General features: G+C 39.8%; 3 protein-coding genes across 6 annotated transcripts in view; all 3 read left to right on the forward strand.

Annotated features, from left to right (window-relative positions):
* Positions 1–14319: 14319 nt before the first annotated feature.
* Positions 14320–45952, forward strand: acvr2aa (activin A receptor type 2Aa). 3 transcript variants are annotated; one of them, XM_035957234.2, is made up of 12 exons: positions 14320–15319; positions 22866–23091; positions 25830–25945; positions 28615–28769; positions 37418–37441; positions 37747–37890; positions 39411–39554; positions 39746–39891; positions 40299–40413; positions 40631–40769; positions 40844–40974; positions 43000–45952. In XM_035957234.2, exons 1-12 carry the CDS (start codon positions 15265–15267, stop codon positions 43192–43194), a joined length of 1590 nt encoding a protein of 529 aa, XP_035813127.1. In that variant the 5' UTR covers positions 14320–15264; the 3' UTR covers positions 43195–45952. The 3 variants fall into 3 exon arrangements, with proteins under 3 accessions (XP_035813127.1, XP_054871240.1, XP_054871239.1); XM_055015265.1 differs by lacking the exons at positions 28615–28769; positions 37418–37441 and adding an exon at positions 34139–34312 and having other exon boundaries at positions 25830–25962; XM_055015264.1 differs by lacking the exons at positions 14320–15319; positions 22866–23091; positions 25830–25945; positions 28615–28769; positions 37418–37441 and adding exons at positions 31319–31472; positions 34158–34312.
* Positions 45953–48122: 2170 nt separating this feature from the next.
* On the forward strand, positions 48123–63499 carry epc2 (enhancer of polycomb homolog 2 (Drosophila)). Of its 2 annotated transcripts, none has more exons than XM_023290222.3 (14): positions 48123–48506; positions 51322–51481; positions 52175–52320; positions 54769–54975; positions 55086–55234; positions 55864–55993; positions 57695–57898; positions 58053–58136; positions 59417–59550; positions 59693–60000; positions 60286–60416; positions 61109–61274; positions 61682–61913; positions 62378–63499. In XM_023290222.3, exons 1-14 carry the CDS (start codon positions 48354–48356, stop codon positions 62445–62447), a joined length of 2274 nt encoding a protein of 757 aa, XP_023145990.2. In that variant the 5' UTR covers positions 48123–48353; the 3' UTR covers positions 62448–63499. The 2 variants fall into 2 exon arrangements, with proteins under 2 accessions (XP_023145990.2, XP_023145989.2); XM_023290221.3 differs by having other exon boundaries at positions 48124–48506; positions 60283–60416.
* Positions 63500–66233: 2734 nt separating this feature from the next.
* LOC111581850 (kinesin heavy chain-like) overlaps positions 66234–72089 on the forward strand; it is a 24129-nt gene continuing 18273 nt past the window's right edge. The window contains exons 1-7 of the mRNA XM_055015475.1: positions 66234–66569; positions 69948–70035; positions 70161–70234; positions 70319–70423; positions 71764–71812; positions 71890–71945; positions 72031–72089. The exon at positions 72031–72089 is cut by the window's right edge and continues 29 nt beyond it. Of these exons, the coding sequence (XP_054871450.1) occupies positions 66438–66569; positions 69948–70035; positions 70161–70234; positions 70319–70423; positions 71764–71812; positions 71890–71945; positions 72031–72089 (563 nt within the window). The 5' untranslated portion in view covers positions 66234–66437. The remainder of the gene's footprint in view (positions 66570–69947; positions 70036–70160; positions 70235–70318; positions 70424–71763; positions 71813–71889; positions 71946–72030) is intronic.

The following is a 72089-nucleotide window of genomic DNA, read 5'->3' on the forward strand; positions in this document are numbered from 1 at the left end:
TTTATCCAACAATCAATAATGTGAAACACGTTCCGTCTTTGGATGGCAGGATTTTAAATAAACATCAGGGTGCAGGTGGAGAACCGGTCGGTGCTGCAGGAACCTGGGATGTTCTGCACGTTTGTAAATAATTAGAGTGAAAGTGGAGTTGAAAGTGAAGTTCTGTTGCTGCTCTCAGAGTCCCGCAGAGACGCTTCACCTCTGAAGTGAATGATCTGCAAGGAGGAGAGCGATAATGCTGCTTTCATGGCAGCAAATGTACGAATCCTCTTCTAATCATGGCGTCCCGAGGGGAGGTTCACACAGCATCTGTTCCGCTTTGATTTCCCGAGCAGAACCGCAGGACCTGAGCCGCCTTCATGTACGAATACTTTATGTGATTACGGTGAAATAAAAAGAAGTAAACTCGCTTATAGTCCTGCATCTGTTTAATGAGAGAGGAAGAAGGACGTCAGACACACAGTCAGACACTTGAGCACTTCTTCTAGAACCACAGCAGAACCAGGAGAACCTTCAGTGCTGCAGATGGTTCTACCACCAGCTCTACCCAGCATGCTCTGGATGCTGACCCATGTGACACTATTGAAAAAGGTGACTGAACCAGAACCATGACTCCACCGTGACGAAGTGGAACCACAAACACCAGGAGAGTCCACCTGGATTTACATCGAGAACAGCAAAAGAGAAACGGGTTACAAATCCAAAAAAAACATAACAAATGTAAAGAAATGAGCTCCAAAGTTTACAAGAAAAGGCAGAAATAACATTAAAAATGAAGTTGTTCTGAATCAGCAGGTGAACACTTTAAAATAAAAGCAAAACTATTAAAGATGTGCTGCAAAACATCAAAGACGGAAAACTACAAATATCAAAAGAGCATGAAGAGAAATAAAAACATGAAGAGAAAATGCAAACAGAAGCAATAAAATAAAGAAATAAAACACGTGAATGAAAGAACAAAGACAGTAGTCAGTAGTAGTGCCTCAAAAATCATCAAAAAGGTTCCTTTAGTCACCAAGACTCCCCAAAAAACCTTTGTCAGACTAGGTCCTTTAAAGAAACATTTTTTTTCGAAGGTTCTTGATAGAACCTCTAAAGTTGCCTCAAAAATAGATGTTCCTTTATGTATTTATTATTTATATGAATGGCACCTAGAGGAATTTATGTAAAAACAGGTTCTTTTAGGAACCATTTCTTCAAACTTCCTTTAAAGAACCTCCAAGGGTGCTTCAAAAACTGTCAAAAGTGTTCTTTTAGTCACCACAAAAGACTCTTTAAAGAACTTTTGGAAGAAAGAACCTTTGAAGAAACCCATTCTTCTAAGGTTCTTGATAGAACCTTCAAAGATGCCTCAAAGAACCATAGTTCGTTTAGGCACCATAAATGACATGTCGAAGAATTTACATAAAAACAGGTTCTTTTGGGTACTATTTCTTCAAACTGCCTTTAAAGAACCTCCAAAGGTGCTTGAAAAACTGTCAAAAAGGTTCCTTTAGTCACCATAAAAGACTCTCCAAAGAAGGATTGCAAGACTAGGTCCTTTGAAGAAACGCTTTTTTCAAAGCTTCTTAACAGAACCCCCTCAAGGAACCGTGGTTCCTTTAGGCATAATAAATGACACTTTGAAGAATTTAAGTAAAAAATAGATTCTTTTACGAACCATTTCTTCAAACTTTATTTAAAGAACCTCCAATGGTGCTTCAAAAACTGTCAGAAAGGTTCCTTTATTTACCATAAAAGACTCTCCAAAGAATTTTTGTAAGACTGGGTTCTTTAAAGACGCATTGAATAGAACCTTCTTTGACATATGCAGCCATTGTTCTGCTCAGTGGGTAACTTTGCAGTGTAACAGCAGCTAAAGGAGAACGCAAACATGTAAAGACATCGCTACAAAAACAAAACTACACGCAGAATATACAAAAGTACTGATGATATGGTACAGATTCTCCAATTTGTAGAATTTTAGGTATCTAAATCTGGGTTCATGGTTTTGCTATATATAGAACGACATCGGTCTGATTATATTCCACTATGTTCTCATCACCTGGTGTCTGAAGAATTTAGGTAAAAATGTGAGTTTTCTTCACTGAAATAAAGACATTTAAACTCTAAACTGATACAGAACAATACACCAGAACCTGTGACTGTTGGAATCAGACGAGAAGCTAAAACTCTGAAGGTGTTTTTAGTAAAACAGCTGCAGACTGAAGTCAAACTCTGTCATTTATTCTGAGTGATGAAGCCTCCTCCTCCCCGCAGCTGTAATCTTTAAATTTCCTCATTATCGCCGCTCAGAGCGTCCGGCGCCGCAGATGGAGCTCCGATTGGACGACGCCACGGCAACGCTGTAATGAGCTGAGATGGACGGAGGCTCCTCTGGCGTTAATGAGACTCAGATTAACAAAGACGCTGGAGGTCAGGAGGTCATCGATAACGTCTCCGTGTGCAGACGCCCGGCCACGATATCAACACGTCTCAGACAAAACCTCGACCTTGGAGAAGAAACAAGTTCATCAGACACAAACCTTCTGTCCTGAATCCCAGCAGAGATCACGGATCTGTTGGAAGACATGGTTCCACAAGAACATGAAGAACAAAACTCAATACTTGAAGGTTTCTAAAGGGGAAATGCAGAGGTTTAAGATATTCACTGGGTTCCAACTGTGATCTCAAAGAAAATTACAAAGAATGGTTCCTCTCAATGATTTTTACTTCCGCGAAGACGCTTTTATCAAGAGATTTTCTTTATTTCTTCATTTAATGTCTTCAAACATAGAACCTCAAGGATGCCTGAAAGATCAAAAACTGGTTCCTCTAAACACCATAAATGGCGCTCCAAAGAAGTTTTTCTTCTTTAAGGAACCATTTCTTTAAATCCTCCTTCAAATGTTTGTTGGGTACATTGTGATTTTAAGATTTAAAGCTTTTTCCATCATTTCTGAGCTTCATAACATAATCAGTGAAGCAGACAGATACATGAAATGCTCAGGGATGAAAAACACATTTTAGCTCTGTTAAAACTGCAACCAAATATTAGAAAATGATTTATCCACGGAGTGAATCATGTCTCCAAGATGATCCTGGTATTAAACATATGTAAAAAAATGACTTTTCATTGTCTAGAACTTGTTCTGAAAATCATTTTACCACAGAGTGAATCATGTCTAGAAGATGATTCTGGTATCAAAATGTAGGTAAAAATGATCCTTTTATTGTCTAGAGCATGTTCTGACCAACCACCTATCACACAAGCTGATATGAGCCTTCAAAGTTTACCCAGAATGTACTTTTTCCCCCCTAAACTTGTCCAGACTGATCCAAAACTGTGCAAAATGAGTCAAAAGATGTCCAAAATAACCCCAAAACTTGCCCAAAATGATCAGAAACTATTAAATTTTTGCCCAAAATGACCCAAAACTGTGAAAAATTATCAAAATGTTGATAAAATGATCCTTTCATTGTCTCGAATTTGTTCTGATCAACCACTGATCACACATGCTGATATGAGCCTTGAAAGTTTCACCAGAATGCACCTTTTAAAGTTTTCTCTGGTGAATTATCAGAAACCAGAAACACATCCAGGGTATCAATGATTGTTTCTGTGACTCTATAGACATTAAACTGCTGCAGGTTTACTGTTCACACTAACATACATCCCATAATACTGATGCTCAAAGATGAAAAAATTAATGAAAAACAGATTAAGTCTTCAGACTGTGACACCTGGATGGATGTAAAAGTAACCTGAACTCTTCATGTGGTAATGTTTTCATTATTTTTATATTTTTCTGGTGATTTTGTCTTTTTTTTGTGGTAATTTCAGCCCTTTAACGTGATTTGGCATGTTTTTATAGCGATTTTGTGTTTTTTGTGGTAATTTGGTCTCTTTTGTTTCAATTTTGTGACAATTTCAGCCTTTTCTGGGGTGAACTTGCATATGTTTTTTTGTGCCAATTTAGAGTCTTTGTGGTGAGTTTACATCTTTTTGTGTTGGGTTGGTTGCAGTTTTTACCAGAACTCAGACGTGCTTTTCCTCCTAAAATGTCATGTTTCTATCTGCTGGACTCATGAAGTTCTGAGGCTCAGAAATGATGGAAAAAGTCCATTAAGAAGTGATAAATGTGGACCCACCTCTATGTAATTGAAGGGCCTGGAACTCTGGAAATATTCATAGTATGAAGTTAAAACTTTGCTTCATTAAATAAAGTTACTGTATGAAGAACCAGCTGATTCTGAAGAGGTCATATATGTTTGGTTCTAGTTTATTATGTGAGAAAAAGATCTTTCGTACATAGAATCTTTGAGATGAAAGTCGTGGTGGTGAAGGACAGAAGCCGTGAAGCTTCCTGAAGGATCTGAGAGTCAGCTGAGGGTTTGACGTTGTCTCAGCGTCCCATTAGTTTGGTAATAGAGCTCTGCAGGCCGGTCCTCCGTCCTGACACCGTCTTTATAAGCAAACACATCTAAAACCAACAGACAGGAAGCGGTGGACGGCCGCACAAAGCCGGAGTCAGAGCCGCTGATGCAGAAACAAAGAGGTGGAGGCAGATGGACATTTAAAGAGCCCGTTTGTGTCTCCCAGTGTGGACTCTTTGACTCGCAGCCAGTCGTCCTCTGAGCATAAAAACCCCACATGATATCCGCTGGCTGCCAGATACCAGGTCACTTTTCTTCCTCCTGACTGTCCACACAAAGCTGCCGCTCTGTCAGAGCAGGTCTGCACGAGGAGGACAGTGTCTGCGGCTGAAAGCTGCTAAAGGGCCCCCCGGGCGGAGCAGGAAACGCTCTCAAAATGAAGAATGGGCGTGTTTGGAGAGCCCTCGGGTGCGTTTGCTTTTAATGTTGGCTGCAGAGTCAAGCGGTCGGCGGGGAGGAGACGCTTCCAGAGCCGGACTGGAGTCACTTAGCAACAGCACCTTCTAGCTGGAAGAAAGCTCAGGAAGTTCCCCGACGGCAGGACGGACCGAACACCAGCAGAGACGATTAACACCAGGAAATATCATTAACTCTTCACGGACGCCATCGAACGGAGGTGAACACGAGGTCAGACGTCGTTTACAGGATCCAGTAAGGAACCTGTTCTTTAGAACAATACAGGGTTTTCAGAGAAACATCTAGCAGGAACGTTCCTTCAAAAAAACTCAAAGGTGTCTCAAAGAACCATCAATATAATGCTTGAAAGAACTTTAGCTAAAGTAGCTTCTACTTCTTCAAACGTTCTTTATTAAACCCCCATAGATCCCTCAAAGAATCATCAAAAATTGATTCCTTTAAGCACCATAAATGGTTTTCCAAAGAACTTAAATAAGATATAAATAGTTTATTTCAAGGAACCATCTCTTTAAACTTTTAAGGAACAGTCAAAGATTCTTTAAAGTATGCTTAAAAACACTCCAAAAGTGCCTCAAAGAGCAGTTCCTCTAGGCATTATATATGACAGTTCAAAGAACTTTAGCAAAAGTAGGTTCTTTAAGGTATGACTTCTTCAAACGTTCTTTATTAAACACCCACAGGTACCTCAAAGAGCCATCAAAAAGTGGTTCCTTTAAGAATAAGCATGAATGAGCAGAAATGATGCTCCAAAGAACTTTAGCCAAAATAGATTCTTTGAGTAATTACTTTTTCAAATGTTCTTTGATAAACCCTCAAAGGTACTTCAAAGATTCAACCAAAAAATGGTTCCTTCCTTCAGAAAAATTACTTTTTTTCCCGATTAACCATGTCTTTAATGTTTCCTTAAAGAACAGTTGAAGATTCTTTACAATATGTTTAAAAACATCCCAAAAATGCCTCAAAGAACACTTCCTTTAGGCATCATGAATGACGGTTCAAAGAACTTTAGCAAAAGTAGGTTCTTTAAGGAACTACTTCAAAAGTTCTTTATTAAACCCCCAAAGATTCCCCAAGGAACCATCAAAAAATGGTTCCTTTAAGTACCGTAAAGGGAGCTCCAAAGGACTTCGACAAAAATCTTTTTTTCAAAGAACCATCTCTTTAAACTTTTGAAGAACATTTGAAAATTCTTTAAAGTATGTTCAAAAACACCCCGAAGGTGTCTCACTCTGAAGGACTTTATGAAGACTAGATTCTTTATGGAACGGCTTTATTAAATTTTCTTTAGCAAACCCCCAAAACTGCTTCAAAAAATCTAAAAATAACACAGGAGCTGCAGCCTTTAGAGAAGAAATAAAGCTTTCTGTCACTCATGCTGGATCAGAATATGTGCTACAGATGTCTAGAAGCCTGTAAATGTTTGAATCGCTGTATGGAGAAAGGTTTACAGTTTGAGGAGAGGATGTCTGAAACAGTTCCTTTTAGCACCCTTATCGGTATTTAACTCTCTGGGAGTGCATGAAGACTCTTTTGTTCACTCTTACGGCCGAAACCATGGGCACAACTGAAGTAAACATTATTAACAGCTTTTAGTTTAAACCTCCAAGTTACAACAGCAACAAAACATGATAACAATGGATTTTCCCCATGTAAGATCTTAAAAACAAGATGAAAATACACTAAAACCTTTCTTTAATTTGAACACAAGTTTTATTATTTAGTTTTATTGATAAAAGGAATGTTTCCATCGCTGGTCAAAGCGTCCACTAAAGCTGCTGATGAATCATTTTTGAAAAACAAGGCTTCTCTTCCAGTCCGGTCTCTGTAATAAATCAAACATGAATAAGTGACACGATAAAAGCCTCGACGTGATGTCAGACAGAGGAACGGCCTCCCATTGGTTCCCATAATGCACTGTGTCATGCTGCTGGCAGTCCGATGGACTAAAAACAAAGAGCATCGACCTTCAGACTGTTTTCATTCAACTGACCTCGGATCAGCAGGAACCGTCAGCTGAGCAGCACAGAACACCCACATACAGCTGTGCTCTTATTTTGATAGAAGTGATAAAGGCTTTTATTTTTAGAGCCGACTGCAGCAGAGATGCGGGTCTCATCATGAAAGTTCATAGGACATGTTCTACGTTAGACAGAAAAGGTTCCACATGATGAACTGATCAGGATAATTCCTTCAGAACGCCATGAAGTAGAGCTGATCTCAGATCTGTCTTCTGGGGAAGAAGGACGTCGTAGAAGAGCCATTTTCAGTTCCACAACGAACCCTTTAGTAAGAGGTTCTTTAAAGAAAGATTTCTTTAAATAATTCTTAAAAGAACTCCCAAAGAATGCCTCAAAGAACCATCAGAAAATGGTTAATTTAGGCACCATAAAGTGGCAAAAATAGGTTCTTTAAGGAACCATTTTTTCAAACTGTCTTTGAAGAACTCTCAAAAGTGCGACCAACAACAAAGGTTCTTTCAGAGATCCTAAATGCTTCTCCAAAGAACTTTAACAAAAATCTGTTCTCTAAGGAACCATTTCTTCACTGTTCTTTACAGAACTCCCAAAGGTGCCCTCATAGAACCATCAAAACATGGTTACTTTGGCACCATAAATGGCACTTTAAAGAACTTAAGCAAAAATTGTTTCTTAAGGAACCATTTTCAAGATAATTCTTTGTGGGTCTATGTGGTTCTGTTTTGATAAACATACCTGAAAATGAGTAAATATCACATAAAATATCCAGAAATATGATTAAAACTTTTTTTAAATCTGAAATTTAACTTAATGTAAAATATTAATGTAGTAAAATGCACTGAAAATGTAAGACTATTATTAAAAATGTAATTAAATAGTAAAAAGACATCAATAAAATTCCTGAAAATTAAAAAATGTCTAAAAATTGTCTTGTACTTGTTATTATCTGAAAACAGGCTGAGATTCAGTTTTTGTGTTTTTGTGTCTGAATGTTTATCTGTGTGTTTTCTGCCTCTTTTATTGATTATTGATTGATTTTTGTTTGAACTGTTTCCTTCACGTTTGATTCGCTGGACTGTCGTCATGCAGCTGTGATGTCACAGCTCCCTCTGCTGGACCAATCACGTCACTGCGTCGTCATCTGACCACCAGGAATGAAAGTATTCTGATACTTTTAGTACAAGTAGAAACACCACAGTTTGAAGTAAAATCTGCATTTAGAACCAAAATGATCTAAAGTAATAAAAAACAGAATGTACCAAAAGTATAAAACTTTTCATCACTTTATGTTCTATAATACTGGATTATTATTTATTCATGAACACTGCGGCTGGCTGTGTTAAGGAAATGTTTACAGTGTCGTGTTCTATGTTCTATAAACTTAGTGTTCTACAGTGTTCTATATAGTAAAGTACCTCACAGCTGCCCTCAAATATAGTAAATACTTCAGTAGATGTACTTAGTTACTTTTCAGCACTGACCACAGCTTCATTTGTTCTACAAGAACGTTTCCTCAGAACAGATTACAGCAGAATATCTGCAGCTCAACCTGAAGAACTCAGGAACCAAACACACAACCTCACTGTGTTCTCAGTAGAACATCAAGAACCCATGAATGACCTCATTGTGTTCTCAGTACAACATCAAGAACTCATTAAAGACCTCACTGGTTCTCCACAGAACATCAGGAACACATAAACTACCTCACTGTGTTCTTTGTAGAACATCAGAAACACATGAACAACCTCATTATGTTCTCAGTACCACGTCAAGAACACATAAAACACCACAATGATTCTCTATAGAACATCAGGAACACATGAAGTATGAACTACCTCACTGTGTTCTCTGTAGAACATCCCTGATGCAAGTTCCTGCAACCCTATTCTCCTTGGTTCTGCTGAGAACTTTAACGCCACCTGTAGAACAGACCTGCGTACCAGTTTGCTTCCACCAGAGTTAAAGGGTGGAACCTGAAGACAAGCAGAGTAAAATGTCAGTGATTTTTCACAATGGAGGACCAGAACCACTCCGAGAACATTTAGACCTGCTTTGCATAAATACTGGTTCTGGAAGCAGCTTTAAAGGTTCCTTTCACCCAAATGATACAGGCACGTTCTTTAGAACTTTGTCAATTTAGAAGCTTCTCATGATTTTCTAGTAGGTTCTCGTGGTCCGTTGGTAGGCTCTTACTGTTCTTTAGGTGGCAGTTGTGGTCCTGTTGAAGGTTCTTGTGGTTCCTTGGTAATAGCTCTTTCAGGACTTCTTGTGGCCTTTTCGGAGGTTCTTGCAATTCTTTCTGTAGGTTGTTGTGGTTGTTTCAGAGGCAGAAGGTTCTATTAGTACTTTAAAAGGTTCTAGTAGTCTTTCTGGAGGTTCTTACAGTTGTTTCATACATTCTTATGGTTCTTTAGGATGTTCTAGTGGTCCCGTAGGAGGTTCTTGTGGTCCGTTAGGAGGCTTTCATGTCCTTTGGCGTGTTGTTATTGTTCTTTTGAAAGTTCTTACAGTTGTTTCATACATTCTTGCGGTTGTTGAGGAGGTTCTAGTGGTCCTGTGGTTCTTGTGGTCCTTTAGGAGGCTCTTGTGGTCTTTTAGGATGTTCTCATTGTTCTTTTGAAGGTTCTCCTTGTCCTTTGAGAAGTTCTAATTGTTCCTTATCAGGCTCTAGTGCTGCTTTAGAAGGTTTTTTGTGGTACCTTAGGAAATTTCCTTTGTTCTTGAAGAGTTTCTCCTGGTTCTTCTTGGTCCTGGTAGATTCCTGAGGTTCTTTCAGAGGTTCTTGTGGTCTTTTTTGAGGTTCTTGTTGATCTTTTGGAGGATTGCATGGTCCTTTAGGAGTTTTTTCTGTGTGTGTGTTTTCTCTGTGTGTTCTGTTGGTGTGTTCTCTGTTTTTGTGTTCTCCGTGTGCAGCAGCTGATCTCCGGTCAACAGATCAAGGTTATTTTTACAGACTGAAGGCATGCAGAACAACTTTCAGGGGCCCCTCGAGGTGACGGAGAGTTAATCTACCTGCTGCTGCATCATACGCAGCTGCTGATCAGCAGAACATGCAGCAGCAAACATGTTCTATAAGACCTGCAGTAGAACATTAAACACACAAGCAGCTCTGCACTCTCTCAGTTTTAATTGTTTCTTAGGAGGTTCTCATGGTCTTTTATGAGCTTCTTGTCTTTCTTCAGGAGGTTCTCCTGGTCATTTAGTAGAGTCTCATAGTGCTTTAGTAGGTTCTTGCTGTTCTTTAGGACATTTTTGTGGTCCTTCAGTAGCTCACTTTATTGTCAGTGAGGAGGTTCTTATGATCTTTTAGATGGATCTAGCTACTGCTTTGGAGGTTCTAGTGAGTACTACAGAGGTTCTGTGGATCCTGCATTGGTTCTGTTGGTAATTCAAGCAGGCAGCATGTTTCACTTTCTACTTGAAATGGTTTTTGGAACTATTCATTGATTAAATCTGCAGTGTGGAGCTATTTATCAGTGGTCATTGTTGTGTGTTCTTTGCTTTATCTGTATTCAGAACCTCTCTATACCTGTTCCGTCTCCAGCCTTTGTTCTGTTCTTCATCCTGACGTGAAGGTTCTTCGTACATCACTTCTCTGTGTTCTATCAGTGTGTTCTCTGTGTGACCTCTCTGCAGTAAACAGATGTAGTAAACAGATGCAGTAAAGGTCAGTGTAGTTGTGGTTCTAGATTCCTTTCCCTCCTGTCGGAGCAGTAGAACCTGACGGACCAGATTTTTAAGATCGACAGAAATAGGTAATAGATGATTTATCAGTAAGTCAGCTGCAGACAGGTTCCTTCTGATGTTCCCAACATGCGGTTCATCCTTCACGTCGTAAACAGCTGCAGGCTCAGTAACATCATCTGAAAAGTGTTAATTCAGTCACATATTTATTAATTGATTTTGGTTGAATGGTGATGCTCAGATCTACAGGAGAGAAATGAAATGTCCAGAACCTCCAAAGAAAATAGTCCAGAACTCCATTTAGAATCTGTCTATTTTAACAGCATCGGCAACATGGTACAGTTTATGGAACACATGGATGAGCTCACTGTGTTCTCTGTAGAACGTGAAGAAGACATGAAAGATCTCACTGTGTTCTCTGTAGAACATCAGGAACACATGAATGAGACAGAAATCAAGGACACGTGAACGGAGCAGAACTCTAACCCACAACCTCACTGTGTTCTCTATAGAACATCAAGAACACATGAACAACCTCACTGTGTTCTTTGTAGAACATCTAGAACACATGTTGAACCTCACTGTGTTCTCTGTAGGATGTTAAGGACACATGACATTCTATTGTGCTGTGTTCTCTGTAGAACATCAAGAAGGCATGAAGGACCTGACTATGTGCTCTGAAGAACACATGAACAAGACAGAAACCTAACCCATAACTTCACCGTGTTGTCTGTAGAACTTCACCGATGCAAGTTCCAGCAACCTTGTTCCCCCGGTTCTACTGAGAACAATCTGTAAATCTTGCTGTTTTTTTCCTTAATGCTTTTCTCTTAATTAAGGGAACCCTTAATTCCCTCAGATGAGGACAAATTAAGTTTTAAGTGTCAGAGTTCAGGAGAAAACTTACTCAGTGATCACTTTAACGTTACGCAATGTCTTATCTAGAACCTGTTGTGTTCTGCTTCGCTCCCTCTACCTCCAGGCTGAAGGTCAGCTGACGGTCGGGTGGAGACGAGCAGCGACAGGTGCAGCAGGACGACCACCTCCGTCACATTTAGTTTGATTAAAAGTTAATGAGCCGAGGAGCAGCTGAGTTATTTCCAGAACCCGACGAGAACAAAGAGGTTCTGCTGCTGTTCTACGTTCCTGAGCTCAGAGATGCAACCAGCAGGAACAAATCAGCTCCTAAGTTTCCTCTTCAGTAATAAAGTCAGATATTTGACATCCAGAATTAAAACTGTTCATTTCATTTGTATTTATACTACAGGCCAAACATTTGGAAGAAATATCAGATTAGTACAAGAAAAGATCAATCATAGAATCATTGGTGTATTTTACAACAAAATAAACATGATTATTATACAAAGAGTCACTCATCAATATAGATTGTTTCTATAGTTATCAGGTATTTGGGTTTATCTGGTTTAGACTTTGCTTTCTTCAAAGTAACCTCCTCTGACTTTAACCAGATCATGGCATATATGAGGCATTGGTTCCACAAGCTCTTTAGGGTCTGTGCCAGGAACTGCATTCCAAGCTTCCTTAAGTTCATCAATGAGAGACTACTGATTTGTAGGACACACTTTTCTGACTAATCGATCCGAGTCATCCTACACAAGCTCAATTGGAGAGAGGTCATGAGACTGAGGGGGGCAAACCATCTATTGAAGACCACCTTCCTCTTCTTTGTTGTCTAGGTAACCCTGACAGAGCTTGGGAGATGCTTAGGGTCACTATCCTGCTGCAAAACAAACTTTCAACCCATAAGTCTTAGTCCAGATGGAACCACATGATGCTGGAGGATGGAGTGGTACTGTTCCTTCTTCATGATGCCCTTTACTTCTATCAAATCTCCTACTCTGTCACCGACAGAACATCCCCATACCATGATACTACCACCTCCATGCTTTATTGTGGTTGTTAACATGGTCCTTGAAGACTCTGACCAGTTTGTCTGCAGACAACCAAATAGTTCAAACTTGCTTTTGTCGGTCCAGAGAACTTGTTTCCAGTCATCATAGTTCCAATTTTTGTGTGTCTTTTGCCCTCTCATATCTCTGTTTCTTGTTCTTTGGACAAAATGTTTTTTTTTGCAGATGCACAACCCCTCAGAGCAGCCTTTTTCAAATGTCTTTTCATGCTTAAAGTATCTGCAGGAAAAGCAGATACTTTAAGTACATTTACTCTCAGAGCTGAGCTGCAGTGACACGATAACACGGAGTTACAGAGCGGCAGTGAAGGCAGCATTAGCCTCCCCCCAGATTACAGTGGATTATACAGGGATTATCTATGATGGGTCACCATTGATCTGGAACTGGGGCAGCCGTCAGTGATCAGATCAGTGTCATGTCAGGTAGCTCTGCTCATTTTGTTCCTCCTCGACCTCAGAATTCACCAATTACCAGCCTGGTCGATTCTTAGAGCTGATATTCAGCATTATTCTGATTATTTGTACAGTTATTATTAAAAAGCAACTGATTTCTGATAAAGCAAATGCATTCATTTGGCCTGAAGCAGCTCACTCTTCTCTCAAACCATCTGACTTCATTGCCTGAGAGTCGACATCAACATCAGTTCTAAATATCGGCGATTGAGCTCCCTGATTTTATTTTTATATATATATATATATATATATATATATATATATATATATATATATATATATATACATAGCTTGTGGGAAAGTTTCAGAATGTGCAAGTGTGTATAAATACATATATAAATGTATATAAATGTTTATGTGTTATGCATACAGTTTGTGGGAATATGTACAAATATATATATAAATATCTAAAAATATATATAAATGTCAATAAATACATATAAATACATATGTAGGAAGAGTTTCAGACTGTGTACATGTATATAAATATATGTAAATGTATATAAATGTTAATGTGTTATATATAACATTTGTGGGAATATATATATATATATATATATATATATACAGTTTGTGGGAATATATACAAACATAATTATGTATAAGTAAATATAAATGTGTATAAATATAGATACATTTGTATATATATATATATATATATATATATATATATAAATGCATACAAATGCTTATGTGTTATATATTTCGTTTATGGGAATTTGTACAAATATATATAAATGTGTATAAGTACATTTAAATGTGCATAAATATATATAAATGTCTATAAGCATTTATGTATTATATATACAGTTTGTGGGAATGTGTACAAATGTGTATAAATAAATATAAATGCCTGTAAATGTATAGAAATGTTTATGTATTATATATATACAGTTTGTGGGAATATATACAAACATATGTAAATGCATATAAATATATATTTAATGCTTATGTGTTATATATGCAGTTTGTGGGAATATATACAAACATTTGTAAATGTATATAAAAAATATATAAATGTTTATGTGTCATATATACAGTTTGTGGTAATATATACAAATGTCTATAAATATATATAAACGTCTGTAAATATATATAAATCTACATAAATGTTTGTGTTATATATACAATATGTGGGAATATATACAAATGTATATAAATATATATAAATGTCAACAAATATGTATTAATGTCTGTAAACATATATAAATGTCTATAAACATATATAAATGTACATAAATATATTTAGATGTATATAGTACATTTTTATTGTACAGTATGTTATGTACACTGTGTGGAAGGAGCCTCAGGTCATTGGGGGCGGTCCTTATCGCGCCTTCTACGTCTTGACGCCGCTCATGATTGGTGCAGAAATACGGTCTCCTTCCACGCCTCCCATTGCCTGGCTGTGCTGTCACTCAGCGCTGTGACAGATGATGGAAGAAGGTGAAAAAAGCTCTGAGCGGAGCAGCCATCTTGCCTCTGGTCGCCTGGAGAGAGTGGAAGTGAAGACGGAGGGCAGCCGAGTGGGAAGGCGCCAACCGCGGTTGTTTATTTAAATTCAGTCCGGGATAATTTACCTCACGGTTCCACCCCCCACATCGAAGACACGCTGCGCGGATGTGGATGCGGTTGCGGTTTGTGGTTCAGGAAACCCGTTGATCATCAAACGGGCTCTTAGCTGCGGGGCTAAGCTAACGGCTAGCCGGGCCAGCTAGCTGCTCGATGACCGAGCTGTGGTCGTCGGCGGCGGATTGAGGGCTGCAGCTCCGGCTGATCGTCGGAGGCTGTTTTTCAGACGTGGACTCTGATCCCGGATCACACCAGCACCCTGATGCTGCTCGTTGTACACCCAGATATGCAGTGACGGCTGTGTTATCTCTGGATGTGTCGGTTATTTGGGGAACACGGGAGGTTTATGTAAACAGGAGCAGGAATTTAGCAGCAGCTCGACCTAATCCCGCTGCGACTCTCACGAAATCACTGCAGATCGATGGAAGCGTCTTCTGTGTTGCCTCGTAAATGATTTTCTGCTCCATTTCTACTCGAAGCTGAACAATCGCATCTGACAGCTCCTGCAGGTACTCAGTGAAGCGGCCTGTTGACTGTCTGTGAGCCCGATGAGGAGAGCCGACAGCCGGACCATGGTAGAGCTCCTCCTCGGTGCCCAGGCCTGTCCCTACACTCGCGTTATCTCAGGATTTGCCTCGTCTCACCCAGCGTGTGTCCGTGATTCCCGTTAGACGGACCACCGGAATCAGCTGTTGGACCGGGGAATGGTGCAGCTGCTTGGTGTCCATTAGAGTCAGAGCCGGTTTAAAAGGACGGTGATCCCGGTCCGAGTGTGGGATTAAAACTGAAATAAAGCATTTAATCTGCGGATCCACCATGGGATCAGCAACCAAACTGGCCTTCAGTGTTTTCCTCATCTCCTGCTCCTCAGGTGAGTTCTGACACCTGACAGGACACCGTGTTCACTGTTTACTGTGATGAGGGAAGATATGTACTGCTGCTGTAGTACAGTCATAGTAACTGTACTACAGTCACATAAATCTTTACTGCTGCTGGAGTACAGTCAGTTTCTGCAGTACCACTGTACTACAATCATATAATCTGTTCTGCTACTATACTACAGTCACAGTATTTGTATTACAGTCACAATAACTGTACTACCAATTCACTACAGTAGTAGTAACTTTATTACAGTCACACTTTCTGTACTACCACTGTACTACAATCATATAATCTGTACTGCTGCTGTACTGCAGTCACAGGATTGCAGCCACAATATCAGTACTACAGTGACAGTATCTGTACTGTTGTTGTACTACAGTCACAGGATCTGAACTGTTGGTTTACTACTGTCAAAATATCTGTACTGTGACTGTATCGCAGTCAGTGTATTTATGCTGCTACTGTCATACCATCACAGTATTTGTACTGTTGCTGTACTGCAGTCACAGTATCTGTAGTAAAACTTTACTGCTGTCTGTGTATCTGTACTGCTGCTGTACTACAGTCACAAGACCCGAACTGTTGGTTTACTACTGTCACACTATCTGTAGTACGACTGTATTGCAGTTAGTGTATTTGTGCTGCTACTGTGTTACTACTCTACTGCACTCACAGTATTTGTACTGCTGCTGTACTACAGTGGCATAATCTGCACTACTACTGTGTTGCATTCACTGTATCTGTACTACTACCACTGTACTACAGTCACAGTATCTGTGCTACAGCTGTACTGCAGTCAGTGTATCTGTACTGCTGCTGTGTTACTACTCTACTACACTCAGTGTTTGTCCTGCTGTACTACAGTCACAGTATCTTTTTCATTGCAGTCCTACTACTGTAGTACAATCACAGTACTTGTACTGCTGCTGCACGTTGTATTTGTACTCTGTATCTCATGTTCCTCTCCGGCAGATTACTACTTTTCTCTTCCAGATTCTAATGTTTACTGTTGTCGTTGAATAATCTGTGTTTTTTGGGGGCATTTTTTCAAAAATTCAAGAATTTTTTGTTCCGTCCAAAAATAGCAAAAATCAAATGTTCTTCACAGTTTCCTGAAGCCCACGCTGACGTTACTTAAATGCCTCCTGAAGCCACAGAAACTCAGGCTGCTGTCACTGAAGAAAACCTAAAAACATTCAGGGTTGAAAAGCGTAAACTGACGAATTCTAGTAGTTTTTGCTTTAAAATGTCATCTTTTGTTCATGTGTGCATTCAGTTTGTGTCTCCAGAGGGACCTCTGAGACACAGACTGAATCCAAATATTAACAAAAGTCACTTTATTCTGAACAACAATAGGACAGAACCAAAACACACACACTTTAAGTCTTTAATTCAGACAATATTTAACTGTTATCCATCGTCAGTTCGTCACCTATCAGGAAGAAGATGTCAAATGGTCTCTGCTGTGGGTTTTTCCATTTTCAGTGTAGTAGAAGTCAGTTGAGTCTGTTTGGTTTTGGTCTGTTGGTCAAAGAAACACATCTGAGGACATACTGGACTCGGAGAAACTGTGAGGAACATTTCTTGCTATTTTTAGACCAAACAACTCGGAGAAAATAAGCAGGAGGGTCCGTCCGTGTAAAATGAACCAGAAAACCATCAGAATCGGCTGATTTTTCATCTGCAGTAACTTCAGTGTATTTATTGAACATTGCACATTTTCAGGGCTGAAAGACACATTTGAGTTCTGTTAAAAACTGCAAATAAATCAACTAAATATTAGAAAATCATTTTACCACAGTGTGAATCCTGTCTAGGTGATGATTCTGGTATCAAATGTGTGTAAAAATTATCATTTTATTGTTTATAATTGTTCTGACCAGCCACCTATGACACATGCTAATTAGAGTCTTGAAGATTTACCCAGAATGCACTTTTCCCCCAAAACGTGACTCAAAAATTGTGCAAAATGAGTCAAAAGATGTCCAAAATAACCCCAAAACTCGCCCCAAATGATCAGAAACAGCTCAATTTTTGCCCAAAATGACAAAAACTTCTCCAAAATTGTCAAAAATAATCAAAATATTGGTTAAAAATGATGCTTTTATTGTCTAGAACTAGTTCTTACCAACCACCTATCACACATGCTGATACGAGTCTTGAAAGTTTTCCCAGAATGCACTTTATAAAGTTTTCTCCAGCCCCATATCATCACACTGCCCACCTCTGTGCTTCACAGTCAGGACTATGTATTCACTGTGGTAGACCTGGTCAGAAGAGACACAAAATGACCACAAAAATACACAAAGCAGCTCTCCAACGTTTCACCAGAATTCACTTTTTAAAGTTTTCTCTTGTGAATTATCAGAAAACAGAAACACATCCAGGGTATCAGTGATTGTTTCTGTGACTCTATAGACATTGAACTGCGGCAGGTTTACTGTTCACACTGGGATAAATCCCATAATACTGATAGTCAAAGATGAAAAAATGGACAAAAAAACAGATTCAGTGTTTAGATTGTGACACCAGAATGGATGTAAAACTAACCTGAACCCTTTTTGTGGTAATTCTGAGCATTCTTTGATGATTTCCCGTGGTTTTTGTGGCAATTTTGAGTCTTTGGGGTAATTGTGGCATTCTCTGTTGCGATTTTGTGTCTTTTTGTGGGGATTTTGTGACTTTTTGTGGTGATTTCAGTGCCTTTGAGGTGATTTGACATGTTATTTGTGGCAAGTTTGTGTGTTTTGATGGTAATCTTGCATTTTTCTTTGTTTTAGTTCTAGAAAAAGTGAACAAAAAAACAGAGTTAGTGTTTAGACTGTGACACCTGGATGGACGTAAAACAGATTTTTACCAGAACTCTAATGTGTTTTTCAGCTGTGAACGTTTCATGTGTTGATCTGCTGAACTGATGAAGTTACGAGGCTCAGAAATGATGGAAATGAAGTCATTAACAACCTGGAATTTACAGCCCCGTGTATTTAAAGTGCCTATAACTCTAACAAATAGTTTTAATGTGACAGTAGAACTTTCGATTACATTCAAATTTATTGTCATCACAGAGAGTAAAAGTATTATGACAATGAAATGCAGTTAAGCATCAAACCAGGAGTTGAAAGGAAGCAGTAAAGTGCATTAAATACAGTCTGGGAATCCACAGTATGTTACAGAGCAGACAGAGATTACATAAATCAGACAGTAACCATAGGGGAATATTTGGGGATCAAAATTGACATTAAAACAAATAAAAAAAGATTACATTCAGCATCATAAAAGTGCAAAAAAAATCCTATTTCAGTGAGAGAAATATTGCACAAATATCGACCAAACAGTCAAAATGAACACTGTTTAAGGGGGTTTTCCCTCACAGTGTGATTTCTCTGGCAACCCAGATTCTTCCTCACCTTCACCACAGAAAAACCGACCCAGGAATTAGTCTGATTCTTAAACCCTGTGAGCATTTACAGCCCCATCTTCAGTCCAGATGTTGACCAGATACAGCAACACCTAAACCTTTGTTCTACTAACTTACTGTGCACAATGCAAGAACACAAAAAACACACAGAGGCACGTTCAGTTTACACAATTCTTTATGGTTGGTGCCTTCTAATGTGTGAAGATAACAATATAAAGACAGATAAATGTGAATGTATGGGTGGAGATGAACGTTATCAGATTTATACAGTAGATACACAGTATGATCAGTGGATAAATTAAATATAATTATCATACATAAAACATCAGCTGATTCTGAGGTGGAGAAACTGACAGATTTTTCGTGGAATGACCCAACATTGGCAGTATTTTTTAAATAATTGTACAATAAGGTGTCTAACCTGCAGTTGAGGTGACAAGTATCATTTCAAGGCGACTTCAAATCCTTCATCAAACTCATTAAGTTTCTACAGTCAGACGTTTCCTGATTTAAACAACAATTTCTCCAGTTTTAGACTCAACAAGATTAAATCAAAAACCTCTATTGACATTTAGCTGCACATCCAACACACAATGAGAGGACGCTTCACTCGGCATCCAAAGAAAAAAGAACCTAATTTAAAACGCTTGCAGAGCTTCTAAAATGAAACTGAAATAGTCTCCGTTTAAAGTTTTTAGGTTCAGATGTTTAACATTTGCAGCTTTGAGTGACTCCTGTGTGTGAGAGTTAAAAACGTAGAGAAATCAGATCTCCTGTTTCCGTAAAAACGGTTCCTGCTGCGGTAAAAGTGCTGCAGCTCGTGTCACGACGTGGACGAGTGAAGCGCTGAGCGTTGGACGGCAAGCAGAACATCTGGAGGCTGCTGCTGCAGTGAAACATCTGGATGGACTCAGCAGCTTGGTGGCTCCTGCTGCGTGCTGTATAATACATATGCTTCAATAATTCATGTTGCGGGTTGCGTGCTGAGTCGAGCTCATGCATGTTTGATAAGACGGTTCGCAGTTAAAGGGACATTCCGCTGTTTTCGGTTCGGTTCGATTCCTGCGGCGGCTCAACTTCGCCTCACCTCGAGCTGCGATCAGTGGCCGGCGATGCTCAGGTGGAGGTGTGACCAATGGCGATCGTCAGTCGTCTTTCTGTTATTGTCCGTTCAGCAGAAATGTGGTTGGAGGAGGTCTTCAGCATCAGAGTTCCTGTCAGGTGTTAAAGTCAAGATCTCTGTTTGGTTGTTGCCCCCTGTGGAGATCAGCTGAAACCACAGGAGCAATTCTGATCCAAATGGTGTGATATCATCAGTCAGCTGACACCAGAAGCCACGCCTCCAGGACAGTTCAAGGTCACAGCTGATCCATAATTCTGACCATTCCACCGTGTTATTGGTTTATGTGTTTTTAATCAGCTAACTGCTATTAGTCAATAAAAAATGAATCGGTAACCTTCAGTCAGACTAAAGACTTCTATTCACTGCTGGAGCTGATCCTCCTTCAGGTCCTGGTCTAACTTCTGCTCCTTGTCCTAATGCTGGTCTCAATACTAGTCCTGTCTACATTCTGGTCTTGCTTCTGGTTCTGGTCTTAGTTCTTGTTTTTGTCTCAGTACTAGTCCTGTTCTGGTCTTGGTTCTTGTCCTTGCCTTGGTACTAGTCCTGTTCTGGTCTTGATTCTTGTCCTTGCCTTGGTACTAGTCCTGTTCTGGTCTTGGTTCTTGTCCTTGCCTTGGTACTAGTCCTGTTCTGGTCTTGGTTCTTGTCCTTGTCTTGGTACTAGTCCTGTTCTGGTTTTGGTTCTTGTCCTTGTCTTGGTACTAGTCCTGTTCTGGTCTTGGTTCTTGTCCTTGTCTTGGTACTAGTCTTGTTCTAGTCTTGGTTGTAGTCTCAGTTCGGGTCCAGCTGAGATCATAAACTCAGCAGCTCCTCCATCTGATCTGTAATGTTTGTTTGATGAGGAGGATGGAGATGTTCTGGTCTGGTCTGTCCAGGTTCTGGTTCTGTTCTGGTCTGTCCTGGTTCTGGTTTTATTTTCTCATGTTTTATCCTGGGTTTTCTCGGTGCAAACATTTCAAAATGTTCTGTCTCAGAAGCTGCAGTGAACGCAGCGTCTCTGAGCTCACCTGTTAAAGGTGCTGCTGACCCTCCTGCTCTGAACGCGCTCAGATGGTCCAGACCAGCTGCAGCACAGTAATCCAATCATCAGTAATAGTTCATGTTCCCAGGGTCAACGCCTGCCAGTCATCAGCTATGGAGGAGGCCCTGCAGTGCATGCTGGGACCATCAGGGTCATCACATGTCAGATCATCACGGTTTTCGAACAATTTCTGCTCGACCGTCTCTGATTTGCCAGATTTTTTTCTAAATATTTACTATTAATATTTGAAAAGGTGTCTGTGAATTTTAGCTTGAAACTGTCTGTTGATCCACTTTCAGCAGGTTTTTTTCTCATATTGAAATTTCAGTCTGTTTGAACAACAACATTCTGTTAAAGATGAAAACCTGAAATTTTCACTGTTATTTCTCATCATGTCAGTGATTTAGAATCTGTAATGTTGCAATAGAAAATAGCAGATAGACACATGAAATGCTCACGGCTGAAAAACACATTTGAGTTCTGGTAAAAACTCCAACCAGATCAGTTTTACATCCAACCAGATGTCACAGTCTAAGCACTAAATCTATTTTTTCTTCATTTTTTTGAGAATCAAAACAAAAAATGATAAATTACCACCAAAAGAAAAAAAAATCTTCCCTTGAAATGTGAAAAAAAAACTGAAGCCGTCATGAAAAGCCCCATCTTTGAGCACAGTAATTTTTTGTAAAAGTATAATGCAGAAATCAACTTGTGATATTTTCAAGTCAAACACAACAGAGGAGAGGAAAGGAAAATGTAATGTGAAAAACTAGATCCCAAACAAGTTGTTTTCATTGAACTTTCATAATATCGGTACGCAGCATCATCCAAGTGGAACAGAGTTCAGGCGTTTCAAAAGAGTTCTCCAAATAGAACTAAAAGCTTTTTTATTATGAGCAATGGCACAATGAGATGTATATAAACTTATCTGCACCTTCTTATGTCATTTTATCTATATTTTATACCTTTTTATTATTTTACCTTACTTTGTACCCTATTATTCTGTGTTGTATTACTGTTTACTGAATAAACATGCTGCTGTAACAACTTACTTTGCCTCCCAGGATTAATAAAATCGTCTAAGTCTAAGAAACATTCAGGCTTTTATCTTTAAAAGGAGATCTTGTAGGTCAAAAGAACTCAGATTTAAATGTGCAGAAAACCTGCTGAAAGTGGGTTGATAGACAATTAAAAAGGACATATATTGATCTTAAATTTCACAGGTAACATTTTTAAAGGTAAAGCAAATCAGAGGTGGTTGAGCAGGAGGAACAGGATGATTACTCCGCCAAAGAGCGTCGGAGTTATGTGACGATCGGCGTATGTTTGTCCGTTTGTCTATCAGCAACATTACTCATAAACGGACCAACGGATTTGGATGAAATTTTCAGGGAAGGTCAGAAATGACACAAGGACCAAGTGATTAGATTTTGGCAGTGATGCAGCTTATAGTTTGGATCCACGGATTTATTAAAGATTTCTGTATCATTGTGAGATAGCAGCACAGCGTCACTGTAACCATGACAACAAGTGAACACTACGTCAGCTGCCTGCTGATGATCACATGATTATGATCCTACTACAAATCCACCACTGAGGACTTATCAGGACTTATCTGTCAGAAATGATACAAGGAACAACTGATTAAATTGTGGGGGTGTTTCTGAGTCCCATCAATTCCCGCTGCCCGCTACATATTTAGGTCACGATTTGGTGTCCGTACACATGCAGAACACATGCTTTGCTCACCGCAGGGTCATTTTGTTTGTGGTTACATCTTTATTAAATGGACACATTATATGTTGCTGTGATTTCTGCCACAAATTATTTCAAGATTTCATCTGTTGGAAATGAAACAACGACTGAGCAGCCTTTGAGGAGTACTGCTACTTAACTGTTTGAAGAACAACAATGTCTGTAATTCTGATTAAAATAACATTTGACAGGACGGATTTTCTCTGTCTCCTCCTCAGGTGCCATCCTGGGCCGCTCAGAGACCCAGAAGTGTGTCCACTACAACTACAACCCTTTGTCGTCCTCGTCGTCGCCGGAGAACCAGGGCAACGCCAGCAGGGTGGTGACCTGCTCCGGGGAGAAGGATAAGAGGCTGCACTGCTTCGCCACCTGGAAGAACGTCTCCGGAGTGGTGCAGGTGGTCAAACAGGGATGCTGGCTGGACGATCACAACTGTTACGACAGGTAGAGACACACTGAAGGCAGCAGCATCACTCACCTCCACACTAGGGACAGACCGGTTATTGGCCCGGCTGATTAGCGTGGACGATATCTGGCTTTTTCACTGATTGCCAGTGGTTTTATTGGCCTATTATTGATTAATTAAATGCTCTGCTTCAGGTCTTAACAGCTTCCTCTCTCTGTCTGTCGTCCCCTTTTGGTCTCAGAAATGTCTCGGAACAACAAACACAAATCAGGAAGTTAGCTTCTCTCTCAACGGCTAATGCTACGCTAACGGCTAGCGGCTAAGTTAGAAGGCAGCCACAGATTAACCTGATACAGAATCTGGAAAACAGTGATTAATAAAGATTTAAGATCTGAACCTTAGTGGACAAATAAAGTGATAGAACAGAGACAGATTAAGAAATAAGAGAAGAACAGCTGGAGACAGACCGATCAATCGCATTGATGCCACATACACACAGGAGAGTGTACTGATTTTATCACTCCTGTTTCTATTTTCCAGAATTTGTGGTATTCTGAGTCACTCTGGAATCATTTTGAGTGAATTTTTTTTCAAATTTTGGTAATTATTGTCCACTTTTCTAACCATTTTGAAGATTTTTTGAGTCACTTTTAAAAGTTTTGAGTGATTTTTGTCAGATTTTAAGTTGTCGTCGACAATTCTTTCACCATTTTGAAAAAATCTGAAAAGTTTTCAGTCATTTTAGAGGATTTGAAGTGATTTTGTCTAATTTTAAGTCATTTTGGAAACTCTTCTGTCAGTGGATCTGCATAAACAGAGGAGAGGATCCTGATTTATTCACTCCTGTTTCTGTTTTACATTTTCAGTTATAAATACCTTTATTCATGAAGAATCCCAGTTGTGAATGCCAGGTTCTTTGCTGCCACATGCTGTTAAAACATTACATATCGGTTCCAGATATCGGTTATCAGCCTTTCTTAATTACTAATAATCGGTATCAGCCCTGATAAAGTCCACACCACAGCACACTCAGACTGGTTTAAAGCAGCAGGATTGTTTCATATTCACATTTCTAGCAGCATCAGAATCTGGAGTTTTAAACTGGAGTGTTCAGTGTTTGTGGGTCGTCCTGCACTCTGAGGACTCACCTGTGTGCTGTCAACATACTTTACCTGTCAGATATCATCAGCAACCTCCCCCTGCCTGTTTCTCTGTTGTAGCGTGACAACAGAGTGTTTCCTGACTGCTCGTGTCCCGACATGTTGTTGAACTCGTTTACCTGCTGCTCCGCTGACGTGTTGCATTCAGAAGCTCCGTAGTCAACAGGTTTACACAGAGCAGCGATGTCAGTAACAGGCTGCATTAACGCTTTGTTACTGATCAATAACAGGCTGTGTTAGTGCTTTATTACTGATCAATAACAGGCTGTGTTAGTGCTTTATTACTGATCAATAACAGGCTGTGTTAGTGCTTTATTACTGATCAATAACAGGCTGCGTTAACGCTTTATTACTGATCGATAACTTGCCAAAGTTAACTCCTTATTACTGGCGAATAACAGAGTAAGTTATCTTTATTACTGATCAATAACATAACAAACTACCACCTGAGCTCAACTGTGTGGAATTTTCCTTCAGATTTAACACCTGAAGGTTTGGTCATGAAACAGGTACAATATATCCAGATTTTCTGTGTGTTAGCCGGCTGAACTAAAGCTAAACCTCCAGTCAGATATCAGGCGTGTCTGTCTTTGTTTACCAGGTTTTCTTCTTTTTTTTTCTGACGGGTTACAAACATAAAAGTGCTGTTAAACACGTCATGTAGAACAAAATGAAACTATGGCGTCCCGCCTACTTCAGTCAACAGGTCGTTTTAAAGGGGAGCAACGAGGAATTTAAAGATTTACGACTGTAGAAACTGCAGTTACTGCAAATTATGCAGAGCAGGAATGTTGGTAGAAAACTGTACAACGTGCTATAATATATTGATTTCACTGACCCAGAATGCAGGATTTCACTTTAATTTTTGGCCAAATCAGAGTGAAATTAATGTTACTGATTGAATATTACCTGTAATAAATACCAATAAATTAGTCAATGTTCTAATCATCAACTACACGCCTTCATTCAGTGGTTTTATCAACAAACAGATCAAGAGGTTCACAGATAAAACAGAATCTGAATCACGGTTGAAGGGAGACAGAACTCTGAACAGAACCTGATCTGGACCAGGTAAGCTCTGCAGCATCAGTTACCATGGTGATCTAGCTCTGTAGCATCAGTTACCATGGAGATCTAGCGCTGCAGCATCAGTTACCATGGAGATCTAGCTCTGCAGCATCAGTTACCATGGTGACCTAGCTCTGCAGCATCAGTTACCATGGAGATCTAGCTCTGCAGCATCAGTTACCATGGTGACCTAGCTCTGCAGCATCAGTTAACATGGAGATCTAGCGCTGCAGCATCAGTTACCATGGTGATCTAGCTCTGTAGCATCAGTTACCATGGAGATCTAGCGCTGCAGCATCAGTTACCATGGAGATCTAGCTCTGCAGCATCAGTTACCATGGTGACCTAGCTCTGCAGCATCAGTTAACATGGAGATCTAGCTCTGCAGCATCAGTTACCATGGAGATCTAGCTCTGCAGCATCAGTTACCATGGAGATCTAAGCCACCTTCATGACACTAAAAAACTTTAGGCTCATCACCCTTGTTAAAACATGAATCTTACTTCATATTCAGCGTTCTGACGATCTTCTTCTTCTGCTGCTGACAGGAACGAGTGTGTCGAGAGGAAAGATACTCCTGAAGTCTTCTTCTGCTGCTGTGAGGGAAGTTTGTGTAACTACAAGTTCTACTACAGCCCCAACAGCAGCCAGACGCTGGTGCCCAGTAAGATACGCCTGTCTGTCTACCTGTCTGTCCGTCCACCTGTCTGTCTGTCCGTCTGTCTGTCCATTCACATGTTCAGTCTTTGTCTGTTATATTTTCTATTTGTTTCAAATAGATTCGAATAGAATTAGAATAGACAGGAGTCCAACACCACTGACTTGTCTTAAAACTGCTCTATACGACTGTGACTCTACTGTCAATAAGCCACATTACAGTAGACATTAATTGTACACATATGCTTTTATTGAAAACTTTTGACTTTATCATATACATGTGACTTCACGGTTAATATGCAACATTAACATGAACATATGACTTCATCATAAAAGTCTAACTTTACTGTCAATCTGGTAAAAATGTGACTTAATTGTAAATATGACTTTAGCTGCGTACGCATCATAAACCTTCAACTTTATTCTAAATGTATGGTTTTATTGTAAACATGTGACTTCATTGTAAACATGTGACTTTATAGTGAACACAGGTACACAGGTCAGTCTGTCCGCCTGTCTGTCTGTCCACGTGTCCAGTCTTTGTGTTTCTTGTATTTTCTGTTGGCCAGCAGTTTGTTTTAAATACATACTCAGTGAGTTTTCTGTCAACATCGACTTGACCTGCTGTCTTAAAAACCACTTTATGTGACTGTGACCTGATATTCAATATGCAACTTTATTGTAGAACGACAACTTTATTGCAAACATCTGACTTTATCACATACATGTAACTTTACTGCCAGTATGCGACTTTATCGCAAGCATATAACGTTGTAAACGTGACTTTGCTTTAAACATATGACTTTACCGTATATGCACGTGGACAAAATTGTTGGTACCACTCGGATAATGAATGAAAAACCCACAATGGTCACAGAAATAATTTGAATCTGACAAAAGTAATAATAAATAAAAATTCTATGAAAATGAAGCAATGAAGATCAGACATTGCTTTTGAACTGTGATTAAACTGAATTATTTTAAAAAATAAACTCATGAAACAGGCCTGGACAAAAATGATGGTCCCCCTAGAAAAGACTGAAAATAATGTGACCATAGAGACATGTTCAATCAAGGTGTGTCCTCTAATTAGCATCACAGGTGTCTACAAACTTGTAATCAGTCAGTCGGCCTATTTATAGGGTTACAGTAGTCACTGTGCTGTTTGGTGACATAGTGTGTACCACACTAAACATGGACCAGAGGAAGCCAAGAAGAGAGTTGTCTCAGGAGATTAGAAAGAAAATTATAGACCAGCATGTTAAAGGTAAAGGCTAGAAGACCATCTCCAAGCAGCTTGATGTTCCTGTGACTACAGTTGCACATATTATTCAGAAATTTAAGATCCATGGAACTGTAGCCAACCTCCCTGGATGTGGCCTCAGGAGGAAAACTGATGACAAATGGAAGAGACGGATAATAGGAATGGAAACAAAAGAGCCCAGAACAACCTCTAAAGACATTAAAGGTGAACTCCAAGGTCAAGCTACATCAGTGTCAGATCACACCATCCATCGTTGTTTGAGCCAAAGTGGACTTCATGGGAGACAACCAAGGAGGACACCATTGTTGAAAACAAATCATAAAAAAGCCAGACTGGAATTTACCAAACTGCATGTTGACAAGCCACAAAGCTTCTGGGAGAATGTCCTATGGACAGACGAGACAAAACTGGAACTTTCTGGCACATCAGCTCTATGTTCACAGATGCAGAAATGAAGCATATGAAGAAAAGAACAGTGTCCCTACTGTGGAACATGGAGGAGGTTCTGTTATGTTCTGGGGCTGCTTTGCTGCATCTGGTACAGGGTGTCTTGAATCTGTGCAGAGTACAATGATATCTCATGACTATCAAGGTATTCTAGAGAGAAATGTGCTGCCCAGTGTCAGAAAGCTTGGTCTCAGTCGCAGGTCATGGGTCTTGCAACAGGATAATGAGCCAAAACACACACAGCTAAAAACAGCCAAGAATGGCTAAGAGGAAAACATTGGACTATTCTGAAGTGGCCTCTATGAGCCCTGATCTAAATCCTATTGAACATCTGTGGAAGGAGCTGAAACATGGCGTCTGGAGAAGGAACCTTCAAACCTGAGACAACTGGAGCAGTCTGCTGATGAGGAGTGGACCAGAATACCTGCTGAGAGGTGCAGAAGTCTCACTGACAGTTACACAAATGGTTGGATTGCAGTGATTGCCTCAAAAGGTTGTGCAACAAAATATTAAGTTAAGGCTACCATCATTTTTGTTCAGGCCTGTTTCATGAGTTTATTTTTTAAAATAACTGTTAAACCATGGTTCAAAAGCAATGTCTGCTTTTCATTGGTTAATTTTCATAGAATTTTTATTTATTACTTCTGTCAGATTCAAATTATTTCTGTGACCATTGTGGGTTTTTCTTTCATTTACCGAGGGGTACCAACAATTTTGTCCACGGGTGTACGTGCAACTTTATCATGTACATGCGACTTTATCATAAATATGTGACTTCATTGTAAACATATGACCTTATGGTAAATGTGAGACAGTGTTGTAACATTACCCTAAACATACGATTTCATCATAAACGTGCAACACTATCATAAAAATGCTCCACTTTTCTTGTGTGTTTGCTCTGACTTTGTGCTCGTACAGTTCATTTTGTTCTGTAATTTTAGAAATCCTCTGTGTTTCCATAGCGACGAACATCCCAGTAACGCAGAGGCCTTCGGTGGTGACCACTCTGATGTACTCGCTGCTTCCCATCATGGCCGTGACCGCCATCGTCCTCTTGTCCTTCTGGATTTACCGGCACAACAAACTGGCCTACCCACCTGTCCGGGTGCCCACACAGGTGAGCTGCCTGTCCTCTGATTGGTGCAGGGGGACAGCAGGTGGTGGACTATGGGAGATAGCGTCTTTCAGACTCTGATAGTTGCTGTACAGGGTTCAAACATGGTGGATGTGATCCTGATCTGAGAGCTTCAGTACTGATTTTAGACCATTTTGGATTTGTTTTTGATGAGTATTAGACTCGTTCTAGACTTGATTTTGGACTGGTTTTGAATAGGAATTTGATAAGCATTAGACTGGTTTTAGACTTGATTTTGTACTGGTTCTAGACTTTGTTTTCGACTTGTTTTGGACTGGTTTTAGACTTGATTTTGTACTACTACCAGCCACAGATTAACCTGATACAGAATCTGGAAAACAGTGATTAATAAAGATTTAAGATCTGAACCTTAGTGGACAAATAAAGTGATAGAACAGAGACAGATTAAGAAATAAGAGAAGAACAGCTGGAGACAGACCGATCAATCGCATTGATGCCACATAAACACAGGAGAGTGTACTGATTTTATCACTCCTGTTTCTATTTTCCAGAATTTGTGGTATTCTGAGTCACTCTGGAATCATTTTGAGTGAATTTTTTTTCAAATTTTGGTAATTATTGTCCACTTTTCTAACCATTTTGAAGATTTTTTGAGTCACTTTTAAAAGTTTTGAGTGATTTTTGTCAGATTTTAAGTTGTCGTCGACAATTCTTTCACCATTTTGAAAAAATCTGAAAAGTTTTCAGTCATTTTAGAGGATTTTAAGTGATTTTGTCTAATTTTAAGTCATTTTGGAAACTCTTCTGTCAGTGGATCTGCATAAACAGAGGAGAGGATCCTGATTTATTCACTCCTGTTTCTGTTTTACATTTTCAGTTATAAATACCTTTATTCATGAAGAATCCCAGTTGTGAATGCCAGGTTCTTTGCTGCCACATGCTGTTAAAACATTACATATCGGTTCCAGATATCGGTTATCAGCCTTTCTTAATTACTAATAATCGGTATCAGCCCTGATAAACTCCACACCACAGCACACTCAGACTGGTTTAAAGCAGCAGGATTGTTTCATATTCACATTTCTAGCAGCATCAGAATCTGGAGTTTTAAACTGGAGTGTTCAGTGTTTGTGGGTCGTCCTGCACTCTGAGGACTCACCTGTGTGCTGTCAACATACTTTACCTGTCAGATATCATCAGCAACCTCCCCCTGCCTGTTTCTCTGTTGTAGCGTGACAACAGAGTGTTTCCTGACTGCTCGTGTCCCGACATGTTGTTGAACTCGTTTACCTGCTGCTCCGCTGACGTGTTGCATTCAGAAGCTCCGTAGTCAACAGGTTTACACAGAGCAGCGATGTCAGTAACAGGCTGCATTAACGCTTTGTTACTGATCAATAACAGGCTGTGTTAGTGCTTTATTACTGATCAATAACAGGCTGTGTTAGTGCTTTATTACTGATCAATAACAGGCTGTGTTAGTGCTTTATTACTGATCGATAACAGGCTGTGTTAGTGCTTTATTACTGATCAATAACAGGCTGTGTTAGTGCTTTATTACTGGTCAATAACAGGCTGCGTTAACGCTTTATTACTGATCGATAACTTGCCGAAGTTAACTCCTTATTACTGGCGAATAACAGAGTAAGTTATCTTTATTACTGATCAATAACATAACAAACTACCACCTGAGCTCAGCTGTGTGGAATTTTCCTTCAGATTTAACACCTGAAGGTTTGGTCATGAAACAGGTACAATATATCCAGATTTTCTGTGTGTTAGCCGGCTGAACTAAAGCTAAACCTCCAGTCAGATATCAGGCGTGTCTGTCTTTGTTTACCAGGTTTTCTTCTTTTTTTTTTCTGACGGGTTACAAACATAAAAGTGCTGTTAAACACGTCATGTAGAACAAAATGAAACTATGGCGTCCCGCCTACTTCAGTCAACAGGTCGTTTTAAAGGGGAGCAACGAGGAATTTAAAGATTTACGACTGTAGAAACTGCAGTTACTGCAAATTATGCAGAGCAGGAATGTTGGTAGAAAACTGTACAACGTGCTATAATATATTGATTTCACTGACCCAGAATGCAGGATTTCACTTTAATTTTTGGCCAAATCAGAGTGAAATTAATGTTACTGATTGAATATTACCTGTAATAAATACCAATAAATTAGTCAATGTTCTAATCATCAACTACACGCCTTCATTCAGTGGTTTTATCAACAAACAGATCAAGAGGTTCACAGATAAAACAGAATCTGAATCACGGTTGAAGGGAGACAGAACTCTGAACAGAACCTGATCTGGACCAGGTAAGCTCTGCAGCATCAGTTACCATGGTGATCTAGCTCTGTAGCATCAGTTACCATGGAGATCTAGCGCTGCAGCATCAGTTACCATGGAGATCTAGCTCTGCAGCATCAGTTACCATGGTGACCTAGCTCTGCAGCATCAGTTAACATGGAGATCTAGCTCTGCAGCATCAGTTACCATGGAGATCTAAGCCACCTTCATGACACTAAAAAACTTTAGGCTCATCACCCTTGTTAAAACATGAATCTTACTTCATATTCAGCGTTCTGACGATCTTCTTCTTCTGCTGCTGACAGGAACGAGTGTGTCGAGAGGAAAGATACTCCTGAAGTCTTCTTCTGCTGCTGTGAGGGAAGTTTGTGTAACTACAAGTTCTACTACAGCCCCAACAGCAGCCAGACGCTGGTGCCCAGTAAGATACGCCTGTCTGTCTACCTGTCTGTCCGTCCACCTGTCTGTCTGTCCGTCTGTCTGTCCATTCACATGTTCAGTCTTTGTCTGTTATATTTTCTATTTGTTTCAAATAGATTCGAATAGAATTAGAATAGACAGGAGTCCAACACCACTGACTTGTCTTAAAACTGCTCTATACGACTGTGACTCTACTGTCAATAAGCCACATTACAGTAGACATTAATTGTACACATATGCTTTTATTGAAAACTTTTGACTTTATCATATACATGTGACTTCACGGTTAATATGCAACATTAACATGAACATATGACTTCATCATAAAAGTCTAACTTTACTGTCAATCTGGTAAAAATGTGACTTAATTGTAAATATGACTTTAGCTGCGTACGCATCATAAACCTTCAACTTTATTCTAAATGTATGGTTTTATTGTAAACATGTGACTTCATTGTAAACATGTGACTTTATAGTGAACACAGGTACACAGGTCAGTCTGTCCGCCTGTCTGTCTGTCCACGTGTCCAGTCTTTGTGTTTCTTGTATTTTCTGTTGGCCAGCAGTTTGTTTTAAATACATACTCAGTGAGTTTTCTGTCAACATCGACTTGACCTGCTGTCTTAAAAACCACTTTATGTGACTGTGACCTGATATTCAATATGCAACTTTATTGTAGAACGACAACTTTATTGCAAACATCTGACTTTATCACATACATGTAACTTTACTGCCAGTATGCGACTTTATCGCAAGCATATAACGTTGTAAACGTGACTTTGCTTTAAACATATGACTTTACCGTATATGCACGTGGACAAAATTGTTGGTACCACTCGGGTAATGAATGAAAAACCCACAATGGTCACAGAAATAATTTGAATCTGACAAAAGTAATAATAAATAAAAATTCTATGAAAATGAAGCAATGAAGATCAGACATTGCTTTTGAACTGTGATTAAACTGAATTATTTTAAAAAATAAACTCATGAAACAGGCCTGGACAAAAATGATGGTCCCCCTAGAAAAGACTGAAAATAATGTGACCATAGAGACATGTTCAATCAAGGTGTGTCCTCTAATTAGCATCACAGGTGTCTACAAACTTGTAATCAGTCAGTCGGCCTATTTATAGGGTTACAGTAGTCACTGTGCTGTTTGGTGACATGGTGTGTACCACACTAAACATGGACCAGAGGAAGCCAAGGAGAGAGTTGTCTCAGGAGATTAGAAAGAAAATTATAGACCAGCATGTTAAAGGTAAAGGCTAGAAGACCATCTCCAAGCAGCTTGATGTTCCTGTGACTACAGTTGCACATATTATTCAGAAATTTAAGATCCATGGAACTGTAGCCAACCTCCCTGGATGTGGCCTCAGGAGGAAAACTGATGACAAATGGAAGAGACGGATAATAGGAATGGAAACAAAAGAGCCCAGAACAACCTCTAAAGACATTAAAGGTGAACTCCAAGGTCAAGCTACATCAGTGTCAGATCACACCATCCATCGTTGTTTGAACCAAAGTGGACTTCATGGGAGACGACCAAGGAGGACACCATTGTTGAAAACAAATCATAAAAAAGCCAGACTGGAATTTACCAAACTGCATGTTGACAAGCCACAAAGCTTCTGGGAGAATGTCCTATGGACAGACAAGACAAAACTGGAACTTTCTGGCACATCAGCTCTATGTTCACAGATGCAGAAATGAAGCATATGAAGAAAAGAACAGTGTCCCTACTGTGGAACATGGAGGAGGTTCTGTTATGTTCTGGGGCTGCTTTGCTGCATCTGGTACAGGGTGTCTGGAATCTGTGCAGGTACAATGAAATCTCATGACTATCAAGGTATTCTAGAGAGAAATGTGCTGCCCAGTGTCAGAAAGCTTGGTCTCAGTCGCAGGTCATGGGTCTTGCAACAGGATAATGAGCCAAAACACACACAGCTAAAAACATCCAAGAATGGCTAAGAGGAAAACACTGGACTATTCTGAAGTGGCCTCTATGAGCCCTGATCTAAATCCTATTGAACATCTGTGGAAGGAGCTGAAACATGGCGTCTGGAGAAGGAACCTTCAAACCTGAGACAACTGGAGCAGTCTGCTGATGAGGAGTGGACCAGAATACCTGCTGAGAGGTGCAGAAGTCTCACTGACAGTTACACAAATGGTTTGATTGCAGTGATTGCCTCAAAAGGTTGTGCAACAAAATATTAAGTTAAGGCTACCATCATTTTTGTTCAGGCCTGTTTCATGAGTTTATTTTTTAAAATAACTGTTAAACCATGGTTCAAAAGCAATGTCTGCTTTTCATTGGTTAATTTTCATAGAATTTTTATTTATTACTTCTGTCAGATTCAAATTATTTCTGTGACCATTGTGGGTTTTTCTTTCATTTACCGAGGGGTACCAACAATTTTGTCCACGGGTGTACGTGCAACTTTATCGTGTACATGCAACTTTATCATGTACATGCGACTTTATCATAAATATGTGACTTCATTGTAAACATATGACCTTATGGTAAATGTGAGACAGTGTTGTAACATTACCCTAAACATACGATTTCATCATAAACGTGCAACACTATCATAAAAATACTCCACTTTTCTTGTGTGTTTGCTCTGACTTTGTGCTCGTACAGTTCATTTTGTTCTGTAATTTTAGAAATCCTCTGTTTTCATAGCGACGAACATCCCAGTAACGCAGAGGCCTTCGGTGGTGACCACTCTGATGTACTCGCTGCTTCCCATCATGGCCGTGACCGCCATCGTCCTCTTGTCCTTCTGGATTTACCGGCACAACAAACTGGCCTACCCACCTGTCCGGGTGCCCACACAGGTGAGCTGCCTGTCCTCTGATTGGTGCAGGGGGACAGCAGGTGGTGGACTATGGGAGATAGCGTCTTTCAGACTCTGATAGTTGCTGTACAGGGTTCAAACATGGTGGATGTGATCCTGATCTGAGAGCTTCAGTACTGATTTTAGACCATTTTGGATTTGTTTTTGATGAGTATTAGACTCGTTCTAGACTTGATTTTGGACTTGATTTTGAATAGGATTTTGATAAGCATTAGACTGGTTTTAGACTTGATTTTGTACTGGTTCTAGACTTTGTTTTCGACTTGTTTTGGACTGGTTTTAGACTTGATTCTGTACTGGTTTTAGACTTTGTTTTCGACTTGTTTTGGACTGGTTTTAGATTTGATTTTGTGCTGGTTTTAGACTTTGTTTTAGAATTGTTTTGGACTGGTTTTTTTTACTTGATTTTGTACTGGTTCTAGACTTGATTTTGGACTGGTTCTAGACTGGGTCAACATTTGACTTCTGGTTGGGTTTAGAATGATTTTAGACCGGATTGGCTTGGTTTCAAAGGGAATCTGGCCACCTCACATTTCCAAGCAGTGTGGACCAACATGAGTTCAGAGCAGGTCTCTGATCGTACCGTCTGAACCTGGAGTTAACCCTTTGATGCCTAGACCACATGAGGAGATACCCATTTTCCATTGGATTTGGGTCACTTTTGACCCAGGTTATGCATCAAAGGGTTAAACTGGTCTGTGGGATTATTGAGATGGGTCACAGCTGTTTGCTGTTATTGATCAATCAGTGATTGATAATCTGCCCCTCCCCCTCTCATCCAGACATGTAGAGCTGGAAGTTCACAGATCAGAACAGATTGTTGCCTTGTTCTTTGTTCAGATATTTTGACTAAAATTTCATTTTCAGGGCTGAGAAACACATTTGAGTTCTGTGAAAAACAAATAAATCCATTGTCACAGTCTAAAGACAAAAATAGAGAATGATTTTGTCACAGAATAATTCTGTCTATTAGATGATTCTGCTATCAGATGTTTGTACAAAATGATCCTTTTATTGTCTAGAATTAGTTCTGACCAACCACCTATCACACATGCTGATATGAGCCTTGAAAGTTTACCCAGAATGCACTTTTTTCAATTTACTTCATCGCCATATCATCACGCTGCCACGTCTGTGCTTCACAGTCAGGACTACGCATTCACTGTGGTAGACCTGGTCAGAAGAGACACAAAATGACCACAATTTGACATAAAACAGCCACAAAGAAGCACAAAATGACCACAAAAACACACAAATCCACCACAAAAAGACACAAAACCGTTCTTGAAAGTTTACCCAGAATGCACTTTTTAAAGGTGAATTATCAAAAAGGGAACCAATGATTGTTTCTGTGAATATAGACATTAAACTGCTGCAGGTTTACTGTTCAAACTATGATACATCCCATAGTACTAATAGTCAAAGATGAAAAATCGGACCAAAAACAGATTCAGTGTTTAGATTGTGACACCAGGATTGATGTAAAACTAACCTGAACCCTTTTTGTGGTAATTCTGACCACTCTTTGATGATTTCCTGTGGTTTATGTGGCAATTTTGAGTCTTGAGGTTAATTTTGCCTTATTTTGTGGTGATTTGACATCTATTTGTGGCAATTCTGTGTGTTTTGATAATAATTTTTGCATTTTTGTTTGTTTTAGTTATAGAAAAAATGAGCAAAAAACAGAGTTAGTGTTTAGACTGTGACACCTGGATGGATGTAAAACAGATTTTTACCAGAACTCTAATGTGTTTTTTTGGCTGTGAACATTTAATTTCTCTGTCTGCTGAACTGATGAAGTTATGAGGCTCAGAAATGATGGAAAAGAAGTCATTGAATGTCTGACATTTACAACCACCCATATGTTCTTAAAGTACCTATAACTCTCACAAATACTTTCAGTATGACAGTAAAACTTTCAATTACACTCAACTTTATTGTCACCGCAGAGAGTAAAACTATTATGAAAATGAAATGCAGTTAAGCATCAAACCAGGAGTTAAGAGGAAGCAGCAAAGTGCATTAGATACAGTCTATGAGTCCACAGTATGTTACAGTGTGTTCAGACAGAGAGGAATGAACACACTGATTATATAAATTTACATGTGTGTAGATAATAATTTAAAGACAGATAAATGTATTGTGGCTCAGTAGTCAAGTTCACGTTTCAGATCATCAAATTAATTCTTATATCAGACAAAGACAACCCAAGGAAACACAAAATGCAGTTCTTGAATGATTTAATGTATTATTGCTGCATTGCCCAATGTGGAAAACTAATTGCCCCCTTAGCTACCAGTCTACCAAATGATCAGATTCATTTAGAAATTGCTTAAACGGCACCTGGACGAGCCGTCAGTTCTGCTCTCTATCATAAAATCACAAGTAAGTCTACTTCTGAAGGTCTCAGAAAGAACTAAATTAAAATTTTAGAGTCAAAATTTGGACTTGAATCCAACTGAGATACTGTGGCAAGACCTTAAAAGTGCAGTTCATGATCAAAAACCATCCTAACTGAACAATCAGGTGTCTAATGTGCAGATCAGGTCACATGATTAAGTCCTGATCATTCTGAGGCAACTTCAAATCCTTCATCAGACTCAAAGTTTCTTCAATCAAATATTTCCTGATTTTAACAATAATTTCTCCAGTTTTAGACTCAACAAGATGAAATTTTTGTGTTCACATATTTAGTATTTAGCAACTTTGAGTGACTTCCGTGAGTTGAAACCAAATTTACTGTTTCCATGGTGGCGATCATTTTTAAATAATTGTACAGTGTGATACGTAACCTGCAGATCTCACGTGTTTTTGAGCCCTTAAAGTTTTCATGTGTCTCTGTACTCTGTACAAGTAAATTAAAAGGTGACGAATCTGGACCCTCCTATGCACTTTAAGCTCCTGGAACTCTGTAAATATTCGTAGCATGAAGGTAAACTTTGCTTCGTTAAATAAAGCTACTGCAGATTAAGGCTCTGAAGGAGGTTTGGTCGTGGTGAAGCTCTCAGATCAGCCTCAGAGTCTTTTCTGTCTCTGCTGTGTTTTCTGTTGCTGCCTGTAAAGTGTTTGTCTCTCTGCCTCTCAGCACGCCTTTCATATCATGATCGAGGTAAGACAAAAACCCAAGACACCAGGGAATGCTCCATCTCATCTTATTCCTCCTCCCAGACTTTCATTTTTGCACCGCCGCAGCCCGACGTTTCTTTGCCCTCGCTGTGGTTTTTATTTCACTTCTCCATTTCTTGCCTTGCGGTGAATGTCGGTGTCGTGTTTGTGCACGGATGGACGGACGTGGTGTTTGTGTCGCTGCTCTGATGATGATGATGATGATGGTGCATGAGTGATGAAGCAGCAGAAGGAGGTGATTCAGGTGACAGACCAGTTAGAGGTGTTTTCCTGCCGTCTCACCTGCAGGACCCGGGACCCCTGCCGCCTTCACCCATCCTGGGACAGAAGCCGCTGCAGCTGCTGGAGGTCAAAGCTAGGGGGCGCTTCGGCCACGTGTGGAAGGCTCAGCTGCTCAGCGAATACGTGGCCGTCAAGATCTTCCCCATACAGGTAGACGATCATCCACACACACCTGCAGCCACCGTCAATAAATAGAAAAGTTTAAAAACACAACAAGAGCATCAGCAGCTCCGTTAGGGAGGCTAATAAACATAACTATGAATGTTTTTACTGTGAGTCTGTTTATAAGATGAGAAAATCATCTATTAGTCCCACAGTGGGAGGATTTTCAGTGTTAAAGCAGCAAAGTGACGGTGCAAAAATGTTTTGACATCAATAAAAAATAAATGTAAGGTCTGTTGATATTGTGCAGATTCTTCCACATGTAGAAATTCAAATAATTCCACTGAATGCTTAAAGTAGCGATGTCGTGAAGAAAAAATATCGTACGCATTCCTGTTTTTGTAGAAAGACGAGATAAGATCAACTTTATTAATCTCTCAGGAAATTGTTTTGCCAGAGTACAATAAACAACAAACCAAGGTTAGTGGAATATATACAGTTACACAGAAGTTAGCAGTAAAAAGAAATAAAAAAGAACACGAGGTACAAAATGCAAAGTGTCTAAGTGTTTAAAGTATCTAAGTGGATGATAAGGAATAGTGTCTGAAAATCAATAAATACAATGAAAAAACACAAGACGTAAACTGTAGACTAATAACAAGAAACAGATGAACAGAAAGTGAACTAAAAGTAAGAGTAAAAAAAACTGTTACTTAACTGTCAGTAGTGAAAACATAAAAATAAAGGATTAATACATCCTTCAGGTCACAGTTCAGTATGAGTTCTATAAAGAGAAAACAAAAAAATCCTCAATATGTCCTAAATAGAAGAATAAATTACTACATAGACACAAAAAACAAACATAAAATGACTCAAAATGAGTACATAGACACAAAAAGTTCACAGATAGAAAATGAGCACAAAGAGAAACACCTGTGTGAATGAAACACTGCAAAAATGTAGGAATATCAGTCAAAAAATATAAATATATAACGTAATATCCACAAGATTGGTTGATGTTATGATATCAAGAGAAAGCAAGCAATCCAAAATATTAAATGTCTTCTTTTTTTTTATTCAAATGCTGGTTTACTGAACAGACTGTTTTTAAAGGCAGGCAGACAGTCAGAAATCACATCAGCAGATTTAGACTGTAAAAAATACAGCAGTTTTCTATAATTAAAATAGATTTTCTAGCCTCAGTTTTACATGACATCATTTTTGTTTCTCTTTTTGATTTTTAATATTTTTGTGTAAAATTGATGAAATTACCAATAATATATTATTGATAAAATGATAGATCGATTGATAGATATTAGAAATGCTTATATATTTTCTACACTGATGAAAATACATTAATGCAACATTTTCAAGATTTCTCTCAAATCTAAATGTAGAGCTTTAAACTTTTATAGTTTCCTTTGTGAGTAAAAAGTAAATAAGAAGCTATAATAATGTATTTAAGTTGTATTTTCAGGTTAAATTATTTACATTTTCTTTAAAAGGTGTTCTAAACCTTAATGGTTGTTCTGACGTCACATGACGTGTCACTTCCTGTCCCCCTCCAGGACCGCCAGTCGTGGCAGAACGAGTACGAAATCTACAACCTGAACGGGATGAGACACGAGAACCTGCTTCAGTTCCTCGGAGCCGAGAAGAGAAGCATCAACATGGAGCTGCAGCTGTGGCTCATCACCGCCTACCACGAGAAGGTAACACTGACCCCCGCTGGCCGGAGGGAGAACTGCAGCATCACTGCTCCTTATAATGGGGTTTATATGAAGACACGCTGTTTACTCCTCATTCTCAGATAAGAATTAAAAAATAACTCAAAGTGTGTTGAAAAGAGTAATAAATCATCACAAGGTAAGATGTCTGAGCTCAGGTTCCTGTGTCTCCTCAGGGTTCTCTGTCCGACTACCTGAAGGCCAACATCCTGTCCTGGTCTGAACTCTGTCTCATTGCTCAGTCCATGTCCCGAGGCCTCGCCTACCTGCACGAAGACATACCTGGACACAAGGACGGACACAAACCTGCCATCGCACACAGGTACATAGGGTACACACAAGTACATACAACACACACACGGGTACATGTAACATACATACACGGGTACATGTAGCATACACACAGAGGTAACACACAAGTACATATAACACACACACACGGGTACATGTAGCATACACACAGAGGTAACACACACACAGGTACATAGAATACACACAAGTACATATACACACACAGGTAGATGTAACATACACACACGGGTACATATAACACCCACAGGTACATATAACACACACAGGTAAAACACACATAGGTACATGTAACACACTCAGGTACCACACACATATAACACACACAAACGCACAGGTACAGGTAAACAGGTGTGCTCAGATTCAGTAAACAGGTGCCGTCCTGTCAGACAGGAGGTCTCACTCTGTGCGTTTTTTCAGGGACTTTAAGAGTAAGAACGTCCTGCTGAAGTCCAACCTGACGGCTTGTATTGCCGACTTCGGCCTCGCTCTCCGGTTTGAGGCGGGGAAATCTCCAGGAGACACACATGGACAGGTGAGTTCACCTGAGTGTGTCACTGACCTTGAAGGAGGCTGGTAGCTGATGGATGAACTGCAGCTTCTCAGCCTTTAAAGGAGGAGGAGTCAGCAGGTTGTTAACAGGAGGTCTGATGTTCTGCTGGTCCTGGTTCCTGGTACCTGGTTCCTGGTACCTGGTTCCTGGTACCTTGTCGGGGTCCAGAGGTTTAACCCAGCTGTGGATGTGTTGTCAGGTGGGGACCAGGAGGTACATGGCCCCCGAGGTTCTGGAGGGAGCCATCAACTTCCAGAGGGACGCTTTCCTGAGGATAGACATGTACGCCCTGGGCCTGGTGTTGTGGGAGCTCGCCTCTCGCTGCAAAGCTGCCGACGGTAAGAGACTCGGTTCTGATGGAGGCGGTTCTGTCTCTGCCATGGGTTCTGATGTCCTTCCTGTCTCTGTCCAGGTCCGGTTGACGAGTACCGGCTGCCGTTTGAGGAGGAGGTGGGTCCACATCCATCTCTGGAGGACATGCAGGAGGTGGTGGTCCACAAGAAGCAGAGACCGACCCTTCGGGAGTGCTGGCAGAAACACACTGTGAGTGGCACTACATTACCCATAACACACCACCCTGTCTACCTAAATTACCCATGATACACCACTCTGTCTGCCTAAATAACTCATGATACACCATTCTGTCTATTTTACCCATGATGCACCACTCTGTCTATTTTACCCATGATACACCACTCTGTCTGCCTACATTACCCATAATGCACCACTGCATCGACCTACATTATAGGCGTTTCTCAGATCAAACACTAAAGAGGTCTCACTCCCCGTTTTATCAGAACACTGATGGACTTCCTGTCTGTGTCTTCTACTAACTGGTGTTGTTGTTATTTTGTTGATTGTTTATTCTCCTGACTAGTGTTGTTGTTATTTAGATGTCAGTGTGTATTATGTCCCATGTTTTGTTGTCTGTGTGTTGTACTGACAGATGTTGATATTTAGGTGTTTGTATGTTCTCCTGACCAGTGTTGTTATCTTGTTTGTTTAATCTCCTGACTCGCAGTATTATTTTGGTGTTTGTTTATTCTACTAACAGATGTTGTTGTTGTTTTGTTGTCTGTGTGTCCAGGTACATGTCCACTAGATGCGTTTTTCCTGCATGGAAACACGTCGCATCTGAAAATCACCCACATGGTGGGCGGTCAGTACTGGTCCACTAGAGGTCACGTGACGGCGCTTTCAGCTTGACATTCCGGCAGATGAGTCGGATAAACAAAGCGGCTCGGCCGCAAACTTTCTCTTTTATTTCAAAAACACTTCAGCGAAAGTATTTCTGAAAACATTTGAGGTGAGAAATAAACTGTGCAGCAGCTGAATCTGTCCTCGTTTCAGTTCACCGACGTCTAGGCTAGATGTTTAAGGAAAGTTTCGTGATGCATTGGATCTCTGCATGCCGCATCAAATTGGCATAAATTAGAAGTCGAGTCTACTTTATGCAAATGAGCTGCGGATCGCAGCTCGAAACGCGCCACATGCTGGTACGGTTGCAGAAATACTTTTTGCTGAAGTGTTTGAAATAAAAGACAAAGTTTGCTGCCGGGCCGCCATGTTAGTCCGAAGCATCTGCCGGACTGTCAAGCGGAAAGCGCCGTCATGTGACCTCTAGGGCCCACTAGTGACCGCCCACCATGCGTGAAGTTTTCAGATGCGGCACATTTACATGCAGGAAAAACGGCTCTAGTGGACACGTGGCTTCACCGGTATTGTTATTTTGTTTTCTATGTGTTCTCTGGACCCATGTTGTTGTTATTATTTTGGTGTTTGTTTATTCTCCTGACAGATGCTGTTGATATTTTGATGTTTGTTTTATTCTACTGGCCAGTGTTGTTGTTATGTTTGGATTTTGGTGTTTTGTGTTTGTTATCTTGTTGTTTATTCTACTGATCCGTGTTATTTGTTTATCCTGCTGACCTGTGTTATTATTTGTTGTTTGTTTAACCTCCTGACCCATGTTGTTATTTATTTGTTGTTTATTTATACATCCTGGCCCATGTTGTTATTTACTTGTTTATTTATACATCCTGACCCGTGTTGTAGTTATTTACTTGTTGTTTATTCTACTGACCCATGTTATTTGTTTGTTTATCCTGCTGACCCGTGTTGTTGTTATTTATTGTTTGTTTATTCTCCTGACCCGTGCTGTTGTTATTTACTTGTTGTTTATTTATTAATCCTGACCCGTGCTGTTATTTATTTGTTGTTTATTTATACATCCTGACCCGTGCTGTTGTTATTTACTTGTTGTTTATTTATTCATCCTGACCTGTGCTGTTATTTATTTGTTTATTTATACATCCTGACCCGTGCTGTTGTTATTTACTTGTTGTTTATTTATTCATCCTGACCCGTGTTGTTGTTATTTACTTGTTGTTTATTTATACATCCTGACCCGTGCTGTTGTTATTTACTTGTTGTTTATTTATACATCCTGACCCGTGCTGTTGTTATTTACTTGTTGTTTATTTATTCATCCTGACCCGTGCTGTTGTTATTTACTTGTTGTTTATTTATTCATCCTGACCCGTGCTGTGGTTCTCCTGGTCCCTGCAGGGTCTGGTGGTTCTGTGTGAGACCATCGAGGAGTGCTGGGACCACGAGGCCGAGGCCCGGTTGTCGGCCGGCTGCGTGGAGGAGCGAGTCGTTCAGATGCAGCGTCAGACGAACGTCACGGCGCCCGAGGAGATCGTCACGGTCGTCACCATGGTAACCAACGTGGACTACCCACCCAAGGAGTCAAGCCTATGACTAGGCTGAGGACCAATCGGAGCCGGTTTTTAGACTCAGGTGACCTGCTGATGGCGGTAGGACGACGCCACGGACAGACTCCACCCTCTGACATCACCTCCTGTTTTTTTTTTTACTCCAGAATAAAAGACTTTTTGTACGATAACGAGACTTCAGTTTAAAAAAGGGCGACTTTCTCTGAATGATGCCAATAAGAAGCAGAATGTCTGTATCCCTGCTGTGTAAATACAGATCATTACTACACGTACTGTAATCAATCACCTGAGGCCAAGGAGGCCGATAATCAGGTTATTGATCTGGACGGGAGGCCTGTTGCTTCTCCCAACGTCTGAACTGTGGAAGAAACGAAGCAGAGCGGCCCGTCGGTCATCAGTCCTCTCGGTGTCGGAGCAAAGCAGGTGTTCACAGGTGAAATCAGGATCAGCTGTGAGTTCATCCTCTAACAGGACAATCGCTTTGACGCCTTCTGTCTGTAGAACATCAGAGAACTTCTGCTGGTCGACGTCTTCGGAGGTCTTGTTTGGTTCGAGACGATCTGTTGCAGCAAACTACGTTCAGGAATCGTACAAATCGAGACGTCTGAAGGCGTCGCTGCTCTGAGGTTTTATCAGCTGAATTATTTATTGTTTAACTGGAAAGAGAGTGTCACTCCATCATTGATCATTTCTGATTTAAAAAATTTTACCTTCGGAGTAAAAAGACAATCAGTTTCTTGTTTTTAGTCTGAGAAGATCGTCCATCAGAAACCAAAGACCCAGAGTCTATCGGCCCGCTGAGCAGTAACACTAAAAAAAAAGAAAAAAACACTAATAATTAAACGGTTTGGAGTCCCTCAGAATATGAAGATTAGAAACAGCCTCCCCTGTTTGCAGTGAATATTTAAAGCATGTCTGTGTTTATTTTCCTCCTCACTCTGTTTCCTCCTCTTCCTCCCTGTTTGTGGTTCCTTCCGACTCTGAGCCTCAGAACCAACGAGTTGAACAAACGACCCGACGTTTAGAAATGTTTATATTTATTTGCACATTAAAGAAGATAAAATGTAAAGAAAGAAATTAATTCAGCATTGGTTCGAAATCCAAAACACACCAAAAAAATCTAATGCTTCTTGTTGTGAAACAAGGTCAAAGAAAAACAAAAATGAAACCATTTGAGTTGATTCATGATACGCTCCACAGGATCCGCCAATATCTTGCCGATAGACAATGAATTCATTCGTCTGTCGGCATCGGCAATTTCCCGCTTCCTATTCATGTTCTATGGGAAACGCACCGCATTGAATGCTGGTTCCGTTGCGGTGCATTTCAAACTACTTCATGCAAATTCGATGCGGAGTGAGGAGGTCCGACACATCGCTAAACTTTCGTCTACACTAGCCATCGTTCGACTAAAACCAGGATGGATTCAGAAGCTTATTTCTGGCCTCAAATGCTTTCAGAAACACTCGTCGAACTGTTTTCGTAATAAAAGAGGACTTTGGAGCCGCGGCGTTGGTCCGACGTTTCTGCCGGACTCAACCTGGAAGGTCGATTTTCAGATGTGGTGCGTTTCCGTGCCAGAAAAACGGATTCTGTGGATGCGTACCATCAGAAACCAGATTTATGTTTCTTCTCCATCCTTGCCTGTGTGCATCGGGTTCCAGGCTCCAGATGTTTGGTGGCTCCAGATGTTTAGTGGATTTTAAAGCATCTCAGGAAACGTGTAGTTTTTGTTTCTGCCACGACGACGAAGCACTCGTCGCTCTGCTTTAACTGCTTTCACAAACTTTAATACATCAGCCGGCCGCCGATAATTTATTCCTCCAGATGTTGCCGGCAGCAGCTGGTCCAGATGTTTTCGGACCTTTTTAAACTGCAGTTTAGACTGCAGCTGTAACCTGACGCCTGACGTTTAGCTCCGCCTCCCTTCAGGCCGACAGGGCGTTCGATTGGCCGCTCACCTGCGCAGAGCCAGGAACAGGTGACTCGGTGTCGGCGGGTCTCAGACAGGAAGCCAAACCTGCACAGTTTGTACATATGAATGTTGTTTGAGGCGTCAGCATGAGTTAGTTTTTATGAACGCTGCACAGAAAAATCCTTCTAATGTCAATGAAAAATCCTGTAGATTATTTTATATGAAAACTTTAATTTATGTCGTTCACACCAATTGTGTGTGCGTGTGTGTCTGTGCGTGTGTATGTGTCTCTGATACCTGCTGGTGCTCCTACTCTCATCATGACATCATCATGACATCACAGTCCCATCACACTGACGTTCATCAACTAGAGAAGCTTCATTATTGATTACGCTGCCGATCAATAACCTCGCTTTGTCCGACCGACTCAGGGTTTTTTATAAGACTTTGACTGAGCAGTTTTGAGCCGATCGACTGATTTATCGTTAATCCGATCGGCTGTTTTCTGAAGTGCCACGTTCTCAGGTGAAACAGGAAACGTGAACGTCGGTCTGAACGTCGAGCAGATTAATCAATAATGAAGCTGATCGGCTGCACTTGTTCAACAGATAATCAATAAGCTGTGTGAAGCAGCAGCAGCGTCTGAAACGTGAGACTCCCCTTTATGTTCTAACTGGTTTTTATCCCCTCAGATTGAACTTTATGCTGGTTCCCAGTTTGCCGACGCAGAGCTGAAGTGGGTTTGTAGATGTGTTGCGGTGCGTTCAGGGTCCTGCTGGACTCTGCAGCTCTGTGTCTGCTGCTGGTGTGATGTGCTACTGTATCTGATTCTGTTTAACATGAATAAAACTTGTTTTGTTTCAACGAAGCTGTGTTTGCTGCCTCTGTGTTCTCTGAGCTGCTGAACTCTAAAATGTCTGAACCTCGAACGAAACTCACCGAATGTTCTGCTGCAAGAGTCTTCATGCACCGCCAGCATCGGAGGAACTCAACAGCCACTGGATTACTGGTATTACTGGTGGTAAAATCACCACCACAACAGAAGAATTTACCAAAAAAAGACTCTAAAATGAGTAAAATCAGTGACTGCATCAGTATTCACCTGGTTCGAGTCAGTATTTAGTAGTCTCTTTCTCCTTCAGAGGAGTCATAGGAGTCTTGGTGGCCTCCCTCTCTAGTCTCTTTCTCCTTCAGAGGAGTCATAGGAGTCTTGGTGGCCTCCCTCTCTAGTCTCTCCTTCAGAGGAGTCATAGGAGTCTTGGTGGCCTCCCTCTCTAGTCTCTTTCTCCTTCAGAGGAGTCATAGGAGTCTTGGTGGCCTCCCTCTCTAGTCTCTCAGGTCTTGACGTCCTGCTCTAGTCAGATTTATTAATGTTCCATCTTCCTTCCATTTCTAAATGATGGATTTAACTCGACTCCAGGAGATCTTCAGGAACTTGGAAATGTTCCTGTATCATCCTGACTGATGCTTTTCAACAACCTTTTCTCAGAGTTTCTTGGTTCTTTAGTCTTCATGGTGTAGTTCTATCCAGGAGTTCTGATCCACCAGAGACTGGACCTTCCAGATCCGGGAGTCTTTATCCTACAATCACTGAGACACATTCACTGACCTCAGATCATCTTTATTTTACCAGCTGTTGGACTTCTAGCATCAGCTGGCTGCAGCTGAGTTTTCAACATTTTTCTCTCTCGTTTGGGGCAAATTTTGAGTAATTTTATAAAAATCTTGAGTCATTTTGAAAATAAATTAACAAATTAAATCATTTTGGATATTTTTTTCGCTCATTTTAGATGTATTTATGCCATTTTGGACAAACATTTAATCACTTTAAACATGAATATTTAAATTTTTAGAGTTTTTTGAAGATTTTCCTCTCTTCTCATCATTTCTAGAAAGATGTTTCACCATGCTGAATGTATCGTCCAACACCTTACTCCTCTGTTCAGTGTTTCTGAGCCATGCTGCATTTATTTTATTGATCCAGTAGCTTTGATTTTCCTGTCATGATCACTTTATTTCATTTTGCTGTTCAAAAAGTTTTTAGTCAATTTGGTCTTTTTTCCCTTGTTTGGGGCAAATTTAGAATATTTTGGACATTTTTTTTCAGTCATTTTAGATATAATTATGTCATTTTGAACAAAATCTAATAGAAATGTGTACAAACTGATGCAGGAATTGTACAAAATAACTTGCAAAATGTCCAGAATGACTGAAAATTTGTTCAAAATGAAAATATTTGAGTCCTTTTGGATGTATATGAGTCCAATATTAAGTCTCACTGGTGTCTACAGGTGTGACCAACAGTGAAAAAATGGAAGCTCCACATACTGTAGATATTGAACTATTTCCATGTTTCCAGTCTATACAAACATTTCCTCTCTACTCTGCTCATCAGCTGTTGAAAGATGTTTCACCATGCTGAATGTTTCTCCAACAACTTGCTGCTCTGTTCACTGTTTCTGAGCCATGCTGACTTTATTTTATTCATCCAGGATGTTGGATTTTACTGTCATGATCAGTTTGTCATTTTGAACAGGTTTTTAGACATTTTTTTTCTCTTGTTTTAGGCAAATTTTGACAAATTTTATAGAAATCATCAGTCATTCTGAAAATAAAAGGACAAATTATGTCATTTTGGATATTTTTCACTCATTTTTTAAAGGGGGAAACTACTTATACAGTCACTTATTTTATTTCGCTTTGACATCAAAGATTTTTTTTCTGTAAATTCTTGTCAATAAAGCAAAATTCTAATGATAATGACTCACTGTTAAAAAACATAAAAGGAGAACTTCCAGGAGTGAATGTCTTTAACAGGTAACAGGTGAGATAAATCATCAGTTCATTAATTGAAACTAAATTCTGACAAAAACATTTTAAATTCCCTTTTTATTTCATATTTATTCTGACATTCATTAATTAGTCTATTGATTAAAGATCCTCAGCATCAGTTCTTTTTTTTTGTTTTTAAACTTTTGTAGTTTTTCCAGCAGCTGCGCGCGCACCTCCAGCCCCGGTGACGCGGTGCCGCGGTGGCTGCTGGGATCGACATGTCCTCCATGTTTCCCGCGGTGCAGGCGGCAGAGCAAACCGGAGCAGCGGCTCCTCCGTCCCGTTAACGCCGCCACAGATGTGTCCAGCCGCCGGGTACCGGAGCAGCGGCGGCCGCTGAGCTGTGCTGCGGGGCCTCGGCTGTCCGGAGCGGGTTCTCGCCGCTGTCTGCGGCTTTTTGTGCTGCTTTGCGGGTCGTCGCTGATTTGGCGCAAACAATGAGTAAACTGTCGTTCCGGGCGCGAGCGCTGGACGCCGCCAAGCCGCTGCCGGTGTACCGGAGCCGCGAGCTTCCGGAGGCGGCGGACAGCGGGGCCATCAGCCGGGCCGTGCCGCAGATGCCCACCGGGATGGAGAAGGAGGAGGAGCTGGTAGGACACCTTTCTTTTACCTGTCCGTTAGCTTTAGCATTAGCTCTGCGGCGGGATTCATGACGTGTTTACGCACTCTTCTGTACGGCCGCGGAGCCGAACGTACGTAGGTGACGTAGAGTCTGCGCCCAGACTGCGTCATTAGCGCAGCGCCGCCAGCTTAGAGCGACGTTCGGGGATGTCCGTAGTTACCATGGTGACGGGGACCCAGAGTCCAGCTCACCTGAGGACAGGTGTCCCCATCAGCTGACTGTCCAGGTGTCCTCAGGTGTAATGGAGGATTCAGATACTAAGTGGGACAGGTTGTCTCTGTGTTGTCTTTATTTTCTCATTTATTGTCTCGTTTTGTGTCATTCTGTGACAGTTTTGTCTCTTTGTGTCTTATTGTTGTTGTTTTGTGGTCATTTAATGTGTCGTTTGGACAGTTTTGTCTCGTGTTCATTTTATGTCTCATTTTTGTGTTTGTGTCCAGTTTTGTTGTACTGTTTCATACGTACATGTTTCAGTATTTATATATTTACAATCTCTGCAGACTCAACACGTCTGTCTCTCTGTGTCTCATTTTTGTGTTTTGTGTCTCTTCATGGTTGTTTTGTCATTTATTGTCTCTGTTGTCGTTCTGTCTCTGTTGTTGTTTCGTGTCTTCTTTCTTGTGTCTCATTTTTGTTGTCTTGTGTTGCATCGTGGTCATTTATTGTCTTCTTGTTGGCATTTTGTGTCATTTTCTGACAGTTTTGACTCTTTGTGTTTTAATGTTGTTGTGTTGTGGTCACGTAGTGTGTCATTTGGATAGTTTTATGTCTTCTTTTGTTTTTGTGTTTGTGTCTAGTTTTGTCGTATTGTTTCATACGTAGATATTTCAGCATTTACATATTTACAACCTCTAGAGACTTAACATTCTGTCTTTTATTTTCTCCTTGTCATTTTGTGACACTTTTGACTCTTTTTGTCTTATTGTTGTTGTTTTGTGGTCATTTAATGTATCATTCGGACATTTTTGTCTCTCATTTTGTATTTTGTTTTTCTTGTGTGTTTTTTATTCCATTTTTGTGTTTGTGTCTAGTTTTGTTGTACTGTTTCACACGTAGATATTTCAACATTTTCATATTTACAACTTCTGCAGACTTAACAGTTTTTTGTGTTGTCTCTTTGTGATTGTTTTGTCATTTTTTTGTCTCCATGTTGTCATTCTGTGTCTGTTGTTGTTTTGTGTAATTTTGTCTCCTTTTTTGTGTCTCATTGTTGTTTTGTGTTGCATTGTGGTCATTTAATGTGTCATTTGGACAGTTTTGTCTCATTGTATTCATCTTGTGTCCTGTTGTTTTTTTTAAACCTCGTTTTTGTGTTTATGTCTAGTTTTGTTGTATAGTTCACATTTTTGGTCGCTTTGCCTCCACACATAATGTTTACAGATATTTTCAGTATTTACAGCTTCTACAGTCTCAACAGTTTTGTCTCTTTGTGTCTCGTTTTGTTTGTGTCTTTACATGGTTGTTTTGTTTTGTCATTTATTGTCTCCTTGTTGTTGTTCTGTGTCTGTTGTTTCGTGTCTCCTTTTTTGTGTCTCGTTTTGTGTCTCTTTGGAACAGTTGTGTCTCCTTTCTGTCGATTTGTGTCTCTATTTTGTCATTTAAATGTCTTGTGTGTCGTTTCAGTCTCTTTGTGGTTGTGTTGTCTCATCTTTGTCATTGTAATTGTCATAATTTCTGTCATTTTGTGTCTCGTTTGCCTTGTTTTGTGTTGTGTAGTATCAGGTTATGTCGCTTTGCCTCCAAATACTGTAGATATTTTTCTATCTCCATGTTTCCAGCCTCTACAGACTTTTCATCTCCACTCTGCTCATCAGCTCTAGGAAGATGTTTCACCATGCTGAATGGATCTCCAGCAACTTCCTCCTCTGTTCTCTGTTTCTGAGCCATGCTGCATTTAATTTATTGATCCAGGAAGTTGGATGTTCGTGTCATGATCACTTTATGTCATTTTGAACAGGTTTTTAGTCATTTTGGACATTTTTTTTCTGTTGTTTGGGAGCAAATTTTGAATATTTTGGATATTTTTTTCACTCGTTTAATATGTATTTTTACGGCAGTTTGGACCAAATGTAATACAAATTTGTCCAAACTGACACAGGAATTGTACAAAATAACTTGAAAAATGTCCAGAAATGACTTTAAATTTGTTTGAAGTGAAAATATTTGATTCCTTTCAGACGTATATGAGTCCAATATTGAGTCTCGCTGGTGACTACAGGTGTGAACAACACTGAAAAAAAATGGAGGCTCCACATACTACAGATTTTGAACTATTTCCATAAATTCCAGACTTTCCTCTCTACTCTGCTCATCATCTGTAGAAAGTTGTTTCGCCATGCTGAATGTATCTCCAACATCTTGCTCCTCTGTTCACTGTTTCTGAGCTGTGCTGCATTTATTTATTCATCCAGTAGCTTAGATTTTCCTCTGTCCCTCTGTGGAAACACTGCCTGCAGTTCATCCTGGAAACTCTGAATTGTCGGTCACAGCTGAGTCAGTCATGGCGAATTCGTTAAATCAAGGAGAAAAGATTATTATTTCTGAAGAACTTTTAAATGATACACATAGAATATAGTATTTTTAATTTAATATCCCTATTTTAGGCAGAGATTTGGTGAAATTTCCTGATGGAATGAGAGATGATATGTTTTAAAAAAACCTCTAATAGTTGAAATGTTTCTAGATTGTACACTGTGTCATGTTGAAGACTGAACAGGTTCTGATTTATGTGATCTGTTGTCCAGTAACTGATGACTTTGGACTGGCACCGTCTTGTGTTTCAGGAGCACCACCTGCAGAGGGCGATCTCAGCCCAGCAGGTGTTCAGGGAGAAGAAGGAAAACATGGTGATCCCTGTACCTGAAGCAGAGAGCAACACCACCTACTATGACCGACTGTACAAAGGAGAAGTCAAAGTACCCAAACAGCTCATCCACATACAGCGTGAGTACTACACCTGTACTGCATGTGTACTACACATGTACTGCACCTGTACTGCACCTGTACTACACCTGTACTACACCTGTACTGCACCTGTACTGCACCTGTACTACACCTGTACTACACATGTACTGCACCTGTACTACACTTGTACTACACCTGTACTGCACCTGTACTGCACCTGTACTACACCTGTACTACACCTGTAGAAACATTCCTCTCCTCTAAGCTACTGCAAACTGGGAGTCATCTTGTCAGCCAGTGTTTTAGTTTGTCCACATACCTTTTGCACTCTTGAGCCCCATATCATCACACTCCCAGCCCTGTGCTTCACTGTCAGGACTATGCATTCACTGTGGTAGTCCTGGTGGAGAGAGACACACAATCACCACAAAAAAAAACTGCAAAACAACCTCAAAGAAAGACAAAAGGCCTGTGATGCAGACATAGATAGACACAGTCCAGAGTTTCTACTTTGGCGCCTGAATTTTCAACATCGTCTTTGTTCAGGGTTTCTTTCTGAATCTCTGCCGTCCTACTTTAGAAGTAATGCAGTTATTGTGAGCAGATAGTTTATACCCATTTGACAGTTAAGTGATATTCCACAGGGCTGTACTCACCATCTATGTGTTGAATGAGCATGTATGAAACATGTATGTGCGGTCTGAACACGTGTCTATCTGTGTGGTCCTGCAGCTCTGGGTCTGGATCTGGAGCAGCCGGACTATGACATGGACTCTGAGGACGAGACGCTGCTGAACAGACTGAACAGAAAGATGGAGCTCAGACCTCTGCAGTTTGAGACGATGGTGGACCGGCTGGAGAAGGCCAGCACTCACCAGGTAACACGGAACACCTGGCAGGTACAAGCTACAGCTGCGTCAGGCTAACTTCAACTGCCTAAGATGATGACATGTTAAGCTTTGTGCTCCAAATGTTAAGGATTAATTGTTCATTGATTAAAATTGTATTAAATGATAAGGTAGAAAATGTAGTAGGGTTAGGGTTGGTTGTTCCACCAGATGGCGCTTCTTACTGTTTAATACTGAAGCAACCAGAATATTTGGTCACTTGGGCTAAGGGCGGTTAATGTTGGCAAGCAGAGAGCGTTGTTTGGATTTAGCTAGTAAAGGGGCACCATGACAAAGACTTGTGTGGAGGTTGAAGACCTCCAACCTGAAGTTATCTGCTAAAAACTTTCTCACTCACCAATTCTTTCAAATGCAGCCAATGAAATTCATGTATTTTAGCATCAGCTGCTGTGGAGCTGATATTACAAAAACACACTCGACTGCCCATGTGTCAACAACAAATAAAAACAGAGCTTGTTCTGAGAGGATCCAGGGAATCTTTGGATTTGTATATTCTATGTTCTAAATGTGCTGTATGTTAAAGTAAACTGACTTGATTATTGTTATTTAAAACAATCTTGTGCTTTTTATGGTGGCAGCGTTTACACTGCAGCGGTTACTGATAAAGACAAACAGAAGGCAGATAATAAAGGAGCAACAAATGCAATAAAACTAGGAATATTTACAACCAGCAGCAGACTTTGATGTGAGTTTACTGTCAGGTCGTCTGAGCCTCGAAAAAGCTGAATTCTGTCACGTTTACAGACGTTCAGGTCAAGACTGAACTAAAAATACAGCAGAAACGTGGGTTAGTTTCTGTTAAATCAACAGAAAGGGGCTACTTTCTAAGAGCAGTGTATTTAATGTTATTAAACACAGTTAAACTGAGGTGTTTGTGGGTCATAAATGTGTTTCTGAGGTCAGATAACATCACCGACAGACTCAAAATGTCACTGAATGTGAGGAATTTCTTAAATCACTGAAGAACACTTTACTTTTAAACAGTTATCAAACTCATTCTTATCATTTTCAGCCTTTGTGTTGTAAAATAAAAGCCGAAGCTGCTTTGGCTGAGGCGATAGATTTAATCTTGGGGAGATTTAATGGACCTAAAAGCTGCACATTTGTAGTAATAATAGTGATAATAATAATAAAAACAAAGAATAATGTCCTCCTCTCCCACGCAGTCCAACGTCATGAAGAGATTTCAAGTTTTAATTTACAAAATATTCAGAAAACATGTTTTACTTTGTCATTATGGGCTGTACAGAGAGGATTGGTTGATTTTTATCACTAAAAAAGATTTTTGCTGCACGATAAAGTGCAAAAAGTAAAGATCGCCTTAAAAACTGTAGTGCTGGAAGAAGAGGAGGTCTTGAAATTGGATTTTTTTTTTTTTTTTTTAATATTGTCTTAATTATTTTTTTTGCACTTTTCTTGGCCTTAAAATGCAGGTTTGTTTTTTATGTTTTGTTTTTTGACATTTTTGTGTTTTAAAGTTCTGCTTTTTATTCTTTGTGTCTTGAAATCCAGCTTTTCTTTTGCAGTTTTGTGTTGAAAAAAAAACATCTTTTAACAATACAATTGGGTCTTAAAATCCAAGTTTTTTTTCACAGGTTTGTTTGTTACGTCTTGCTTTTTGACACTTTTGTATTTTAAAGTTCTTTTTTATATATACTTTCTGTCTTAAGTTCTGGCTTTTTTGCACTTTTTGCATCTTACAATCAGATTTTTTGCACATTTTTTTTTAAAAGCAAGTTTGTTTTTTCTGTTTTGTTTTTTGAATCTTACGTGTTTTGAAGTTCTGTTTTTTTGTTGTTGTTTTTTTTTTTTTTTTTTTTTTACACTTTTTGTCATAAATTGCAGCTTTTTTTACGCTTTTGTGTCAAAAGAAACATTTAAAAATACATTTGCATCTTAAAATCCAGGTTTTATCACAGTTTGGTGTCTTAAAATCAAATTTTTTCACACAGGTTTGTGGTTTTTGTTTTGTTTTACTTTTTTGACACGTGTTTTTAAAGTTCTGCTTTTTTCTACTTTCTGTGATAAAATCCAGCTTTTTTTTTTTTTTTTTTTTTTTAATAAACTTTTGCGTCTAAAGAAACATTTTTTCAAAATGCATTTGCATTAGAATCCAGGTTTTATTACACTTTGGTGTCCTAAAATCAATTTATTAAAAATCCCTTTGTGTCTGAATATCCAGGTTTATTACAGTGGGGTTAAAAATTTCAATCACGTTACACTCTAAAGCTCTTTATTCACACTCATCTGTGTTTAGCTGCTGAGGTCTGGTTCTGATTCTGTGGTTCTGACTCTCTGGTTCTGATTCTGTGGTTCTGACTCTGTTTCTGACTCTGGTTCTGATTCTGTGGTTCTGACTCTGTTTCTGATTCTTTGGTTCTGACTCTCTGGTTCTGATTCTGTGGTTCTGGTTTCCAGCTGGTGTCGCTGTCGGAGGCGAAGCTGCTGCTGAACGAGGACGACTACCTGCTGAAGTCGGTGTACGACTACTGGGTGAGGAAGAGGAAGAACTGCCGCGGTCCGTCCCTCGTCCCTCAAGTCAAACAGGAGAAGAGAGACGGATCCACCAACAGCGACGCTTACGTGGCCTTCAGACGGAGAACCGAGAAGATGCAGACCAGGAAGGTCAGAACCTCAACCTGATGTCTCTAATATACCTCCAATGTCTTTGTTTCTTCTCTGTTGTCTCTGAACGTCTCCACTTTATCTCTGAACGTCTCCACTTTGTGTCTCAGAACCGTAAGAACGACGAGGCGTCCTACGAGAAGATGCTGAGGCTGAGGAGGGAGTTCAGTCGAACCGTCACCATCCTGGAGATGATCAAGAGGAGAGAAAAGTCCAAGAGGGAGCTGCTGCACCTCACCCTGGAGGTGGTGGAGAGGAGGTGAGGAGGGGAGGGGGAGAGAGGAGCACAGGTGAGGAGAGAGGACAGGTGAGGAAGTAGAGGATATGTGAGGAAGAGGAGGGGAAGACAGGTGAGGAGAGAACAGTATCAACACTTTTCAGTCTTAAAATCCAGATTTTGTTTTTACGGTTTTGTTTCTTAAAATCCCAATTTTAAAAAAATACTTTTGTCTTAAAGTCCAGTTATTGTTGTTGTGTTTTGTTTGTTTGTTTGTTTTTACAATTTTGTGTCTGAAATCAATTTATTTAAAAACTTTTCTCTTTTTTTAAAACACACTTGTGTCATAAAATCGACTAGTTTTTTCTTCAGATTCAGAATTTTCTAAAAAATACTTTAGTGTCATAAACTCCATTTTTTAAAAACACTCTCGTGTCCTAAATCCATATTGTTGCATATTTGTGTCTTAAAATCCTTTCATTTTTTTTACTTTCTTGTGTCTCAATCTTTCTTTTCACACCTTTTTGTCCTTAAAATTCAGATTTTTTACAATTTTGTGGCTTAGAATAATTTTTTGTACGTGTTGGTGTCTTCATACCGTGTGTCACCTGTGTGATGTCACGTCTGTCCACCGTCCAGCCTCTGATCAGGTGTGTCCTTCCTGTGTGCAGGTATCAGATGGGAGACTTCAGCGGAGACGTCCTCAGAGAAGTTTCCGTTCCGCTGCTGGAGAAACCGACTCCCAACACTCCGTTCTCTCTGAACAACTGCAGCCGACACAAGAACGACTTCAAGACCAAGGTACTGACTTTTACCTGGACAGGTGTGAGCTCTTCATCCAGGTGTGTCCAGTTACTGTTTCTACAGATGAATAAATGTTCCACAAAGTGACTCTACCTGCAGCTTCATCAGACTAAATGGATTTTAAAGCAACATGAAAAACTGCAGCATTTTAATTGAAATTCTTTTTATTTATTACACTTTTTTATTTTTTGCAATTTTTGTGATTTTAAAGTCCAGGTTTTTACACTTTTGGGTCCATTATTATTATTTTTTACTATTTTGTGTCTTAAAGTCCAGGGTTTTTTTTTTTTTTTTTTTAGACTTTCAAGTCTTGAAAAGGTTTTTTTGTACTTCCGTGCTTTAAAATATATTTTTAAAAGTACTTAATGAATTAATGAAAATGAATGCTTTTTTTTTTTTTTTTTTTTTTTTTTTTTTACAATTTGTATCTTAAATTAGTTTTTATACCTTTGTCGTAAAATTCTGAATTTTTTTGACAATTTTTGTGATTTAAAGTCCAGGTTTTTGCACTTTTGTCTTGAAAATCTGATATTTTATTTAAAAATGATGGTTTTGTGTCCTAAAATCCATTTATTTCCTATATATTTATATTTTGGTCTTAAAATCTGGATTTTTTTATTTGTTTTTGCAATTTTGTGTTTTAAATTCCAAGTGTTTACACACTTGTGACTTAAATGTTTTTTTAACCTTTGTCTTAAAATTTTGCGTTTTTTTTTTTTTTTTTTTTACTATTTTGTGTCTTAAAGTCCAGATTTTGTTTTTTTAGACTTCCATGTCTTGAAATATTTTTTTTGTGACTTGTGTCTTAAAATTCAAATCATTATTAATTATATAGTGTGTGTATTTATTTATTTATTTTACAATTTTTGTGATTTTAAATCCAGGTTTTCACTGTTTTGTTTTTATTTGGAATTTTTTTTTTACACATTTATGTCTTAAAACATAGATGTTTTACAGTTTTGTGCCCTAAAATCCATTTTTTTAAAAAAAATATTTTTGTGTTAAAATTCAGATTTTTAAATTTTTTTTTACAATTTTGTGTCGCAGTTTTTACACATTTATGGCTCAAGTGTTTTTTAAATACTTTTGTCTTAAAATTCTGATTTACATTTTTATTTAAATATTTTTTCTTGAAGTCCAGATTTTCTTTACAATTTTGTGTTAAAATACATTGTTTGAAAAACTAGTCTTCAAATTATTTTTTCATAATTTTGTTTTCAAAATTTAAGATTTTTTTTTGTTTTATGGCCTAAAACCCAGATTTTTAACACTTTTATGCCTTTGAATTCTATTTATTGACACAAAAATAACAAAAAATCTGTATTTGAGACACTAAAAAGGTGTTTTAAAAAAGCAATCCAAGGATTTAATATGCTGCAGTTTTTTATGTTGGTTTAACTTTAATTTCTACCAATAAAGCTGCAGGTGGAATCACATTTAGTTCATCTGTAGAGGAGATCTGATCTCTGACACGCCTGAATGAAGACCTGACACCTGTCCAGAGGTGTTTAATTCAACTTTAATCTCTTTGTTGTCGTTCTGTGGCTCCTGGTATTCGTTCTTAATAATTTAGCATCTCTTTCTGGTCATTTAGCATTTATTTGTGGTCATTTATTGCCTTTTTGTCTTTGTCTGCATCTCTTTGGACCATTTTGCAGATTTAAAATGGCTACATGGTTTCTGTCTGTTGTTTTTCAGTCGCAGAAGAAGCCGACGTCCATCAGAGACGAGCTTCCCTTTGACCTGATCAGACCAAAGAAGAAGCTGGTCAGACCGGACCGGTTCGGTCCTCCTCAGAGGCGTCTGGGCCGACCGCTGGGTCCGTACGTCACCAACCAGGCCGACATCAAGCAGTACGACTTCCACAGCTCTGGAGAAGACGAGAGTCCAGAGGCACCGCAGGTCAGCAGAACTTTATTTATCCCTCATTTTACAGCAGCTGGATCCAGAAGAGGCAGAACAAGAGTTAGAAAAGTACAATACAGCTGAAAATAAAGGTATAATAAAGATAATGAACAAACAGTGGCAGTGAATCTGAGTGTTTCTGTGTCTTCAGTCTCCTCCATCTTCAACCGATGATGAGAACAGCCCCGACGGCGTCTTCGTCTTCAGGAGGAAAGCCGGCTGCCAGTATCTACCAGTGAGTTTCAGACCTTTCAGTTCATGAGACGGATGAACTGAAATAACATGATACTTTATTCTATTATATATAATGTGGATCACTCTATGTAAAGTCAATTAAAGCTGAACAAAAACTTCCCTCCTGACCTCCTCAGAATCAGCTGGTTCTATAGCTACACTAACTTTATTTAATGATCAGAGTTCTACCTTCATACTGTGAATATTTCCAGAGTTCCAGGTCCTTGAAGTCCATAGAGGTGGGTCCAGATTTATCAGTTTTTAATGGACTTTTTCCATCATTTCTGAGCCTCAGAACTTCGAGTCCAGCAGAAAGAAACATGACATTTAAGAGGAAAACGCACCAACACAAAAAAAATGCAAAATTAGCACAAAGACTCAAAATTTCCACAAAAAAGAATGTCAAATACCCATTGAAACTACCAAGGTTAACACAAAAAGTCTTTAATTACCTTAAAGACTCAAAATCAGTACAGACAAGATGCAAAATGTCACCACGAAATGGGCAAAAATGACCACACATACATAAAATCACCACAAGAGGCAAAGCCTTCACCGAAAGACACAACAACACCACAAAATGGGCCAAAACTATCACAAAGAGGCACAAAATTAGCAGAAAAACATTTGAAATCACCACAAATTTGCTGAAATAACCACCAAAAGACACAGTCACCACAAAAGATGCAAAACCATAACAAGAGGTACAGTATCGCTAAGACTCTGAAATAAACACTGAAAGACTCAAAATCACTACAAAAAGGGCAAAAACTACCATTAAGAGACATAATCACCACCAGAAGAGGTAAAATTACCCCGCAGTTATAAAATTACCACAAATAACATCTGAAATCATGTGAAAATTTCCATTAAAAGATGCAAAATCGCAACAAAAGGGCCAAAACTACCAGAGACGCACAGTCCCACCAAAAAGATAAAAAACCACCACCAAAAGTACCACTAAGATGTAAAATTGTCATTAAAAAAACGTGAAAAAAAACACAAAATGGTGGAAATTACCGCTAAAAGTCACAAAGGCGCCACAAGAGGCAAAACCAGCACATTCTGAGGAGGTTAGATGTGATTGTTTTTTAGATTTTATTGATTTTTTTTTCGTGGAACCATGAGGTTGTGCAGTTGGAGATGTTATCGTTTTTTTCATACTGCTAACTACAGTTTTAACACCAGTAAACTCATCTGTAGGTTCCTTCTAGCTCTGTAAAGATCTAAATGTTCCTCTTGAGTTGATTCTGTAATGATCGTGTGTGTTTGTTTCTAAAGCCCCCAGCGGATCAGACGGGTGGAGACAACAGTCCAGAACTTGTGTCTCCGTGTCTCCGTCACTCTCTGACCGAACTGTCTCTGCCTCCTTATTGGATGGGACTTAGTCGGCGCCGGATTGGACGAGGGGGAAGGTAACGGATCAGAACTCTTCAATCTGCACAGTGAAAGTCCTGCAGTTCTTCTTTATGAGGCTTTTATTGTGAAAAGCAGCAGCTGTGTAGAACGGTCTGACTCGCCGTCATTCAGTTAAATTTAATCCTCTTTGTCCATCAGGATCATCCTGGACCGGGCCTCCTCAGCTCTGGATCCGGCCCTGCAGCAGCTGGACTCTCTGACACACCCAGTTATCAGGACCAGGACCAGAACCGGTACCGGCCTCCTGGGAGACCCGGTGACTCCGGACCAGAGGCCTCCTCTGAGCTCAGGAACCACCTGCCCCTCCCTGGCCGAAGTCCTGAACAACATCCAGAGCCTGAGGAGGTTCTGCTTCAGACCCAGACCGGCTCAGGACCACAGAACCGCAGGATCCACACCTGAGGATGGAAGACTCACCTGTCGACTCTCACCTGACTGTGGAGCAGGTGAGTTATCAGGCTGACAGATACCTGATAGACCTGATTAGTTTAATCAATAATCAGCAGTTTAATACCGGATACCTGACAGATTTGATCAGTTTAATCAGGATTTATAACAAATACCTGATACATTTGATCATTTTAATCAATATTCAGCTGTTTAATAGCAGATATGTGACAGATTTGACCAGTTTTAATCATTATTCTGCTGTTGTGTAACGGTAACGGGGTTGATTTGAGGTTTCATGTGCGTCATACATGTTACCATGCTGTTCCTCTGTCCACCAGCAGGGGGCATCACTGAGGAGCAGTACCACAGTCACCAACAGCAGCTGGTCCAGATGCAGAAACAACAGCTGGAACAGCTGCAGCTACAGAACAACACTTTTACGTACAGACACACAGCGGTGCACACAACACAGGTAACATCTGTACTTAGATACTAACATATACTAATATATATATGCTTTATTAATAACCAATATGTGTACTACACAAATATACAGACACACACAGGTGCAAACAACACAGCTGATAAATACAAAGCAGGTAAACATGATATTTAAACACAGGTGACACAGATAATATGTTATAAATTATGCTTATTGAATATAAGGTAATATGATTATTTAGTCTAATTTGCATTGTTACAGCAGTAAAAAGAAAATAAACCAAAATATACATCAGTCCTACTTCTAGAATAACAGTATTGCACAGGTTCTTTCATGAATAGGAATACTGAGAGGATTATTATTATTATTATTTAGAGATTATTATCTATATTGCACAGGTTTGTCTGTAAGTAGAAAAATTACAATGCAGCTCGTATTCTAGTATATGTAGAAAAATGTGCAAAAACATCTATATTTTACATAAAACATTTAGGTCCCTTACAGAGTTGATCACACATCCTCACATCACACTGATTTACACACAAACATGATTTTTATTTATAGATTTTCTTGTTTAACACTTTGATCCACTTCTTCATTTTCTACCAGATGTTGATCAGAACCTTTATTCTTGCTCTGATGTTCAGGGTTTAATAACTTGAGTTATTTAACGGTTCTGTCTGATTTCTGTGCATTAAATCCTGATTGTTTCTGTCCAACAGTCCTGCAGGTCCAGTGATTCCGGTTCGAAGACTCTGGACTCTGCCAGCGCTCAGTTTGCAGCCTCGGCTGTGATCAGCACTCCTCCTCCTCCTCTTCCTCCTCACGGTGCCGTCAGCAGCGAGAACAAACCCTACAGGAGCAGCGTGAACGGAGTCCATCCGTCAGGTGAGCCGCCTCACCTGTCCGGATCTGACCAGGTCACCTGAACGTTACAGCAGCCAGGATACGAATAAAATGAAGCATCTTTAAAAATCCAACCTAAATGTAAAAACTAAGATCCTGCTCTAAGTTATTTTATTGATATTTGGGAACCAGAACTGGGTTCTGTAACTTAGTTACAATTTTCGGTGTTCTTAAATCTGTGAATTTTTGTATTTTCACCCTCAAAAACCACCTGTGAAGCTATTTTAAGGCCTAAATAAATAAGTGAACCCTGAACAAAATGTTATTAAACCTGCCACCATGTTGGCTCTGACCAATCAGCAGCAGCCGCAGACTTTTCACCGTCACATGTTGTCAGATAATATTAATAACCAGGTGTTTCCATCGTTGATCATGTGACGTCTCCTCAGGTGCCTCCAGGCCTCCGTACTCCTCTTCCATCAGCAGGGCGGGGCTTTCAGCTCGAGGGTCGCTGTCTTCCTCCTCCTCCCATCAGTCCCTCCCCAACCAGAGGAGCCAGGTGGGAGCCGTCTCCCCCGCCCACCCCCACGCTGCTCGGCCCTCCGCCCCCCCGACATCTGCCTTAAAGCTCGCCACTGTCGCCGCCAGCCTCGACCGAGTGCCCAAAGTCTCCACCGCCAGGTAAACACCCCAAAATACACCTGTTCAGGTAAACTTCACCTACATACCCCAGTCCATCTAAACACCTCCTACATACACCTGTTCAGGTAAAGTCTTCCAAAATACACCTGTCCTGGTAAACTCCACCCACGTATACCTGTCCAGGTAAACTCAACCCGCATATACTTACTCAGGTAAAATCAACCTACATACACCTGTCCAGAGGGCTGTGCTTACGAAGTGAGATTTGTTAATTGGCAGGTATTTTGAGCGTCTCGTCAGAATATCACATCTGTCACTCCACCTATGTGGAGTGACAGATGTTTACCTGTCCAGGTAAACCCCACCTACACACACCTGCCCAGATAAACCCCACCTACACACACCTGTCCAGATAAACCCCACCTACACACACCTGCCCAGATAAACTCTACTCATGCACACCTCTGGTTTCGTGTTTCTGACGCCATGATTTGTCGTCACAGAGACTCCAACGAGCCAGAGAGACTTCTGAACGGACTGTCGGAGACCACGCTGCCCATGGAGGTCACATAACACCACATCCCATCAGCCCCTGCTCCTCCCATCGGCCCCTGCTCCTCCCATCGGCCCCTGCTCCTCCCATCGGCCCCTGCTCCTCCCATCGGCCCCTGCTCCTCCCATCGGCCCCTGCTCCTCCCATCGGCCCCTGCTCCTCCCATCAGCCCCTGCTCCTCCTCAGTGTCTGACCGGTGAATGTGACAAGCCGTGACCTCCAGAATAAGACGAAGGTGTCTGAGTGGATCCAGAACATTTTACTGAGTGTGGATATAATTCTAATTATTATTATTATTATTGTTGTTGTACAGTTTGTAAAATAGACTCATCACTTTAGTTTCTGAAGCACATCCTCATCATGTGACTGCAGAATCACCTGTAACCCCCACTGATTGGCCCATGATGAGTCCTATATCTCTACTCTGATTGGTTCATGATGAATCCTTTCCCCTGCTCTGATTGGTCCCCAATGAGTCTTTTATCTTTACGCTGATTGGTCCATGAGGAGTTCTTTATCTCTGCTCTGATTGGTCCACGATGAGTCCTGTATCTATGCTCTGATTGGTCCATTATCGGTCCTGTATCTCTGCTCTGATTGACCCATGAGACGTTTTGTATCTGCCCTGATTGGTCCATGATGAGTCCTGTATCTGTGCTCTGATTGGTTATTTATTTCTGTGTTTACATTTTGTATTTCTTTAAAAAAAAAATCTCGATTTGTTTTTTTTTTTTCCCCCCAAAAGATGAAAATGGATCTTTTTTTCTTTCCCAGATTGTTTTTGTTTGTCTGTATCAAGGTTTAGTTTTTATTTTTTAAATGTTTGTATGAGTCTCTTCACGGCCTTCAGATCACTGCAATCCTAAAATATAAACCTGTATCTTGTAACAGAGACGTGGAATCTGCAGCTGTAACAGAAGTTTTTATATTTTTAAAGGTGAAGTGAGGGATCCTGAGCTGAAGCTGCGACAGCTTTTATTCTCTCTGCAGAAGAAGAAGCAGCAGCAGACTGTCGGCTGGTTCGCTCACTGAGTTTCTGTTTCACGTTAATAAAACACATCGATGGACTGCTGCTACTGTGGTTTTCTATTTTCACTTCAGTCTGGAAGTTAGAAGTTGAGGAAAAACAGGAATGTGGATTTTAAGATTAAAACTTGTTTTTGATAAAGCTCATAGATAGTAATGTAACTAAGTTTGTGTTGTACTTTATGTTCTGTTCTCTGCAGGTGCCTCAAGATTTCAGTGTCTGAAGGATTCAAGCTAGCTACTGCTACACCAAGCTAATATAGGATAACATTGTTAGCATAAAGTCGGTCAGGTAGCCTTTTTTACAGTAATACATTTTTACTGCTGGTTAGCTTTTATGTTACTGTTTTAGATGATGGATATAATTTATCACCTTATTAGCGTTAAATCAGCTAGCATTTTTCACAGATAATGCTACTGGTTAGCTTTTATCAATCATGTTTGATGATTGTGAACATAATTTGTCATGTTATTGGCTTAACGTGAGTCAGCTAGTAAGCGTTTTCACAGATAGTGCTGCTGGTTAGTGTTCATATTACTGTGTTTAATGGTCATGCTAATTGTCATGCTAACTGTCACATAGGCTAAATACCAGGCTAACTCTCAGATTATTAGGCTAACTGTCGGGCTAACTGTCAGATTATTAGGCTAACTGTCAGATTATTTGGTTAACTGACAGATTATTAGGCTAACTGTCGGGCTAACTGTCACATTATTAGCCTTACTATCAGGTTGAGTGTCATGCCAGTTGTCAGATGGTCAAGCTAACTATCAGATTATTAGGGTAACTGTCAGGCTAACAACCACATAGTCTTATTATTAGCTTAACATATAGTCAGCTGGATAGCCTTTCACAGTCATTCTTATATTTTTTACTGCTAGTTAGTTTCTACATGGCTGTATTAGATGATAATGAACCTTTTTTTTATATGATTAGCTTAACATAAAATGAGCCAGTTAGCCTTTTCACAGACTGGATTTTTACTGCTGTTAGCGTTCATGTTATTGTATTAGATGATTGCTAATATATTAGCTTAACATCAAGTCAGCTAGTCAGCCTTTACCACAAAACAACAATGCATTTTTATGGCTGGTTAGCTTGAGCAAAGTTTATCACATTAGCTAAACAAGTCAGCTTGGTGGCTTTTTTTCACAGATAACACTGCTAGTTAGCTTTTATGTTGCTATATTAGATGATGGCAAACATTTTATGTTATTAGCTGAATAGAAGGTCAGCTCGTTAGCCATTTTCACAGAGAGTAATACATTTTTATAGTTGGTTGGTGCTTATGTTACTGTAATAGATTATGGTGAACGTAATTCACCACATTATTAGCTTAACATAAACTCAACTAGTTAGCATTTATCACAGATAAAACATTTTTACTGCTAGCTAGCATTTATGTTGCTGTGTCAGAAAATAGGTACCACAATTTATTATGGTATCAGAATAAAATCAGCTAGTTGGCCTTTTCACAGATAGCACTACATTTTTACTGCTAGTTATCTTTAATGTTACTGTGTTAGATTTTGGTGAACCGTGTTTATCATGTTATTTAGCTTAACATTAGCTAGTTAGCATTTATCACAGATAAGACATTATTATTCCTGGCTAGCTTTTATGTTGCTGTATCAGAAAATGGTGATAATTTATTATGGTAATATTAGCTTAACATCAGCTAGTTAGCTTTTTCACAGAAAACAATGCATTTTTACTGCTAGTTAGCTTTTATTTTTTTCTGTTTTAGATAGTAGTGAAGATAATTTATCATTTATTTTATTAGCTTAAAAACAACTACTTCTCAGATAATACATTTTTATGTCTTGAATGGTTAGCTTTAATTTTGCTGTTTTAGATAATGGTGAAGGCAATGTATCATGCTATCAACTTAATGTTGAGTTTGCTAGCTAGCATTTTTCACATAACAATGCTACTGGTTAGCTTTTATGTCACTATATTAGAAAATGATGAACATAATTTATCACGTTATTAGCTTAACACAAAGTGAGCTACCTGGCCTTTTTTACAGATGATAACACATTTTTAGCTGGTTAGCTTTAATGTCACTGTAGTAGATGATTGCTAACAATTTATTATGATATTATTTTAACATTAGCTAGTTAGCGTTTACACAGAAAACACTACATTTTCACTGCTAGTTAGCTTTCATGTTACTGTATGAGGTGATAGCGGACATAATTTAGCACGTTATTAGCTTAACAAAAACTGAGTTAGTTAGCCTTTTTCACACATAAGTTTTTAGCTTAAAGTTAGCCAGTTAGTCTTTTTTTAAATAATACTGCTAGCTAGCTGTAATGTTACTGTATAAGGTGATAGCAAACTTAATTTATCTCGTTATTAGCTTAACAAAAAGTCAGCTAATTAGCCTTTTTTTTTATCAGACGATAATTAGTTTTTTGCTTAATGTAAAGTTAGCTAGTTGATTTTTTTTAAATCAAATAATAATACTGCTGGTTAACTGTTATTTGAGTTTAAGTGGGTTTTCCACTACATTTAAAGCTATTCATAATCAACCAATTTAATAATTAAAAAAAAAAACAAACCAAAAACAGAATTTTGTTTTAAATCAACAAACAGGGACATTTGAATTTAAATTAAACACAGTATTAAATCGATGTTACATTATTATTTGAACCATCAAAATAATGTGTTCCACTGTAATTTTAAATTTTATTTCATTTGCAGTGCAGTATTTAATTCAGTGTAAACGGCTCCTCAGCAGGACTCCATGTCCCAGAGTTCCCCGCGGCTCGGTGGTCCAGGGTGGACCTGTGTGAGGTGATTCAGCCGCTCAGCATCACTGTTTACCGGAGACACGGACCGCAGGAGCGGCACCGGAGACCTGCCCCTGGAACCGGAGAGCCGTACCGGAGAACTCGACGTCTTGTGGCCGGCGGACGAGCGGCATTGTTGGGCGTGCTGTCGCTGAATCTCCCGGTGTTGCGGTGTTTTGTTGTGCGGGATGGACGCGGTGGAGGGCGGAGTGTGCGGGGTGAAGGTGATGTGCCGCTTCAGGCCGCTGAACGACGCCGAGCGGAGCCGCGGAGACAAAGAAGTCCCGAAATTTAACGGAGAGGACACGGTGGTGGTGGCGGTGAGTCCGGGACCGGGGACCGGGGACCGGGAGCAGCCGGACCGGGGCCCACCCAGTGTGTGTGTGTGTGTGTGTGTGTGTGTGTGTGTGTGTGTGTGTGTGTGTGTGTGTGTGTGTGTGTGCGGCAACAATAGAGCCTGAATCAGCTGTTTGTTATTATCAGTTATTTTCATTATTAATCAATCAGTTTATTGATCATCAGGTGAAACAACAGGTGAACAGAAATCCACTATTTTTTATTTTTTGTAGATTAGTCGACTTTTATTTCATCGTTTATTTATTGTTTTAAAACACAAAAAGTATTAATTTACATGTTGAGTACATGTAGTTGATTAATCGAGTAAAAAAAGTCGAGGACAGTGTGAACCCAGAATACCTGATCAATAATCAATTAATCAATCAGTCCCATTGACAGCAGACATGAATATATTTAGAACAAAAAATCAAAAATGAAGAAAAAGAGAGAATTATTAAAGAACGAAGTAAAGATGTTTATATTTTAACCAAATATTTCACCATTTTTAAGTTATTTCTGAGGGAAATTAAGCTAAATGTGAGACGTTTTGTGACCTGGAATCAGCCTGATCATATCATTTACAGCTAAAATCAGAGACTTTTAGCATTTTTAGTCAATTATGTGTTATTTTTGTGGACTTTAATGCCTCATCGGCACAACAAATGAGTGTAATTTTCTTATTAATCTTATTTTGGTAGAAAATACAGTTGAAACTGTTTCTAAAACATCCAGGAAATACAGGGAATAAAATCTAACATTGAGTTTAATGTAATTAAAATAATGAGCAACAACAGAGCAGACGGACGTCACATGACTTTGTCCTGGTTTTATTTTTCAGGACTCAGTTCAGACGACGATGGTTTATACCGAATATAACGAGACTTTTATAATAAATATAACGATTCGTCTCAGGAGAGTTTGTTTCATCTTTTTAACGAGACGTCATTAACTCAGCAGAAGTAGATGTTCGTCCGCATTTGGACTTTTCAGAGAATTCATGTTTGTTTGTAAAAGTTTCGAGACAAAATGACCTTTAAATTAACCTTTAAAAACTTTAAACAATAAAATCTCCTCAATTTAAAGTTCATTAACCGGTTAACTGTCACCCAAAACCTGAATAAAATCATAAACTTGTTCCATAAAAATGCTTGAATCTGGAGGTTTTCAACATGTAAAATCACATAAATCCAATCTGAAACTTATCAGCTGTTTATTTATTCATTAATTAAAGTTAAAACACCAAAAAGGTGTAAAAATCTGTTATATCCTGCTTCTGTTTTCATGAATCTCAGAAGGTTTCTGTTCATTCCTTCATGTGTTTGTTGGCTGACAGATGTCATTCATACAGAACAGGGGGGTGGACCTGCTGCTGCTGCAAGGCCTCATGGGAAATATTGTGTCTCCGAGGTCAGCAGGGGTCATGTGATGAGCAGCAGGGGATCAATATACGGTTTACGGCCCGAGGAGGTCGAAGGACGCTTCAAAAGAACGCAAATAATTCACTGAAGACCAGTGTGTGTTTCTGTGTGTGTGTGTGTGTGTGTGTGTGTGTGTGTGTGTGTGTGTGTGTGTGTGTGTGTGTGTGTGTGTGTGTGCGTGTGTGTTTGTGTGTGTGTGTGTGTGTGTGTGTGTGTGTGTGCGTGTGTGTGTGTGCGTGTGTGTGTGCGTGTGTGTTTCTGTGTGTGTGTGTGTGTGCGTGTGTGTGTGTGCGTGTGTGTGTGTGTGTGTCCTGCATCATTCATCAGCAATCATCTTTCTTCCGTCTCATTGGTTCAGACGTTCCAGTCGCCTCCCAGTGGGATGCAGTCTCCATGGCGACAGGCATCATATTGAATCAGAGCGTCTGTGGACATTTTATCTGAGTTTAACCCTGAAGAACCCTGTCAGAGCAGCAGCTACGTTATCATCATATATGTTCCATGTATGTTCCATGTATGTTCTCTGAATCACAGCTCAGGCTTTTAAAAGAAGCTTCTGGTGGTTCAACGTGTTCTAAGATCTTCATCATCTTCATCATCAGCCTCTGAAGAATCAAACGTTCTGCAGGTTTCAAAGAGCAGAACTTCATCTCTGTTCTGCAGTTTGTTTCTTTGTGTTGACATTTGAAGTTTCCATCCTTCTGTGAAGCTCAGCGTCCGTCTGTCCGTCTGTCCGTCTGTCTGTCCGTCTGTCCATCTGTCTGTCTGTCCGTCCGTCTGTCCGTCTGTGAGGATCCTGATAAAACCGTCCGACTGTCCTCAGATCAGTTTAATGTCGGCAGGTTTCAGTTCTGATAAAGACCAGAAGAGAACAAAAGCCAGATTCACACGTATGAAGATGTGAACAGGTGTAGTACAGGTGTAGTACAGGTGTAGTAAAGTGATGTGCAGGTGTGTGTAAGTGGAGTACAGGTCAGTAGAAGTGTTTACAGGTATAACACAGGTGTAGTAGAAGAGTGGTGTAGGTGTGTCCAGGTGTATACAAGAGTATACAGGTATGTACAGGTGTAGTACAGGTGTAGTTCAGGTCTAATATAGGTGTAATACAGGTGTGGTACAGGTGTAATACAGGTCTAATATAGGTGTAATACAGGTGTGGTACAGGTGTAATACAGGTGTAGTACAGGTGTGGTACAGGTGTAGTTCAGGTGTAGTACAGGTGTAGTTCAGGTCTAATATAGGTGTAGTACAGGTGTAGTACAGGTGTAGTACAGGTGTAGTACAGGTGTGGTACAGGTGTAGTACAGGTGTAGTACAGGTGTGGTACAGGTGTGGTACAGGTGTAGTTCAGGTGTAGTACAGGTGTGGTACAGGTGTAGTACAGGTGTGGTACAGGTGTAATACAGGTGTAGTACAGGTGTGGTACAGGTGTAGTACAGGTGTGGTACAGGTGTGGTACAGGTGTAGTACAGGTGTGGTACAGGTGTGGTACAGGTGTAGTACAGGTGTAGTACAGGTGTAGTACAGGTGTGGTACAGGTGTGGTACAGGTGTAGTTCAGGTGTAGTACAGGTGTGGTACAGGTGTAGTACAGGTGTGGTACAGGTGTAATACAGGTGTAGTACAGGTGTGGTACAGGTGTAGTACAGGTGTGGTACAGGTGTGGTACAGGTGTAGTACAGGTGTGGTACAGGTGTGGTACAGGTGTAGTACAGGTGTAGTACAGGTGTGGTACAGGTGTAGTACAGGTGTAGTACAGGTGTGGTACAGGTGTAGTACAGGTGTGGTACAGGTGTGGTACAGGTGTAGTACAGGTGTAGTACAGGTGTGGTACAGGTGTCAGTTGTGTCCTCTCCTGATGCAGCAGCAGTGCGTTTGTTTTTCCCTCCTTCCCAGCAGAGGTGGGTGGTGACTGTGTGTATTTTGTGTATTGTGTGTGTTTCAGGGGAAGCCGTATGTGTTTGACAGAGTTCTTCCTCCGAACACGGAGCAGGTTCAGGTGTACGACGCCTGCGCCAAGCAGATCGTCAGAGGTCAGTCACCAGCAGGGTGGTGTTGTTGTGTTTGTCTCATTGTGTTGTTGTTGTTGTGTTATTCCCATTGTGTTGTTGTTTGTCTAACAGTGTTGTGTTTGTCTCATTGTGTTGTCGTGTTACAGATGTGCTGGGCGGCTACAACGGCACCATCTTTGCTTACGGTCAGACGTCGTCAGGAAAGACTCACACCATGGAGGTCGGTTTGTTGTTGTGTTTATTTGGATGTTTGTTGTGTGTCTGTTGTGTGTCTTTGTGTCTTTAACTTGTTGTTGTTGTCCAGGGGAAGCTGCACGACCCCCGGGTGATGGGAATCATCCCTCGCATCGCCAGCGACATCTTTGACCACATCTACTCCATGGACGAGAACCTGGAGTTCCACATCAAGGTGATGATGTCAGCGATGACATCACGCGTTTATTTTTCATTGGCTCATTGAAATTTGAGCCTTGCAGTTAAACTGTTTATTTTAATGTCAGAGTTATTACTTTGGACTCATTTTGCATCTTTTTGTGGAAATTTTGTGTTTCTTTGTGGCGATTTCTCCTCCTTTTGTGGTGACTGCATTTTTTGTTGTAATTTTACACATTTTTGTGGTAATTTTGCATGTTTTTGTTACAATTTTGCATATTTTTGTGATAATTTTGTGTCTTTTTGTGGTAATTTCTCATCCTTCTGTTATGATTTTGCATCTTTTTGTGTTAATTTAGCATCTTTTCTGGTAATTTTGCACATTTTTGCTGTGCTTTTGCATCTTTTTGTTTTGATTTTGCTTTTTTGTGGTAATTTTGCATCATTCTGTTATGATAATTCATTTTTTGTGGTAATTTTGCATCAGTTTCTTGTGGTTTGCATCTTTTTGTGGTAATGTGGCAAATTTTTGTGATTTTGCATCTCTGTGGTAATTTTGCATCGTGTTGTGCTTATGCTTTTTTTATGTGGTGATTTTGCGTTTTATTGTTGAGATTTTGCATCTTTTGTAGGGATTTTGCAGGTTGTTGTTGTGATTTTACATTTTTTTATGTTAATTTTGCATCTGTTTGTGGTCATTTAATGTTTTTTGTGGTTATTTTGAATTTTTTTGTAGTGATTTTCTGTCTTTTTGGGATAAAAAATACTCAAATTTCTGCTTTGGGAAATTTTAACCCTTTTCTATGTACTTCAAGGTGCTGTTGCTCTAAAAATATTCATAGTATGAAGGTAAAACTGTGTGAACTCAAATCCACTAAATTAAATAAATGACATACACTGAAGTTACTGTAGATACAGAATCAGCTGGTTGTGAGGAGGTCAGGGGTTCAGGTCTAGTTCTAGGTGGTTTGTGTTCTGCTTGTTCACTATGGATCAGTCCTGCAGAGTCTCTGCTGTCCTTTCAGCTCCACTGACCAGCGATGCGTTCACTGACCCACCGGTTCTCCATATGTTCACTGTTCACCTGCTGGGAATCAGCAGCAACAGACGAGTCCAACAAACACAAACCGACTCATCAGGTCCATTCACTGAGGAACAAACAGATTGATGCTGTTTAATTAATTAATGACTCTCATCTACAACATGTTTTACTGTCTATGATCAAAGGATTATATTTACAGTCTGATGTCATAGTTTTGTAAAATCATCTCTGAAGTTTCATCTTTGAATAAAATCTAGTTTAAAATCATCTTTTAATTCTGGACTGTACTGCAGTACTCTGAGGTATTAGTACATGATGTCCCTGTGTGTCTGCAGGTGTCCTACTTTGAGATCTACCTGGATAAGATCAGAGACCTGCTGGACGGTGAGACTGAATCACGTTTAATGTTCAGAATGAAAACAGAAAATAATCACCTGCTGATCGATGCGTTCATCTTTCAGTGTCAAAGACCAACCTGGCGGTTCACGAGGACAAGAACCGGGTTCCCTTCGTCAAGGTACCTCAGTCATACTATCCACTAAATATATACTGCAGTATTACAGTAAGAGTACTGCAGTACTGATGTGGTTGTGTGTTTTCAGGGTTGTACGGAGCGTTTTGTCTCCAGTCCAGAGGAAGTGATGGACGTCATCGATGAGGG

This window comes from Amphiprion ocellaris, chromosome 11, assembly GCF_022539595.1.
Source record: "Amphiprion ocellaris isolate individual 3 ecotype Okinawa chromosome 11, ASM2253959v1, whole genome shotgun sequence".
Lineage (NCBI taxonomy): Eukaryota > Metazoa > Chordata > Actinopteri > Pomacentridae > Amphiprion > Amphiprion ocellaris.

Coding starts and splice junctions, on each gene's coding strand:
- acvr2aa (XM_055015265.1), top strand. CDS start 15,265: ATGGGATCAGCAACCAAACTGGCCTTCAGTGTTTTCCTCATCTCCTGC. Junction 34,313..37,746: donor CTGTCCGGGTGCCCACACAG/GTGAGCTGCCTG, acceptor TCTCACCTGCAG/GACCCGGGACCCCTGCCGCC. Junction 40,414..40,630: donor CAGGAGACACACATGGACAG/GTGAGTTCACCT, acceptor ATGTGTTGTCAG/GTGGGGACCAGGAGGTACAT.
- epc2 (XM_023290221.3), top strand. CDS start 48,354: ATGAGTAAACTGTCGTTCCGGGCGCGAGCGCTGGACGCCGCCAAGCCG. Junction 54,976..55,085: donor AGAAGATGCAGACCAGGAAG/GTCAGAACCTCA, acceptor TTTGTGTCTCAG/AACCGTAAGAACGACGAGGC. Junction 57,899..58,052: donor AGAGTCCAGAGGCACCGCAG/GTCAGCAGAACT, acceptor CTGTGTCTTCAG/TCTCCTCCATCTTCAACCGA.